The sequence below is a fragment of the Anguilla rostrata genome, chromosome 2 (genome assembly GCF_018555375.3).
Source record: "Anguilla rostrata isolate EN2019 chromosome 2, ASM1855537v3, whole genome shotgun sequence".
Lineage (NCBI taxonomy): Eukaryota > Metazoa > Chordata > Actinopteri > Anguilliformes > Anguillidae > Anguilla > Anguilla rostrata.
In genome coordinates, this window is record NC_057934.1 from 67,183,694 (window position 1) to 67,255,157 (window position 71,464).

Sequence of the window (71,464 nt, forward strand, 5' to 3'; positions counted from 1 at the left end):
TCCACAGATGACTGGAGGACATTTAATTGATTGTGCCGATAATGAATCAGAACGCTCTCGTCATTATGCTTGTGTACAGTGTGAGAAGAGTCGTACGCACCTGATCATATAAAAAAAGACCAGGCTTGGATTGTTTACAGTTTGTGGCAATGTCATGAATTGTTACTTGAAGGCTAGAAAAAACGTAAAAGAGGTTAGCAAATTATTGTCTCAAAGCTGCTACTTCAAAAAAAAAAAAAGTGCTTAAACAGCTCTGTTGATTTGAGAGTCACACATACAGGTGGTGAATTATGTCAAAATAAAGGTTGCCATTCTCAGTCAGCTCATCTGTATTTGCTCACCCGTTTGCCTCGCACTATGAATGAATGTATGGAAAACAACGGTCTTGAAGTGTGTGCCTCCACCTGCCACTGGAACAACTTCGGCCATCTTGCTAAAAAATATTATGAGTGCCCCTAATGTGCTCTTGCGCGTTGGCGGCGTCTTTGCTGTGCGAGGTGGATGTCCAGTCAGGAGCCTCTCAGTCCGCCAAGGCTCAGGGGGCCTTAAGAAAGGGCCCCTGGAGCTCTGTGGCCCTCAGCACGCGCAGCCTCTCTAACTGCGCAGGGTGAGCGCAGGGTGGGCGCAGACGCTGGCCTTTTTTCCGGCCTGTTGGGTTCAGATCCCTTTGACTGTAGCTGTTCGGCTTTTAAAGCAGGGCAGCGGTGAGCTGTGGATGGGCTTGCTGCTGAGCAGGGTAGGAACAGGCTCCCATCTGCTTCCTCTGCTCTTATTGGACAGACTTCCTCATCGGGTTGGGAGTCCTCCCCATGAAAAAAAAAAAGCATGCGTGCAAAATATGCACATGTCACACGTGCACTATCTGTCTGCACTGCATTATATATTCACTGCATTACACCTTCACTGCATTATATATTCACTGCATTACACATTCACTGCAATAGCTATTCACTGCATTACACCTTCACTGCATTGTATATTCACTGCAATAGCTATTCACTGCATTACACCTTCACTGCATTGTATATTCACTGCAATAGCTATTCACTGCATTACACCTTCACTGCATTGTATATTCACTGCATTACACATTCACTGCAATAGCTATTCACTGCATTAGGTATTCACTGCATCACTGCGAAATGAAGGCTAACAAATCTGGCTGGAATGCACTCGTCTGCGAGGCGAGAGAGCGATTGCCGGGGACAGCAGTATCTAGGTGAAATAAATATTCCTTGACATCCTTGTTTTCCCTTTAAATGGTTTGCTGATTGGAGATGCAGAGGACGCCACACGGTGCATGCAGAGTTTGTGACAGAGAGAGAGAGAGAGAGAGAGAGAACCGTGTGTGCAGGCAGTAACCTTGTGTCCCTGTGTGTGTGTGTGTATGTGTGTGTGCACATGCATATTTGTGTGTGCATGTGTGTGTGTGCACATGCATGTGTGTGTGTGTGTGTGCATGTGTGTGTGCACATGCATGTTTGTGTGTGCATGTGTGTGTGCGTGTGTGTGTTTGTGTGTGCATGTGTGTGTGCGTATGTGTGTGTGTGTGTGCACATGCATATTTGTGTGTGCATGTGTGTGTGTATGTGCACGTGCATATTTGTGTGTGCATGTGCGTGTGTGTGTGCGTGTGCGTGCGTGTGCATGTGCATGTGTGTGTGCGTGTGCGTGCGTGTGCATGTGTGTGTGCCTGTGCGTATGTGTACATGTGTGTGTGTGTGTGTGTGTGTATGTGTATTTTGTTTGCATGTATGCTTATGCAAAGTGGCCTCAGCATGTTTGCCGACCACCCTTACTCTCAGATCAGAAGGCTCTGGGCTATGGAACAGGGAAGATCTGATTTGGCACTCAGGACTCAAGGATAGCAAAGTGGAGGCTCTCTCTGTTGCTCTGGAGCTTTTCCAGCTGTACTGTTGCGCTCCATGTGAGTGAGCTGACACAAAGCCAGCGAGGCACTGTGGCATTCCAGGAGGTGTAACAAGGCCCCACCTGAGAACAGATTACCCCTCCCTCGGGGGGGCTGCTCCGTCTCAGAGTATTTGGGTTTCCGAGCAGCCGGGCGGGGCGGGGTCGTCCCAACACCCCTGATGCCACGGCCTTGGCCACGCCGCGGCCACCTCGTCTCAGGGGTGGAGGTACCTCAATTCCATTTCAATTCGGGTTCAGAGTTTTAAAAAACCTTCACAGAAACAATACGGGCATTTTTTAAAATCCATTAACTGAATTTCAGTTAGCCTCCTGAATTGAGGGAATTGAAATGGAATTGCCCTGCCAAGCGCTGGGCTGCTCCGACCCTTTACCTTACCTGTGAGAAAGCCCTCATTATCAGCAGACGTACAGCTAGGGGGGGCGGGGGGGGGGGTTGGGGTGGGACAATGAGAGGAACGATTCCCCGCTGGCTGGCTCCCGCTGCGCCGTCTTCCGTCAGAAACACAGAAACGCGCAGCTCCACAGTCGCTCTGAAGGATCGGTTCCCCACCGCGCATCCGGCCGGGCTGAGAGGGGAAAGCACAGCACCGTAGCTGAACTGGAAGAGAACACGACGTACAGTACACGGGCGTGTTTTCAGGGAAAGCGTGCAAACGCACACGAGCAGAACGATGCACACGCAGGCACGCGTGCGTACTCGCATACGCACGCACAAGCATACCTACAGTTATCTCATTTGCATTTGTGATGTGTAACATGTAATTTGTAGACAAACTAACGTGCAGAGTAAAGAGTGCAGCAGTTTGATGTTCGCATGAGGCCGATTGCACCGTACTGTACCTTCGGTTTCTGCAGCGCAGCATCATATTAACGTAGTTTTCCACAGAGTCCTCATAACATGGGTAAGCATACGTTACTGCACGCTGCATCGATGAGGCTTGTGTGAGCATTTCGCCTGCTTGTCCAAATGAAGGACGACATCCACAGTGCCATGAAGCAGAAAATGGGCACTATACGCTTGTGGAGACAAATTGTGCAAAGTGCATCCTGCAGGGGACTCTTACTTAATTTATATTTTTATTGTGCTTCATTTTTTTTTTATTTCTTTTTTTTTATTTGCTTCCGTAGGTCTGAAAGGCCCTGTGTCTGCCTCTCCTCTCGCTGACGCCTGTGACAGTTTTTTACCGACGCCTGTAAGTGCCCGAACGTTGTCCGCAGATCAGCACGGCGTCCATTAGTCTCGAGGAGGGGGCCGCTACCGCGAGGATAACCGCAGGAACGAGTGGATTTGGAGTTATCACAAGGACGGGCAATACCCCTTGATGGATGACACCCTTCACGGCGGTTAGAAGCCGTTTTTTTCATCGCCGAGTTAAATAAAATAAAAGAGGGAGAGGGAGGGGGCGTGCGATGGGGGGGACTCCGGGCACCGGGGAACGTCCTCGTGTTTGACATTACTGCAATAACATTTTTCTCCTCCTCTAATGGAATTTTATGAGTCCGGTCCCTCTTTCCTCACCAAAAAAAAAAAAAAAAAATCCTCATTTTCATCTGTTCTTTTTATGGCTGAAATGCAGGACGGCGCGGGCAGCTTGACCGGCGCTCCGCGATTCCTACGCGTTCGTTCATTCACAACGGCGCACGCTAGCGGGAAGAATCAAATTCAAATTCAAATTCAAATGCTTTATTGGCATGACGTATTTAAAAATGCGTATTGCCAAAGCGCAGTGACAACAGCAATCAACTACAGTAAGAATATGTAATCAAAAAGGAAAAAGAAGACAAGCAGCAACAACAATAACAGCACAAATGATAGGAACATAATGCTTATTATCTATTAAGTTAACTGAATTAAATTAATTGAAGAAAAAAAAAGAAGTAAGAATCACATCCGCTTAATTTGTGAATGGGCTCCTTTTGAGAGCGTGCTAATGGGTGGAAAAACACTCTGAATGGCGTCAGCAGCGCCTCTGCTGCCTCTCCGAGGCGCTTCAAAGGCCGCTTAGGACCGACGGCGTAGCGCGTCTGATTAAGACGCTCGAGTTTCAAAAGAGGAGCAACGCGACACGACGCCGGGCGAATGTGGAAACAGCCTTCTGCTTCTCGTCTGCTGCGCTCCCTACGTGCTGCCGAGAAAGAGAGAGAGAGAGAGAGAGAGAGAGAGAGAGAGAGAGAAGAGAGAGAGGAGAGAGAGTGAGAGAGAGAGAGAGAGAGAGGAGAGAGAGAGAGAGTAGAGAGAGAGAAGAGAGTGGGGTAGAGAGAGAGAGAGAGAGAGTGGGGGTGGTAGAGAGCTAGAGAGTGGATGTAGAGGAGAGATGTGTGGGTGGCTTAGAGGCTATGGAGCTGTACTGTTCAAATGTCCTGTTGTGACTAATTAGATGTCTTCTACTGGTGCACACTGCTTAATGTGGGAGAAGTGTACTGCCTTATCTACACAGATCAGAAGACCAGCCTCTTAAACACTCTGAGCGGGATTACACGTGGACACATATAGTTAGTTAAAAAAGAGCTCTCTGACCCCCCCCCACCACCACCATTTCTTATACTGTATGTATTTAAGCCTGACTGTACAGTTATCTCATTTGCATTTGTGATGTGTAACATGTAATTTGTAGACAAACTAATGTGCAATGTAAAGAGAGAAAAAAGAAAACAAGCCTCTCCAGTTGTAACTAGTAATTACCCCCTCAACGTAATCGTGCAGTAATTGGACATCAAACGCTTGTACTTAATCAGCCTCTGCTTGCTGTATTTTATTTATTAATATATATATTTTTTTGCTTTCAGGACAAAACCCACTAAATCCGAAGAGTGCGACAAATGTTTACAGCACTTTAAAACTCTTAAAAATGATTTACAGCATATTCTTTTGCTCTTCAACATTAGATTTATAATCGGCAGATTTTCGCTCAGAAGGCTCGGTATGTAAGTATGCATGCATTCACACACACAAAAATTTTAGCGCCTGCCGGCTGACGGAGGTAAATTAATTTATTGTTGCTTGCGCAGATAATAAGATAACAATTCACATGTACAAAGAAATTTATAAGGAGCAACGGCAATTGCAAAAATGAAAAAGGATGACGTTCATCTCTGACAGAATTCTGCCACGTTCGAACGTTCGCGTTTGTCATCCTGCCAGGTCTGTTTGGAGGCGTTCTCAAGACGCTCTCCTGGGGCTCGGGGCAGCCGTCTGTAGAAACTGTCTGTTTTAGCTCTACGCTTTGAGCTCTACGTGATGCTATGATAAGTCTGAAACGCTACATTTTTGACGTGAAAAACAAAATGGAGGGGGGGGGGGCTGGTTGTACATAGTGCATAATGCATACATTTACCAATGTATGAGGAAATAGAATTATTCCCTTATTGTGGGTGTCTTCTTGGGGGGGGGCAGTGGGGGATAGGGGGGGGTGCATTTTATTCTCCCTGTGCTGTCCTTTTTATATACAAATACACCGCCGCTCTCCATTTGCGCTACGTAGTACTCGCACAGCCACGGCGCCCCCATTCTCGTATTGGTGGGGGGGGGGGGGGCAGATGGCGCTACTGTACAAACCCAGTGCATTAATAATAATAACAATAAAAAAGTAATGAAATCTGTAGAAAAAAAAAAAAAACAATATATACTTAATGTTCATCCAGGATTTCTCTGCTAAAAGCCCACCTCATCAAACTGCAAATTAGTGGGGGCCGTAAGTTTATTACGCGGCCCGCTCGAAGACAGGCTCCCATAAATAATTCAGCCGCCTGTCTCCGGGACCGGCTGATTTAATTCTGCGGGACGGAGCGCGGGGGGGAAAGCGGCCCGCGATATGAAATAAGAACCTCCCCGGGTTTTTTTATTGGCAAGCGGCCCGCAGCGGCACGGCGGACGGCCCCTCATTCGCCCAGGCCCCCGCAAACGCATCCCTCGCAGTCAGGTAGCGCCATGGCAACGCGCGCATCGACCGCATCAATCATCCGGTGTGCGCATGCCCTCCCAGCGGCGGAGTTGGCGGAGGGAGGGTGGGGGGGGGGGGCGTGGGGGCAGGCTGATGGGGGGGGGAGTGCAGGGGGGGTGGCGTCTGTGAGGAGCAGGGGAAGGGGGGTGGGTAGGGAGTTCTTCTCCCACAAAGGCGAGGAAAATGCTTCTCTCTGCTCTCTCTCTCTCTCGATACCTGGTACCTGCTCTGTTAGATTTCTGGCTGCCGAACATTCCACACAGACCGCAGCTGACTGAAATAAGCGCAGCCGCGTCCGACTGCGTTTCCTCCGTGCGTCTGCAGCATTAGCCGCACTTTCTGCCACAGTGCAGTTAGAGGGAGAGGGAACAATGGCTGCTATGCGAATGCGTGTTTCTCTATGATATGCGCATAGAGCTCTTAGCTGTTACCTGCTGTACATATCTGTCAGTAATGTGGGGATTAAATACTCCAGTGTGATTGTTTGTGTTAATGTTCTGGTATCTGCTGGTGGTTTAACGGTCGGTGCTTCGCTGCGTGTTTGAGGGAGCAGAGACGACAATAACGGAGAAGGTGGGAGCGGACGAGGGGGGAGTGCGGGGGGGGGGGTGGGGGGTGCGGCGGGTGGCTGGGGGGGGGGGCTGGGGGGATGGAGGGAGGGGGGGAGAGCAGAGAGAATGAAAGAGAGATAGAGGGAAGGAATGAAATGGCTTTCCCCTCCGGTGTCAGCGGGCTCGCTGTGCCTCGGGGTCAGCGGGTGTCGGTGTGAGTGATGTAACGCCGGCGCAATATTAGTGGCAATATTGCGGGGTTTGGAAGTGACTTAGGAGAGCGAGACCTGTGGGAGTAATGTAGCACTGTAGCGGCCAGTTGCAATCAGTCCCTCCCTCCCTCCCTCTTCCTCTTGCTCCCGCCCCCCCCCACCCCCCCCCTTCCCTCCCCCCCAGTGACATTCACTGTCCCCTGCCTCCGCCCCCCCCACGCTGATGCAGCTCTCGGGCCACGGGGCAATATTGCGGGGATAAGTCTGGGATTAGTTATCCGCCATGAAAGGAGGACCTGCAGGAAGGGGAGGCATTACTGGGATCGTGATGATGATGATGTTAGATAGCTCTGGGAAAAAAAATAGAAAATACAGAGGAACTCTGGCTTCCCCCCCGAACCCAGGGCTTGGGTAGGGAAGGGAGGGGAGGGGGGGGGCGTCGGCTCTTGCTGAGCGAGTTCATTTCACTCCCCCCCCCCCCCATTTTAAAACACAGAATAAGGGACAATCAGCTCCTAAGCAAACAGGGCTTCGGATGTTTCTGGAATGTCTCCAGGGCTAGCTTCTGCTTTCCCCCATGCTGCTGGGCACCACATTTAGGCTCGACGAATCATCCCCCAGGGGATGAAAAAAGAAAGCTTTTGTTTTCGTCCCGAGCATAGACACAGTGAGGATGTGAGCCATGTTTGATTTCACCGCAGACGTGCAACCGCATATGATGTAAAATAAACAGTGGGAGCAGTGGAAATGAGTCATGCTTGTCTGTTTTGATGATGTTGACATGGTTCTTCTAGTAGCTAACTACTTAAAGAAGAGTACTCTTAAAAAAATTTTATCTGTGCCCTTTCTTCTGTTGTTGTTTATGGGGCCATTTTTGTCTGTAAGACAAGACAGTTCTCTTCCTGACCACACGTGGTAACAACATGTGACCAACAGCAATTTGTAATAAAGTATACAAACCAAAAAAAGAAGGTTTACTTTCCATGAATATTATCATTCTATGTAGAAAATTACTGGTCAAATAAAACCATGTTCAAGCTGATTATAAAATTTCCAGCAGTAAAATACATTAGACATCATGTTTTATTAAAGGGCATTTTTATGAATTTTGGCTTTTGATTGCCTTTGGAGCCTGCTGTTTGCATTTGCCAATATTAGGGCAACAGTTGTGCCAATGAAAGTCAAGGTAGCCATTATGAGGCTGAGAAAAAAGAAAAAAAACAATCAGAGACATAGGCCAAATCTTAGGGTTACCAAATTTAACTGGAATATAATTAAGAAGGAAGCACTGGTGAGCTCAGTAATCACCTGCAAGCCTTGTAGGCCAAGACCACTGCAGTTGATGACAAAAAAAATTCTCGCCATAATGAAGACAAACCCCCAAACACCTATCCGACAGATCACAAACACTCTTCAGGAGGCAGGTGTGGATGTGTTGATGGAAAGATGAGACTACGAATCACTTCTATCAGAATGAGAGCCAAAGCAGCCTGCCCCAGTGGCCTAATGGATAAGGCACTGGCCTCCTAAGCCAGGGATTGTGGGTTCGAGTCCCATCTGGGGTGGAAAATGACTCTTTTCATGAAAACAATACAACAGTTTTCATTTGTCAGGCATTCTCAGCATAGTGTAGCCTGCAGCCATGCCACCATGTACCCTTCTGCTGAATGGCTGAAAATAAGCAATTGTGGGCTTGGTTAGTGCTTGGATGGGAAACCATTGGGGAAAACTAAGTTGCTGCTGGAAGGACTGTTGGTGGGCCCAGCAGGGGGCAATCTCCCCTCTGGTCAAATAAACCCAAATGCCCCAGTGCAGTGAGGGGCACACAGTGCTGGTGGAGATGCCCTCTTTTGGATGAGACCCTCAACTCAGGTCCTGGCCCACCGTGGTCACTAAAGATCCCATGACACTTGTTCCAAAGAGTAGGCGGTTCCTTGCTCAATTCCCAACCTGGCTCTCTCAAACTTGCCACCTAATCATCCCCTGATTTAATTAACTAAAAATGTTCTCTCCCTTTCCACCTTGGGTGCGTTCTGGTGCAAAATGGCTGCCGTGCATCACCCAGGTGGGTGCTACACATTGGTGGTGGGTGAGGTGAGTCCCCACTCATGACTGCAAAGCACTTTGAGTGTTTGAAAAAGTGCTATATAAATGCAATGATTCATTCTGAAATATGTCTTATATACAGTACTGGCACAAATTATGTAAACACCGCATTTATAAACAGAGTTTGATGATTAATACAATATTTTGCAACAATTTCTCTTTTTGTCATAAATATAACATGTGATAAATGTTATACCAATATAAAACAAACATGAATAATTACAATTTATTATAAACAAATAATCATCATTTCCCATTTCTCTATGTATCAGTTCATACTTATTTACAGTGAGCTCCATAGTGTTTTGGACAAATGCATATATTTTCTTGATTTGTCCCTGTACTTAATGTGCACATTCTCAGCTTTTAATTTAAGGGTATTTTTATACACTTTGGTTTCACCATGTAGCAGTTTTTATACATAGCATGAAATATATACAGCTTGAAAACTGCTGTATTGTTCTCAGCAGTGTGGTCATTCCCTGAAAAGAAGAAACATCCACCCCAGATGGGACTTGAACCCACAATCCCTGGCTTAGGAGGCCAGTGCCTTATCCATTAGGCCACTGGGGCAGGCTGCAGAGGTCCGCACTATGATACAAGTGAAACCTAAGTCTTTCCTCAAGACCTTTTTCCAGAACTCTGCAAGCTCTTTTAGGTAATTTGTAGCAACATGTACAAGTGTACAAGGACGGAGTGTAGCACAGTGGGTAAGGAACTGGGCTTGTAACCGAAAGGTCGTAGGTTCGGTTCCCGGGTAAGGACACTGCCGTTGTACCCTCGAGCAAGATACTTAACTGGAATTGCTTCAGTATGTATCCAGCTGTATAAATGGATACAATGTAAAATGCTATGTAAAAAAGTTGTGTAAGTTGCTCTGGATAAGAGTGTCTGCTAAATACCTGTAATGTAACCTGGCCAGTCTGTATGTGCGGCTAACAAGCGGTTTGCGTCTTGCAGTTGTTGGGAAACAGACAGTTTTGTGTATTCTGCATTTGGGAAGTTTCCGCTGGGCCCCGGGGGGGAAGGGGGCGAGCCCCCCTGTTGTATTTCAATTTCAATTTCAATGTGAATGGAACCTGTTTGAATAGGTAGGATGGGTTTGAATTTGAATGGTCCAATCGGAAGGAAGCACAGCCTCTTATCACCAATCAGAGGCAGCGCTCCAGTTCTGACATTATGCAAAATTATACACTCTAAACTGTATAAGTCTAATCACCCACCAGTACTATTTTGAACTTTCTCGCTGAGTTGTTCCCGTAGCCGGCTGCGTAATAAATCTTCCTGTTTTTACTACGAACTTTTGATCTGCTTCTTCCTGGGATAACGGCCATTTTACCTGTTTTTGGTAATATCTTGATTAACCTACACATGTAGCCTCTGTAGTTCTGTTGGTAAAGTCTTCTGTAGACAGGAGCCACTGACACATCCACGCCTGCCTCCTGAACAGCGATCAGTGGATAGGTGTTCAGCGGTTTATCTTCATTATGGCAAGCATTCTTTTGTCGTCAACTGTTGAGGTCTTGGGCTACAAGGCCTACCATGGGCTGATTACTGAGCTCACCTGTGTTCCCTTCTTAATTATGCTCCAGTTAATTTTGGTTAGCCCGAGGTTTGGCCTATGTAATAAAAGGGCCACACAGAGAGTATTGCTGCTGAAATGTTCCTCCATGTGTCTCTCTGTATTGCTGCAGTTCCCTTAATGGATACCCCAGGTGTGTTCTGAATTGCATTACAGAATCGGCATGCTGGGTAATCAGCAGACCTCACACGGCCACATCAGAGCGGGCAGGGCATTCCAATCAGAGACACTCCGTGCGCTTCTCCACACAGGTCATGTGACTGGGAATCCCACAGTGACTTCATTACGAAGCCCCATTTCTGTAATCACTGATTAAAAGGCAGAGCACCCCTGCACACACACACACACACACACATACACACACGCAAGCACACACTCACGCACACACACGCACACACACACACACACACACACACACACACACACACACACACACACTCACACACACACACACACACACACACACGTACACACACACACACATACACGCACACACACACACGCACACACACACACTCACACTCACACACACACACCTGAGCTCCTCATGCTTGCTTGTTCTGTTTTGTTTCAGCTGAATTTGCATCAGTGAAATGATATCCCTTGCTGAGGTGAATTTAAAGAAGGAGACATTCTGCTGGCTGGGCAGGGGGTGGGGGGTGTAGCTCAGACTTGCTCTCTGACTTAATAATCAAAATAAATGATGACTTCAAAGGGGAAGTGGTGCAAACTGAATGCCTGAATTGATATCTATCTCTCTCTCTCTCTCTCTCTCTCTCTCTCTCTCTCTCTCTCTCCCTCTCTCTCGCTCCTATTAACTTAGGGGGAAGGTGATACGGTCTCAGACTGAAGTGTTGGCTGGTGGCACGGGAGAGAGAGAGAGAGGGACGCAGCCGATCGCCTCTCCCTCTCACTGGCCCTCTGGACTTCAGCTCACGGGGTGGGGGGGTGCAGCCCTGGCTGCTGGGTGTGCTATAACAGTGCATCGAGGTGGGGGGGGGGAATCTGCCACAATGATGTTGAACAGTCACATGAACCTTTCACTGCCTCAAGTTTAACTGGACCTCATTTATTTGTATAATGCGCAGAAGCCCCCCCCCCCCCCCCCCCGGGTGGATCAGTAATTTTAACAGCTCCGAGGAGCAAGTGCCATTATTTATCCGTCCCGCTCCCGCCCGCAGTCCGGCGACTCCCAGCCCGCTGCCCTTTTGAAAGTCGCGGCTCTGGCAAGCGGATGACTGACACGCCGCGTAGGCCCTCCCCCTCCCCCCGTTCCTCCAAGCGCAGGCCGTTCGCCCTGTCCCAGTTCAGAAGGGTTTCACTCTCTTTTTGGAGAACCCCTCTCGTTCTCAGCCGGCCCCTGAGCGTTCCGGTAAGGCAGATAACTTCCACTTCATTTCCTCTCTTCCAGCCACGTGAGCGGCCTCCTGGGAGGTGGGGGAGAGGGTGGAGGCGCGCGTGCGTCGGGTACGTTGCTAAGCGCCGCCCGTCCTCGTCAGAGCCCTTAAAACGCAGCAGCGTGGCGTTGCGGGGTACCCCCCCCCCCCCCGAACGCCCCGTCAGGGACTCAAGCCCCACGCTTCTCATCAGCCCGGACGCAGGCCGGCTGCTCAGCCTGCGGAACAGGTGACCTTTCGCCGCGCCCGCTTCAGTATTCTGCACCAGTGAGCGGGCATCTTTCAGACGTCACGTCGAGTCGCCGCCTCCTCCCGTGAGCTCCCGTGAGCTCGGCCGAAATGATGGAACATTCTGGCTCCTTCGGGTGGGCGATGGGCTTGACCCATCGAGGCCCGCTTCCTCTGTGATATCCTGTCTCACAGGATCTCACAGAGGCATTTAAATGTGTTGTGTGTCAGTGCATACTGTATGTGCGCATGCATGTTTGCGTGCGACTGCTTGTACGCATGTGTGTCTGTGTGTGTGTGTGTGTCCCTGGTCTTAGTTGTTCCATGTTTGTGTGTGTGTGTGTGTGTGTGTGTGCGGTGTACATTTGGTTGTGTATGCACTTATATCTGTGTGTGTGTGGTGTGTGTGTTTGCACTGGAGCGTGTGTGTGTGCATGTGGCTTCTGTATGCAGCTTGTTTGTGCTGGTTCTGGCACATTTCCGTAGCTGCAGTTGAGGTGCATTGTCTGAGTGTGTGTGCTGCCTGTTGCAAGGTTGCTTGCAAATTGCTGATGCAGAGTGCTGCTGCTTTAGTGTTTCCTCGTGTGTGTGTCTTCTTCTCTGCTCTCTCTTCTGCTGTTTTCGCTTTTTCCTCTCTCTCTCTTCTCTGTGCTGCTCTCTCCCTCTCAATTCACAGACTCACATCTTCTCCTTCTCGCCTGCTTCCTCCTTCTCTTGCCCTCTCTCTTTCTCCCTCTCTCTCTCTCTCTCTCTCTTCTCCTCTCCTCTCTCTCTCATTCTTTCTCTCTCTCCCTCTTTCTCTCTCTCTCTCTCCTCCCATTCTCCCCCTCTCATCTTCCCTCTCTCTCTCTCTTCTCTCTCTCCCCTCTCTCTTCCTCTCTCTCTCCTCACATGTTGTGCTGCTCTAATTAAAGAACGTGGTCTTTCCCCACCCTGCTGATAGCCCCCCCCCCCCCCCCCCGGCTCTGTAATTACTGAATCACCCAAATGAGCAGCCATTGGCAGTTGGTCCGGGGCGCGGTGGCCCTCGCCGATTCCTAGCGGCTCTTCATTTCGGTAATGCGATGATTACAGGGGGCACAGGCGGAGACCTGCGCCTTGTGAATCTCCTCTCTCGCAGCGCCCGTCCGAAATCTTTAATTAGAGCCAGGCCGAGAGAGAGAGAGAGAGAGAGAGCGAGAGTAAGAGAGAGCAAGAGAGAGAGAGCAAGAGCGAGCGAGAGAGAGAGAGAGAGCGAGCGAGAGAGAGAGAGCAAGAGCGAGCGAGGAGGAGAGGAGAGAGAGAGAGAGCAAGAGAGGAGAGAGAGAACAGAGAGACAATGAGAGAGGAGAGAGAGAGAGAGGAAGCGGCGAGAGAGAGGAGAGAGGGCGAGCGAGAGAGAGAGAGGAGAGAGGGCGAGCGAGAGAGAGAAAGAGAGAGAGGGTGAACAGAGCAGGGCTGCATTACGGCAGGGGGTGCTAATTAAGAAAGGGGGGGCTTGGAGGGGGCGGGGGGGCGGGGGGAGGGGGGGTTAATGGTACTAGTGTGGAAGGTGCACAGACAAACCTGTTATTTTCTGTAATTACCACATAATTGTCTCTTTGACTATCACAGATTACTTTGTTTACAGACGGGATAAAAGAGAAAATTAACTTCTCTTTCTCTTCGGTGCCACCCCTGTTTTCCAGCCCTGTGCTCTGCAAAGAGTATGGAGGTTTTTTTTTTTTGGTTTTGTTTTTGGTATAAAGGGACGTGAGAATTAATTCTCCACTGAGGTTATGGAATAAGGAACGTATTCATTTGTTTTGTCATCAGTTTATGACTAATTACAGTACAATGAAAATAATAAAGGGAACCCCGAAAGGTACAGCGGAATTTATTTGGAAAGTGATCGTTCTTTAAAATAAAGATGAACAGGGGCACTGACCCCAGGGCTGTGACTCTGTCGTTGCTGACCTTTTCAGAAGGGCATTGCCAGTCAATTAAAATCCTGCCTCACCCTTACCAAGGGTGGTTCCCAGTGGTCACAGTTAAACATCCCAAGCGTGCCAACAGCTGGATTTTTTTACTAGTGGAACCGGGGTGAAGCAGCGTGACTTCCAGGCTGCACTGCCCCGAACTGCAACGCCACACGCTGCCTGTCCGTGGAGACCAGCGAGGTGGCTCCACCGCCTCTTTAATTAATACTTGTGTTCTCGAGGAACACTCGATAGTTTGGCTAATTAGGGACGGATCTGAAATGCTAAGTCTTTAATTAAGCACTACAGTGCAGGCGGAGGCTCGAGGGTTGGTACTCCAGGAGTGGAGAGCTCGGGACACTGACGGGCCGTTCCGTTCTCTGGCTACGCTCAGATTCGACGCGGGTGATCTCCTGGCAGCCCAGCTCAGCCTCGGTATTATTTACACTGAAATACCCGTCACCGGGAAAAGAGGATGGAGCATGGGGTTTTCATTAAAACGCAGACGCGCGCACACACACACACACACACACACACACACACACACACACACACGCACACATGCACACGTACATGCACACACACACACACACACACACACACGCACACACACACATGCACACACACACACACACACATACACGCACACACACACAAGCACACACATACATACACACACACATACACACATACACGCACACATGCACACATACATGCACACACACACACATACACGCACACACACACAAGCACACATACACACAAGCAAATATACACACACACAAACACATACACACACGCACACAAAAGCACATGCGCACACACACAAGCACACGTACATGCACACACACACATACACACATGCATGCACACACACACACGCACACAAGCACACGCAAACACACATACACACATACATGCACACATGCACACACACGCACACACACGCACACACACACTATGCTCAGCACAGTAAATTTGACCTTCAGATGTGTTTCAATGCCAGTCTTTTTCCTTTTTTTTTTCTTCTAAAAATAACTCCCCAGTCATCAGCAGAGTGGCACGGCTGCCCCCTCTGGGTTAGGGCTTGGCGAGGGGGTGCCAGCGATGCGCTTAATTAACTCATTGAGGATCAGGGAGAGGTGCAGGATGGGCCGGGGGAAGGGGGGGGGCTAATTAGATTGACTAAAGCAGAGCCAGGGTGCCGGGGAGTGGGAATGAGGGAATGGAGATAGATGGCGAAGCACAGCTGCAGCTACGCGATATGAAAGGGAAATATGTAATCTTCAAGTGAGGGGAACAGTGGCAATCTACCCAACTCAATTAGCCGCCGTCCATAAAACAAACTACTCTTAATCTCATCTGTCACACAAACTGGCAGCCGCCCCGCTTCCTAAGGGAGGGAAATAGAGAGCTCCACCGCCTTCTCATTTTATTTCCCATCGATTACTTATTGCCGTGGTTACGTGCGTGCATGCCCGTCTGTGTGCTGTGTGTGTGTGCGCACATGCGTGTGTGTGTTTTACGTCACAGCTGTGGTGGACACACACACTTTTCTTCACCCCCCCCACATCCCCCCTTTCTCTCCTGCTCTCTGGGCGGTGGACGCTGGCTGTGTTGCGGACACGCACTTCATCATTACGAGCGGCTGTGGGAGAGTGTTTTTACTAGACTAGGTCTCCTGGGGGAAAGCTGGCACCATGCCCTCCGGTCCGTCTGCTCTCTGTCCGCACCACACCGCACCGCACCGCACCTTCGCGCGGGAGCACAGTCCCGATCGCGCTGCCCGCACACGCGCCTGCTAACGAGACAGCGGACCCGCGCCGGGGTCTAATCACGCCACGGGCAACCCCGGGCCGGCCGGCTAATTAGCACGCTAACGAGCAGAAATGCCACCGGATGCGGCAGCGCGCGCGCGCGGAGCGGCGACGGCTTCATCTGTCACCGCGGACAGTCCCGCAGTGGGATGGCAGCGAGACAGCCTTGTTTCCCACATTAACCCCTTGGGGGGGGGGGGGGCGGGGGGCGGGCACGACGTCAAACACACCAAAATCGCGGCTGCACGTTCTTTTCCTAAAACTCAACAGGTGACCTGGTTTAAGCTGTGCCACCCCCTCATTCCGGCTCTTGCCAGCGTCTGGTTGCCGAGTCCTCTGTCATGTTCTGGCAGCGGTGAAAAAGACTCTGGGGTTTAGAGCGAATGGAAGGATCTGCCGCCTGCGCCATTCATGTTCACGCTGGGCCTCTTCATGCGGAAAGCAAACAGAGCGCTCATTGAAACTGGGTCAGAGAAATACACTCCACGACGGGCAATTGCTCCCGACCAGTAGGTGTTTGAGACTACTGACGAGACTACTGTTGTTTTCACACTATATATTATTGGCCATAAGCACCGCTGTTTCCTAGATGTATCTTTTTTTCTTTTCTTTTTTTTGCCCAGCACGTGTGTGTATAAGGGTTTCCACTGTTTGGTCACAACTGTGGCATTGTAATACGCTGCAAGCTACAGGAAGGGAGGGGGCCTCCTGCATTCTAAAACAGAGCCTGGTCTCCTCCCTGAAACGCAGACAGAACACCGCGCTTACGCGGTTCTCACCAGGGAGGGTGTTCTCGCGCTGCTCTCCTGCACATGCCCGGCTCCCCCCCCCCTTCGGGGACAGATCTGCCATGGAAACAGCCACGCCCACCGTGCCTGTGTCTGAACCAGAGACTGTAGGTCTGAACACACAAACCGGCCGACTATGCTGTCCTTCAACTCTTCGAATTGCACTCCCCCCCTCCCTCCCTCCCTCCCTCCCCCCAAAACACTGTTATCCGTACGCGCTGCTGTTGTGAGGATTTCGTTTTTTTACCCCCCTCCTCCCGGGAGGTATCCGACTGCTTTGAGACTGGACGCGGGAATGAATGTCCCGGGGCGGAGAAACAGCTGGCCGCCGTGTGACTACCAGAGTCCCGCGGTGAGCGTGTGCTCAGCCGGTGACACGGTAATGGAGGCGGCCGTCCTTGGCAGAGGCTTAAATCAAACCCAGTGCTGCAGTGAGGACGCAGTATAAAAGCCAATAACCGCTGCCGGGGATCCGCGCGCAAAGGACACCTCTGACTCTCGCCAACGTATTACGCGTAAATGAAATATGATGTCATCTTTATATTTGAACAGCCTCTGTTCCGCTGTATGATCAATTTCGCCGACTGTATTAAGTCCCCGCGAGGAGACCCGCCGTTAATGCGGGTGTCCGTGGGTCAGAGTTCCCCCCGCCTGTGTCATTATCATCAGGTTAGCTCCATTGAGCAGGGGCCGGCTGTGCCTGTAAGAGCAGAGCTGGGCACCCTGCAATTAGCAGGGGTGGAAATGGGCTGGAACGGATAGGACCGGCAATCTCAGAGACAAGATAATACGGAGGGATCGCAGTTCTCATAGATCTCCCAAGTGCAGTTTTGTTCATTTTATATATATCATTTACACAGCTGTTGACAGTTTTCCACAAAACCACAAAACACCACGAAGGTCCAGGGAACCAATCGCACACGAGCTGACCCAAAGGATAGGAATTACTGGTGCCGTTAAATACCGGTCAGTTATTGGCCACTGGCATGCCGTTTATAATTTATGTCCCGCCTCTCTCGTTATCAATTTTCCTCATGTCCAAATGAACGTTATGGGAGAAGAACGGAGTAAGTGACGCTAGGAAATCTAAGGACTTTCCACTCAATTAATTTACTGTTTGCCATAAATTAAAGTAATTTGATTAAATATGCACAACAAATTACATCGTCGGTGTGTGCATTCGCAGTAAATGGTATAACATAACCTGTGCGCAGTGCATCAAACCATTTTAATTTGAAGTAGGCTACACGCTCAAAACAGATGTGTTTAAAAGCAACACATAATGTATAATTTTTAAATACACCTCTGTGTCTACATAAGGACAACACGTTTTGTGTTACTTTCAGCACAGTTTGTGTTAAAAGGCCGCCCTTTGAAACACATACATTGCATATTTGTAACCCAACAGTAGTAACTTTGACACAAAATGAGGTGAAAATAACACAAATGTAGTAACACGAAAAGCGTGGTGTATATTAATATATCCTTTTTGAGCGTGTAGGTGAACTTGATTTATATTTTTGAGCTTATTTGATAGCTAGGCTATCTAATGTTAACTGCTGGCACTGAGTCAGTTAGCTGTTGAAACTCTAAATGTTTTCCTTTCATGCATCAAATGTTTTCCTGAAATTATCTATTTCCGTTTGCTAGCTTGCTACATTGATTTCCTTTGCCTTTTTGCTAGCCTTTTCGTTTTGGCTAGCTAACGTTACCCAAGCAATTGAGGGTACAGTGATTTGACAAACTGAGATAATTATTTGGCAAAACTGCTTGCGTATCATGTGTGGGTCGGCAGGCTAGCAGTTGATTAGGCTATATTTACCAGCAGGGCCATATGTAGCATAAAACACAGTAACATTTAGCTATCCCAAGCTGGCTTAGTACAGCTGTGTGTTGCAAGCTAACTATCCATAGCTCTGTCGCTGGTAATGAGTACAGCGCGATCATGCGCGTTCACAATATTATCCTTAAAAGCTAGCTCAGGCAGACAGACTGAGCTTTGAGCGAAACTCAATGGGACTCTCATTAGTCAGCGGGGGTTGAAGGTTTGCGGAATATTTAAGCACAGCTACATCATTAACCCCATAACCTCTGCGTGTCAAACGTGTGGTCCTCTCTGCGTCCTCACACCTTCTCTTAGTTATGATTGGCCTTCAGCCCAGGACAGCCGTGAACTTGTACCTCTGTCGGTACACTCAAGGGATGTATGTGTGTGTGTGGAGACAGACAGATGGTTTTAGATGTAAGCATGTGTTTGTGATGTGTGTTCTGTACGAGCGTGTGTGCCTGTGTGTGTGCGTGTGTATGTGCTTGTGTGTGCCTGTGTATGTGTGTGCGCGTGTGTGCGGAGACAGACAGATGGTTTTCGATGTAAGCATGTGTGAGTGTGTGCCTGTGTGTGTGTGGAGACAGACAGATGATTTTATATGTAAGTGTGTGTGTGTGTGTCTGTGTGCTTGTGTGTGTGTGTGGAGGCAGACAGATAATTTTATATATAAGCATGTATGTGATGTGTGTTCTGTGTGAGCGGCATACACTCGTACATCTCCATTCTGTTTCACATTCCCCTCACAGGGACTATTCCAACCTGCTACCGCTGCCCCTTTGTTGTCAAGACGACTGACAGGTTTGAAGCTCTGCAGAGTCTGGAACACTGTGTGTGTGTATGTGTGTGCGCCTGTGTGTGCGTGCATGTGTATGTGTGTGTGTCCGTGTGCCTGGGTTTTGTGTGTGTGCGTGTGTGTGTGTGAATGTGTGCTGATGTGTGCGTGCGTGCATGTGTGTGTGTGTGTGTGTGTGTGTATTCCTGTGTGTGTGTGTGCCTGTGTGCATGCATATGTATGTGTGTGTGTGTGCGTGCATGTGCCTTTGTTTGCGTGTGTGCGTGCATGTGTCTGTGTGTGTGTGTGTGTGTCCTCACACATGCATGTTTCCCAGGGCTGTGGAAAAAGTAATTTTGAACGTCAGACACTACTACACAACTAATTGGCAGAAACATTTCATTATAAGATAAATTGCCAAACTGAAAGATGCAATTACAGTGATATATTCCATGGTTTTTACATGTCACGCCCTTGCTGATGAAACCCACTCCCAAGCCCTCTGCCGTTGACCAACCAGTCTCTCTGCTGCCTCTGTCTGGTTTCAGGCCTCAACGCTCCACAGAAACTGTGCTCCTCTCTGTCAGTTAGACTCTTCCCTCTGTTTCGGCAGCCTGCCGTACCTGATTCTCTTTGACCTGTCTGCTGCATGCGACACTGCTGCCCTGTCTTTTCTGTCTGCAATCAGGATCTGTGGCACAGCCCTTGCCTGGACTGCGTATTTCCTCGCTGGACATTCCCCTAGCGTTGCACTGTATCAACACTCAGTCGCCTCTTTGCAGGTGTTCCCCAAGGCTCTGTCCTTGGTCCCCTCCTCTCTACCCTTCTTCCCAAAATCTCTGGATGTCTGCCGTTCTTGCACTTGCTTTCTCTCCTGGGACTATACTTTCACCCAAATGGATTCACGGCATTTTGATCCCTGGTCTTTGCACTTGTGTTTAAATTGCTCTGGATAAGAGAGTCTGTTAAAGGTAAAATAAAGTAAAATAATCACAATTACATTGATCTGAGCATACAACATGAAAGGTGTTTAGTGCTGAAATAATTATCATTGTAATTGCTTCTCTGTTTTGATATCACACCTGATGTATAGTATCCAGTGGAAAATGTATTGCTCAGTGCTGGATATCTTGTCTCAATTAAGTAAGTCACTATTTTAAAATGATTTGTTAGTCAGCAGGCAATGTGCAGTACCATGCAAAGTTTGGTTCTGTTTGGTGAGAGATTCAGTCTCTGCTGATTTGGAATCTGAAGGCCAGTACAATCTTGTTGATTTTAATCAATAATAGTTTTGCTATTTTACCTCACTAAAAAGCAGCAAAAACCACATTGTTTTCTTATTTCATACTGCGTTGTTACTGAATTTTAAATCAGCCTTTTTTTCTTCTTTTAAAATACCCGTGGTGTGTCAGTGATATACACGTGAATGGAAAATGTTCTCGAGTGAAATTTCCTTGATTTTCACGTGAACGCAGTTCACCTCAAAGTCTGATGGCGTGGCGTTCGCACGTGACATCGAGCAAGAAGTTACCCGCTCATCTGTGATTGTGTTTGCATTCTCAGTTAATTGGTGTCATCCTGGCGTATTATTCCCAAGGCAACCCCCTCCCCCCCCGACCCCCCCCAGCTTTATTTTTTGACCCTTAATTGAAGCCGTTATCCGTGCAGCATCGCGACCCTTTTGAGCGTTCGATTGTAAACAAGGCTTAATTACGCTCGAGAGCATCGCTCACGCAGAACGAGATGCTAACGCCCAGATACGGACGCGCTAAAGCTGCAGCGGTGTATAATTAAGTGACGTGACGACGCCTGGAGCGGAGGCGCGTCTGCGTCGTTCGCCAGCGTCTGCGAGAGCGCGGGCAGCCCTTCCACCGCGCCGCAGCTGACCGTTAAATGGGAAGCCGCTAGGCTAGCAGCAGCAGCGGGGGAGAGACGCCTCAGAGACGCGATCGGCACTGCCCACTCACGGTACCTTCCACGCTGGAGAGAGAGAACCTAACTGGGCATCCAACGAAGAGACTGACAAGCCATTTGGCTAGTCATCTGCATTCATGTACAGAGAAGCTGTCGAAAAACATGGGCACTTTTGTATTTACAGGGTACTTACGCACTGACACATACTTGTACCGCACATGCGTACACACACACATGTATGCACACGTTCACATATGCGCATACGCATGCGTGTGCAAGTACGCAGGTACACACACAAATCGCACGCAAGGTCTTCGAGATCACAGTCACTGGTTTTGAACAAAGAAGTCTACTGCTCTGCTGCAGGTGTTGTTGTGGGGGTGGGTGGGGGGGGGGGTGCTGTTTGGGGGGAAAGAAAAAAAAAAGAAGCAATTATTGTTGCGCGCGATACATTAGCTGCTGTTTGACTCCCGGGTGAACGAGTGGACGTTGGCGTGCGTTCGCGTTGGAGTCGAGGATCTCGCAGGGTCTCGCAGAGAGGAGCACGACACTCCATCTCCCGACCCTTTTTAAAAAAACAAAATGGCCTCCGTACCCCCGTGCAGATTACGGGCCTCGCAGTCTTCGCCGCTCGTGCCTCACCACAGGGGGTAACAACGTTGAACCCGCAGCACGGTGCCGCCCTCCCTCGCGTTTGGGGCCCTGATAAGAGATCGCCCCGTCGCCGTGACGAGAGGAGCCACGGCAATTTGACTGGAGAGGTGGGGGGGGGGAGCGATTGTGTACTTGTCACCCATTACCAGACTTCCGATATAAATCTTAATATCCTATTTAAGGCTCTTATTCATCATTGCGCTGATTTATTAGAGGGCTTCCCCCTCAATTTATCAAAATGAATAAGAGCTCAAGGCCTGCGCCACAGAGCAAATTAAACCAAACATTAGAGGAGCCGGCCGGGGCTGCTGGCCCGACGATTGACGGCACGGGACGGGGGGCGTCCCGCTTTATCACCCCCTCCCTCGTCTGCCCAGCAGGTGCAGAGGTTTGGGCTGAGATACAGACCCTGGGTGGGTCTTTGAATTGAGAATGGGGGGTGGGGGGAGCATGTCCAGTCTATTGTGACTGCGAGAGAAGAAGTGCAAGACACAGACCGTGCATGTTTTTAATTTCGACGACACGAGGAGATCCTCCTCTTCCTGCTCTTGAGCGGGTGCACCCACTCAATTAGAGGTAGGCGGGGGGGGGAGCTCTGCTGCATGAGTGTGTGTTAATGGTCGTGGAGTACTGGTGCCAAAAGAGGTAGAGGGAAGTGGCTCGTATGTGAATGAAGCCTGGGCAACGCTGTATAGACACAGCCGTATACTTTTCAACCAGTAGCAGGGTACACCATATACCATTTAAAGCAAATTGCACAATGACGTTTTCCGAGCTTTCTGGCAATAGTCTGGTTTATTCCTCCCCTGTTTCTGTCTGTCTATCTGTCAGTCAGTCCAGGCGGGCTTGTCTGTCTGTCTGTCTGTCTGTCTGTCTGTCAGTCCAGGCGGGCTTGTCTGTCTGTCTGTCAGTCTGTCTGTCTGTCAGTCCTGGTGGGCTTGTCTGTCTGTCTGTCTGTCTGTCTGTCTGTCAGTCAGTCCAGGCGGGCTTGTCTGTCTCTCTGTCAGTCAGTCCAGGCAGGCTTGTCTGTCTGTCTGTCTGTCTGTCTGTCAGTCCAGACGGGGCTTGTCTGTCTGCTGTCTGTCTGTCTGTCAGTCCAGGCGGGCTTGTCTGTCAGTCCAGGCAGGCTTGTCTGTCTGTCTGTCTGTCAGTCCAGGAGGGCTTGTCTGTCTGTCTGTCTGTCAGTCCAGGCGGGCTTGTCTGTCTGTCTGTCTGTCTGTCTGTCTGTCTGTCAGTCCAGGCGGGGCTTGCCTGTCTGTCTGTCTGCCAGTCCAGGCGGGCTTGTCTGTCTGTCTGTCTGTCTGTCTGTCTGTCTGTCAGTCCAGGCGGGGCTTGCCTGTCTGTCTGTCTGTCAGTCCAGGCGGGCTTGTCTGTCTGTCTGTCTGTCTGTCTGTCAGTCCAGGCGGGCTTGTCTGTCTGTCTGTCAGTCCAGACGGGGCTTGTCTGTCTGCAGATTGCAGTCAGAGCGCAGCGCCGGGGGTGAGCGGCGGGGAGAGAGGGGCAGTCTTATCAGCAGCCGACTCTGAGCCGCGCAGCGAAATGAGCTTCGGGGCCCGGCTCAGCGAAGAGCGAACGCGGCCGTAATCTCATTAGAACAGAAATAACCTTGTGTGTGAAGCCTCTCAGTCAGACGGCAGAAAAGTAATAGAGTTTGCCCTTTTCTCCTCCCCTGCTCCATTCTGTGGTTGTGGGAATGCTATTTTGATAAATAACAACAACAACAACAACTACAGAAAAATTCAGCAAGACATATTCGGCTTCCAAAATAGTTTCTAGCTTTTCCTACCCACTAGGGATTACAGGCTAGGGCTAGGCGCTGTATCACACATGAAGACAAACAGCAACTGTGGTACGTATGAGTCTGAGTGTCACAGATGGTCATTCTGTGTTTTTCAATGGCAGGATCTATGGAACTCTTAAATAATCATTTGGCCAAATGTTTATTTGTTGGTGGTAGCTGCCATTGTATTGGTCATACGTGTACGCTAATCCAAAAGGCTAAACCCAGCTTGGGTGGGAGAATCGTAGACTCTGACCTCTGACCCCCGACCCCTGCCTGTTCCTCTGGGAGTCTGGCCGACGAAGGTCAGGCTTGAATCAATGATAGGGCTGCTTCTGGTCTGTAAGGTCCCACAGGCCGCACAGCGACATGAGCAGGAAAGCACTCCCGTCAGTACCACTCACTCACTCAGCCATCAAATCCACAACCAACCCTCCGTGCTTTCAGCTTAGAGGACCTCGCACGGTGCTCAGCACTGCCCCCTACAGGTTGGATTTAAAACGTGCTGCGTTTGCCTCCCAGGTTCACTGACATGTTTGGACAGTGCAGTCATACAGTATATGCATCACACAATACTGAGTGATATTTTCTTTGACAGAGAGGGGCAGGGGTCAGACTAGTGGTTCGATGGGAAATTACTGACCGTGGCAGGAAAAGGCCAGAGAGTTGTAGGGACAACGTTTGTTAAGCAATTGCAGGGAAAGTAAGAAATTCTGTTTTCACGCATGTATATAAATGACTCATGTAAAGGTACCAAAACAATAAATAACCATTTGTATCAGATATGAGACATCAAGAGCTGGATCGTCTTGCAGGAAATGTGCAGAATCTAAGAAATGCAAGCCACCCAATCTCTGTCTTGTCCTTGCAAGGGGAAAAATAAGAAGCCCTCTCAGCGTGCAGATTTCTGCAGGGTTAAAATCCGCAGCAGCGGGGGGGGGGGAGGGGGGAGTTTTTGTGCTCCCTCTCCTGTTCGCCTGCCTCCCGCTCACATCAAGCCCTAATCCAGCCGGCATCTGTCCCGCGTTATCTCCCCCCGTGAGGTGCCCGGCAGCCGCGGGGCGGGGCGGTCTGAGTGCTAATGAGCGCGGACCCGGGGGTCAGGTTATTATGTACATAACGGGAGGTGAAGGACCTCGCTAATAGGGGAGCGGGCGGGGCCCCTGCGTACTCGCGTACCCGCGCCGCGGTTCCCCCCCGCTTAGCGGACGGACGGCGGCCTTCTCATCCTCCCCCCGTGGAGAGCGAGGCGTTTGAAGACGCCGCCGTCCGCCGCCCGCCATCGCTGTGCCGCTGCCACGCCGCCGCCGGTCCGCCGACACCGCCTCGGGCCAGCCCTCACATCACCGCGGCCATCACCTCCTCTCAGGCCCGTTTGCTTTCATCACACACACCTCTCTCTCTCTCTCTCTTCTCCCTCTCTATCCTTCTCTCTCTCTCTCTCTCTCTTTCTCTCTTCTCCCCCTCTCCTCTCCCTCTCTCTCTCTCTCTCTCCTCTCTCTCTCTTCTCTCTCTCCCTCTCTCCCTCTCCCTCTCTCTCTCTCTATCTCTCTTTCTCTCCCTCTCTCTCTCTCTCTCTCTCTCTCTCTCTCTTTCTCCCTCCCTCTCCCTCTCCCTCTCTCTCTCTCTATCTCTCTTTCTCTCTCTCTCCAGCGCCTTTGAAACAAATTTCGGCTCCCATCCCAGGGTTTAAGCAGCAGAGCTATTACCTTTTTATAAAAAAATTTAAAAAAGGAAAAAGAGAGAGAGAGAGATCTGTGGAAGAGGCGTTATGAACTCGGTCCTCTCTGCGGAAGAAGCTCTGCCGCCGCAGCCTCGAGAGCTCCGAAGGGCAGATCAGTTCATTTTTCTTCTTCTTTTCAAAAAAAAAAAAAAAGATTGTTTATCTTAAATTATCATCTTGATTAATCCCGTTAGGCCGTGTTAAATGTTAAATATGAGAGGCGTAGCTCCGCCGTGCTCGGTGTCCAGCGCGGGTCATGGTCTCGTCGTCAGCACACGGGTTGCAACGTACGAGCAGCGTTGAACACAGAGCAGGTGCCGCGTCCTGCGTTAAGACTGCTCTGGGGTGCTCAGCTTAGCTGGTGCCGTTCCCAGTGAACGCTGAGTCTCCTGGATCTCACGAGTGGAAGCTCTCGCCGTCAAGATGAGATCTGCACAATGTCTGCTTTTTAAAACAAGACCAGGTCAAAACCTAGTATATGGCTGGACCTAGCACACTTCATAACTCGGCCCGACCAATGGTGTGACTTCCTAACTCGGCCCGACCAATGGTGTAACTTCCTAACTCGGCCCGACCAATGGTGTAACTTCGTCACTCACTCAGTCACTCACTCAGTCACAGACATTCGCGTTTATAGGGCAGGCCCCGCTGTTGCGGTCCAGCCAAAAACCAGAGTTGACCTCTCTGAATCACGGAGAACATCAGGACTCCACAGACAAATGTTCGTTTTGCGCAAACAATACAATGACGTAGGACTGAGCAAAGGTTTTTGAGTACAGACATTCTTTTGCTCCTTTTTTTCGGTCCGCTGGGAAGCAGTAAGCCGGGGTTTCCGAACAGGGTGAAAAGTGTTGGCTGCAATCCTGGGTGAGCCCGTGGATTACTTGTTAATGTTATCCTTTAAACCCCTGCTAATGGTTGTGGAAACAAACCCTGAACTGATCTGAGCTCAGATTAGCATAGCGTCCCGAGCCTCGGCTGCGCAGGACCGCGCACACACACACACACACACACAGTTGGCACATGCAGCTGTTCCTCCGGTGGATTACTGGGGCACACGCAGGGCAAGGATCACGACGGCATTGGCTCGTCTCAGCCCCTGGCCCGTCGCCAGGATACTCCGGCCAGAAACTGAGCCAGCGGGCTCTTCCAGTCCGTCACGGGGTCTCGTTCATTTTGAGGTCATTCTTAAATGGCGGCTGCGATACATGTGCACGCTCACATGATAGTCCTCCCTTTTCCATCTGACGTGACTGCGTAACTCAAAAACGTGCAGCGTAGAGACCGTGAACTTCTGCAAATAGCAGTTTGTGTTTGACATTTTTTTTTTAAATACCGCTTCTCAATGCACACACCCTGCTCTTCTTAAATAAATGAATTCTGCTGCAGCAACAGAAGCACTTTGGTGCTTGATTTGTCGAGAGGGACACATTCACGCTTCACCTGTAGGCTAATGTGTGCCTTTGAATCGTGCAGTTTGTCAACAGCATTTAATCCCCCCCCCCCCCCCCGAATTCTGTATTCAAAAAGGAGCGCGTCTGGTTGATTGGCAGATCGTAGGGCGCATGAAGCCAGCAGCCAGTCACAGAGTTGACAGCATGCGTGTGGGGGTATGTTTGGCTTTCCTTTTGACGTTTGAGGCAGTTGTGAAAGAAACCGTTATTTAAAAAAAAAAAAAGACACAAATGCGGAGCAATGCAAAGGCATCACGCAGGGTGAGTGAGAGAGAGAGAGAAAGAGAGAGAGAAACAGAGACAGGAAGAGAGAGAGAGAGAGAGAGCTGGAGGCTGCTGCCGTGTATCTCAGCACAACCTCTTTAAAGACCTCCTGTGAGTCGCGCTGGTGATAGATAGCCTCTTAAGCCGTCACTGACATCCGGTTCAAAATCTTTGATTATAAAAGCTCCTTTGCACATTTCCTCCTGAAACCCATCTGTGAAGGCGGGTGAGAGACAAAAAAAAAAAAAAAACTAATTTTGTTTCCTAGACCTGGGGGAGATTGAGATGAAGCACGCATATGTGTGTGTGTGTGCATATGTTTGTGTGTACGTTGCGCACGCATGTGTGTCTATATGTAAACATGTGTCTGCTTGTGTGTGCGTGCGTGTGTATGTGCATGAATTAGTGTGTGCGTGCAGGTGCATGAGAGCATGCGTGCGCGTGTGCACATGGTGTAACTGTGTGCATTTATGAGGGGGTATATGTGTGTGCACATGCATATTTGTGTGCGATTGTGAGTGCCATATATTTTCAGAAGTGCGTGTACGTGACAATGTGTGTGCACAGCCCTTTGTGTTTGTGTGTGTGTGTGTGTGTGTGTGAGAGAGAGACCACTGATTTGAGGTTTTTTTTTTTGTTTTGTTTTTTTGCAGTAAACCTTCTCTGCGTGTAGTGCGATTGTTTACCCAGGATGCTCCTCTTCAGGAGAGCCAGAATTAGCCTGACTGGGGAATCTCATTAGCCTGATTAACAGCTAAATAGATTCCTGATCTGCCACCGGCTGGAAAGAGCGATTGGGTGGGCCCTTAGAGGAGCCACGGGCACTGTTCGTGTAACCGGGGGCGACGGTAAAGGCAGGGTCGGCCTGCGGACAGGCGGCCCGTGCGAAAGAGGCTCGGACCCATCTGCACCGCAAATAGGATTACGTTTTTAAAATACATTTTCATAAAATTCGAATTGGACTGGCTTCAACAGCGGAGGGCTGAATATAATTAGCGTTACGCAACAGAGCCCCTGCAATCAGATTTAAAATATGCAACATTATTAATTGTGTCATCAGCATGTGTCAGATCTGTTACCGTTAGTAACAGAGCTTTTGGTCTTAAGTAGTCTGTCGGCACCCTGACCCCAGCCTAAGGTCAGACGGTTAAGGTCCTTTTTTTTTTTAAGTTTGTACACAATCACAGATCTCACGCGTCCTGCCTACAATGTCCTGTGGAAGTTTGCGTACGTATAACAGCGTATGGAAATCGTGTGGTTCCCTGGCTCAGGAGGCTCGGAGCCTGCGATGGCGAGTGGGGTTGTCTGTTAGAGATCCGTCCTGTGCACTGACGGGCCGATCTCAGGGAAACCGGCTACAATGACCTGGGAGAATCTACAGAAAACTGCTCAGAGGAAGAAAAAAAAAGTAATGGGAAGAGGGGATTAGGCAAGTGAATTCACGGGAAGATTAAAGAAAAAGATGGTGGAAAACCGAAGAGGCATGTACACACGAGTACACTCACGCGTGCGCACACACACACACACACACACACACTGTGCCTCTCCGTATAAATATATACATGTTCACATTTGTGAAGTCACAAGTATAGTTCACAATTTCCCTGTGCGATAAGGACAACGGAAGGTAGGCGCTGGAAGGTTGGATCAGACTGCGATTAAAAGCCTTTAAAAGCATCGCATTTGCATCGCGTCTTAAGTGCTTAAACAGAGCAGTGGGGAAGCACTGAGCGCCAGACAAAATTAAAGCCTTCTCCAGTATTCAATTATGCCACAGAGAGACTGTAAATACTACTTTGAAGCACTAAACGCTCATTAATGCATTTCTTATGTACAAATGTATACAGAATTTGTGTGTGTGTGTGTGTGCGTCTGCGTGTGAATACCTGCGTGTGTGTGTGTGTGTGTCTGTTTGTGCAATTGACTTTGTAATTAAAGGAGCAGAGCAAAGCTAGCGCAGGTGGTTGAACACCTCTGGTGAGAGCAGCTGTAGCCTCAGGATTGACAGGAAAGTGGGGTGTTTAAGTTGCAGTCCTGGCAACCCCTGTTCTCACTCCCACCCCGAGGGGCCCCCTCCTGACCCGATGAGTCTCGACACACCTCCCCTACACGGGGTGCACCAAGTTGCCCTCTTACGCTAATTGACTTAAATCCCACCCCCCCCCCCCAAAATGGCGCTGGGAATAAGTGGGTGGCTACATGTCATTCCCGAGGGGACTGGGGGGGTGTTAACAGCGGCCATGTCTCACCCTCGTTTCGGGTCCCACTCCCTCCTCTCCGGCACAGGATGTGATGTAACAGGTAGGGTCGTCACAGGGACATTAGCCAGCCATACTGGGGCGACATAGCTCAGGAGGTAAGACCGATTGTCTGGCAGTCGGAGGGTTGCCGGTTCAAACCCCGCCCTGGGCCTGTCGAAGTGTCCTTGAGCAAGACACCTAACCCCTAACTGCTCTGGCGAATGAGAGGCATCAATTGTAAAGCGCTTTGGATAAAAGCGCTATATAAATGCAGTCCTTTTACCATACCGCACAGCACCCGGCCAGTTCTCTGTGCGTCCTCGGCCATCATACCAAAGACAAACAGCCGTGGATGACTGAGGGTCGTCCTCAGGCAGAGTAACACACTGAGGGACTCCACCAGTGCTGTCCTGCTGTATGTCTGTGCGTTCTGTTGTATGTGTCTTGTGATGGAGCATGTAAATGAGAACATTGGGGAAAAATTTGAAATTTTAAGTATATAAAATAACAGTATATCTAAATAAAAAAACCGAATTTTCACAAAATAAGCAGTTTCCTCTGGTGTTTTTCCCCCTTTTTTTACTTTATTCCACACTACCTTACCTTACAGTTTCATACTTACAGGTGTCAACAATTCCCCTCCCAGTGAAGTGTAAGTGGACCGTGGTTGGAGTTGCGTGTTATGTTAACATACATAAAAATGTTAACGTACATAAAAGATATTATACTGGGCACTGAGAGAATAGTGCTTGTTCTCTATTTTTTTTTTTTTTTTTACCAACTATTAAAAGTATGATATACATGGTCATTTTACATTTAAATGGTAATTTTAGGCTGGGGGTATATAGGCCTGGGGCGATATGCTTTGCCCCCTGATCCCTTTACAGGGTTGTTTACCTCCTCTCCTCTAATGTTCAACCGAAAGTTGGAAAAAAAAAAAAAAAAGGCTTTTGGTGTCTGCCATCTTGGCTTTCTATCTGGTAATGGGGAAGGTCTCCGGAAGATTATTCTCTTGTAAAGATGGTCCACTTTGGCGGATATTCTTGTCCCGCTCAAGAGGTCTGTAATGAACCTCATTCGTGCAAAGGCTCACGGCGAAACCGAACATTACGTGCAATGGGTGATTACGCGAGAGTGCTCCTCTCTGGGACCGTCGAGAGAGACGCGTCTGCAGCGGTCCCGTGCCAACAAAGGGACGGGCACAATGGGGATGATTACGTAAGTGCGTCTGCCCGGTTCTGACACATCGAGGCACGAGGACCCTCGAGCGGCAGAAATAGGCACTTCTGTTCCGCCGTTCTTCTCCTTCTCCCGTGTCTCAAGAGCCCTCGCTACCCTCGCCCCTCCCCCCGCCACCCCCAACCGCCACCCTCCAACCCCCAACCCCCACCTCTTTCTTTCAGCAAGTACCTATGGGAAAGTAAATGGCACCTAGCAACCACAGTGATCTTAATGCTTTTCTGTTTTTGTGTGTGTCTGTGTGTGTGTGTGTGTGTGTGTGCCCCTTTTCACAGTCAGTGAAGGACACTACAGAGACTGTGGCCCACATGACCAGGCAGAGTAAATGTGGATGGAAAGAATCTCAGTCAAGGTCGATGCTTCAGATTTTTTTTTTCTCTGCCTGAGGAGAATGAATCTCTGGAATGAGGCTTTTCTCAGCACCAGCTCCATTCACTCGCGCGCCGACCTTACAGTGCAAGGCTCGGTTCTCCTCGTACCTGCTGTCATATAGAGGATTTCCCTGGCGTCTCCCCTGCTTCTCCAACCTGTGCTGCGGAAAGGGCGGCAGTGTAGCTCAGCGGTTAAGGAACTGGGCTTGTAACCGGAAGGTCACGGGTTCGATTCCTGGGTAGGACACGTAAACGGATACAACGTAAAATGCTATGTAAAAAAAAAAGTTGTGTAAGTCGCTCTGGATACTTTTGGTCATGCCGTGTATTTACGTAGAAAGATACGCAAGACGGAGTTATAGATACGACTAATCATGCAAACATTTTGTTGTTTGTGTTAAACTGGTAGGGACCCTTTCACCTCGAGCTTCCCGCAGGGCCACTGGCAGAACTAGGTGTCGGGGCGATGTTGCTGCCAGCGCTTTTTGTTTTGTCACGCGCGGCATTGTACTGCAGGCTTACTGTGAGGGTTTCGCGTTCCGGGTGAGAAAAGCAACATTCACAGCTCTCAGATGGTGACAGTAGCCTAATTAGCATACGTGATGGAACTGCGTTATTGAGTGCAGTGAACAGTTTAACTTACAAACACCGTACGTACAAACAGACGCCATACAAACGCCATCAAAACATGCATTTTATTTTTGGCCAGTGGGTCTTTTGGGGTAGAAGGAAATCTAATGGCGAACTAAATCATATATTTTTTTTAAATAATATGTCACAGTAATCAATAGGATTGGCCTCATCCACTATCCCGATGAGGCCAAATCTGTGAAGTACTGGGATTGTGATCTCTAGAGAGTTTCTCCCATTTCAGCCAATGAGCTCTGCAGCTCTGTCAGTCCTGACCGAGCTGGCCTCTGGGCCACTTCTCCAACAACTGCCCTTCTGTTCCTGTTTCTCAGTTTGGTAGGATGGTCTGCTCTTGATAGTGTCTGTGCTGTGCCTTTTTTTTGTTTGTTTTTTTTTTTTTTGTTACATTGGACTAAACATTGTCTCCTAGGAAGGTTCAAAGATGTGCCAATCTTTTAATAGCCAAGATTTTCTACAATGTTTTTGCCTGCTAATACCTTGATCTTGAAGTTCCATGGGTAGTTCCTTGGTTTTCATTACAGCGTGACAAATATGATTGGCTCCTTCCATTGTGAGACCACAAAGCTGGTGATATTTATTCTAGGGTCATGCCATCGAACACAGGTGGACTGAAATCATCACACCTGGACCTGGTGTTTATGTATTTAGTGTGATCTCTCAAGAAAATGGAATTATACAAAGGGTATTAAAAAAAGGGTCGTAATACTTATAAATCAAAGTCATTGTCAGGCTTATTTTTTGTAATGCATTCTGAATGCACCTCAATACTTTAATTCATTTCGACATTATAGAGAATTATAGAGAAAAGCATCCCATGTAAAGATATTTTAATTTGACTTGCAGCATTGAAAAATGAGGAATAGTCGATGGGGGGTGAAAACTTTCGGAAGGCACTGTACATATTTAACTGCCTTTTCCAACACACCCCCCCCCCCTTCCAATCATCCAAAGAAAACAACACTAATGGCACCAAAAATGCAGCAGACATTGGGGCCAGGGTCTTAATGTGTTTGTCCCCAGCAGGGGAGGCGGGCCGCACATTTCCGCACGCGCGTTCCGTTTGTTCCCCGCACTCCTGGAGACCCACCGATACATCCTGCTAATTGGATTACCCCGACAGTAATGCACCGCCAGGCTCCATGCAAAACCGGCTAATAAATTGCAGGCAGGAATTAGGCGTATCAATTGTGAGGGGAGATTAAAAGAGATTATATTAGAATTAAGTAAGTGCGGGCCCCTTGATGTTAATAAAGGATTTCCCCACCCTTTTTTTTTTCCTTTTTGGGGTCTTCTATGTATTGAACGTTCCTGTTTTGCAAGTCCTGTTGTGCTTTAGCTGTCACACAGACCGCGGCTAATGCGGTGTATGCGGGGAGAAGCGGCTCCGGTGAAAATATTAGTATTGTTAATATTGACAGCGATAATGATGCTCGTAACGATGATGATAATAACCATAATGACATAAATTATGTGGGTAGTCAGCATCATAATCGCATTGTTTATTTGCTATCTGTTTTGCAGAGGCTATTTATTTTCTTTTGGTGGTGTCCCTGCCATACAAGTGTAAATCTTACAAAGAAGCCTTTTTCATTGTTATTAACGTGTCACATATTCATTTTGACAGGCATTTATTATTATTATTTTATTTATTTTTTTTTTGCTTTTCTTTCTTCTCTACCGTGCTGCTGGTTATGTGCTGCTATCGGTCTCAATGATGCCGAGGATGAGGAAGGTGCAGGAATCTCCTGTTGTCCTGACCTGTTGGTGAATGGGCTTATTTTAATGAGAAATCAGCCAGGCTCTGATTAAGCCTTTTTTTACAAGCTCCTGCTCTTTCTCTTTATCTCTCTCTCCCTCTCTCCCTCTCTCTCTCTCTCTCTCACTCTCTCTCTTCTCCCTCTACCTCTCTCTCCTCTCCATCTCTCTCTCTCTCTCTCCCTCTCTCTCTCTCTCTCTCTCTCTCTCTCTCTCTCTCTCTCACACACACGCACACACAGAGAACTACAGCACGTTATCCCAGGGATATCAGGCATGTCACTCAGGAAAGCTGTGCTGTCGTGTACATTTTATTTAGCCATAAGCACATCTTTAGGCATCGTTTGTTTCAGAAAATATTCAACAAAAACCTTTTCTAAACTGTTGTTTGTTTCTCTATACACGATTGCGTGGACACTGAGATTTGTAGAATATGCATCTAACCCAATCGAAAATGTGTGTTGTGTGTGTGTGTGTGTGTGTGTGTTGTTTGTGTCGTGTGTATGGTCTGTGCTGTGTCTGTGTCTTGGTGTGTGTGTGTGTGTGTGTACCTGTGTGTGTGTGTGTGTGTATGTGTCTGTGTCTGTGTGTGTGTGTGTGTGTGTGTATGTGTCTGTGTCTGTGTGTGTGTGTGTGTGTGTGTACGTGCATTCATGCGTGTATCAGCTCTGTGTCTTGCCTGCACCGGAATCATCCATGGAATTCAGTTTATCCACAATTTATATAAATTTTCGCGGTCCCCCGTAACACCTCGGTAACTCTCCGGGCCCAGCTCTTGTCCCAGGCCCCCCGGCCGCAAGACGAAATTCCTCAGGAGGAGGCCCGTGTCCTCAGCTGTCCTCCTGGATGTTCTGCGCACAGCAGAAATATCTCCTCCTGCGATCTCCACAGCTCAGCGTGCCAGGCGGGCGCGCGTGTGCAGCATCCGCCCCCTTGAGCTAGCCTCCATTAGCTCTTGAGCGCACATTTCGCAAAGGGCTCGTGTACATTTCGGCGGCAGTGTAGCGTAGTGGGCAAGGGAACTGGGCTTGTAACCGAAAGGTCGTGGGTTCGATTCCTGGGTAGGTCGCTGCCATTGTACCCTTGAGCAAGGCACTTAACCTGCATTGCTTCAGTATATATCCAGCTGTATAAATGGGTGCAATGTAAATAGTATGTGATGATGTTGTGTAAGTCGCTCTGGATAAGAGGGTCTGCTAAATGCCTGTAATTGAAGTGAGCAGCTCAAGCACATCAGTGGTCTTCGACAGATCGTCCATGCACGCCCCCCCCCACACACACACACACCACCGCTACCACATGCACACAGACACCCTCACCTCCATTTTCTCGCCTTCCTGCTCCACCGATAACATCATTCTTTACATTCAGACTTAACCTTTTTTTTTTTTCTCCCCGCTTTTTTTGCTTGACCTTTTCTGGTGCATTTCTGCTTTTGCTCCCCTTGACCTTTTCCCAGTTCCTCCAGCTGATTTGGCCTTTTGGTTTTACCCTGAGGTTACGTCTAACGTACCGACCCGCTGATTTATTCAGGACACCTCACGGCACCCCCCCCCCCCCAAATTTCCTCACACCACATACCTTCTCTTTCCACCCCACTTTCTCTACTCCAGCTGGGGGGCAGGGGGGGGCAATCCTTTAACCTCCCCTGACTGCTCAGGGATGTAGTTTCCCTGTAGTTCAGTTCATTCGCTCTCTTCAGCCAGTCAGCAGCATCACTCTCTGGAGCTGACGGTAGATGACATGTGCAGCGGTAGAGAGATTGGGAAATCACAGGGGCCAGTGGGATTTGAAAAGGGTCTGGGCAGGTGGTCTTGCGTTGATTGACGGACCTGTGTGTCACAGGTACCTGGCTGAAGGTCGCAATGGCAGATGGGAAAAGGTACAGCGTAGTCGTATCAGTTAGACCCAGCAAGATCCTGAAATCCTCTGTCTAATTACTGTTTCTGGCAGCTAACCTTTTTTTTTTTTTTTCTACTGCTGGTTATGGCTTATTTGTACAAACGTTGTCTTTCCATTGGTTGAGGGCTGAGTCTCTTCTCTGATTTTGGGACAACGGACTTGGCTCAAAAAAAATGAAGCTCAGATGTTTTTATAGAATACAGTGATTCACAAAGAATGTCGTGTCTCTAATTACTTTCAGTCTGCAGACTTTGCAAATTAACTGTAGATGGCAGCATCTCTCATGCCACCAGTGACTAGTGTAGTGATGAAAATGAACACACTGATGTGCTAGTGCTGATCCTCCCCAGTGTCATTCTTACAGCTGTTGGTGTGATTATGATTTCAGCATTATGCTTTGCATAATGGTGCACATGCAGCCCATCCTTCATCTGAATATCGTAATATTTCCTATACACTAGTACTCTCATTCAATGCAATGATGTAGAGAGGGGTGTAGCCCTGGTCTTGCAGGTTTGAATACACAGCCGAACGTTCCGAGCAGAACACTGCAGAGCCTAGGTAGCTGTCAGTATTACGGGCTTTTGAAGATTTTAACTGATTCTTTTATTCAGTAATAGAAGAATTATGGATGGTAAACGGTGGTTCAAGCCCATTCTCACCTTTTTTATTTGGTCATTGACTCCTTGGAGACGACAGGCCCCACGTAATAGGACCATAATAAAAGTGTTCATGTGAAAGCTTTGTCAGCTAAGGTTTCACGTGCAATGAAAACAAATGATATCTGCAGGGCTCGAAGCAACAGCAGTGGCTAGGCCACGTTTCTCACGCTCAGGTTGTGTTTGTCTAAATAGAGGCAGCTGGCGTCATTTCAGTCTCTGAGACAAGTTGTGTCTAAGGGCTTGAGACCAGGGCCTGTTGTATTAGGGTTGGGCTGGTAGAAGTAATAGGTGGGCAACATGGGCACAGTGGCGTCACTATGGTTGGTCTCACCCAGTGGTCGACCGGACGGGAGGGGGGGGGGGTGCTGGCAGGTGCTGTCGACGGGGGGGGGGTGGGGGCTAAGTAAATCAACCGGCATCGGAGACACTAGCTGTTTCAAAACCTGTCAGAGGCAGGCTGTTGGCTGCCCACCCAATCAGAAGTTAGAAACGGTACTGGTATTCCCTGTGCTATTTTTCCATTGACTGAACATAAAAATGTTTTTTTTTTTTTAAAAAGCCACAGCCGGCCATGCTCGAGACTCACTCTTGAACGCCGAGAGAAACATTGCAAGCTCTGCGCTGCCTGTGCTGCGTCTGCAGCTCTTCACACTGAACTGCGCAGCCGGAGATAACTGAACGTGACGATCCGACACCTGCCGATGTCAGGTACCGAGCGTTGGGTATCAGGGGAAACGCACGCGTTAATTTCACAGCCTGGAAAAAAAAAAAAACATGCGGAAATGGAAGGTTGTGTGTCTGTGAGCAGGCGCGCTACAGACAGAGTGAGGGAGAGGAAAAGAGAAAGCGAAGTAGAGAAGGAGAAAAAAGGCGGGGAGATACAGAGCGAGGAAGAAAGAAGGGGAAAGAGAGATACTAGTGAGTTAAAAAAAAATGAAAACATTTTATTTTTTATTTTTTTTACAGATGCACATAACTAAATTATGGTTATTGTCCCATCTCCTGTTTCCTGTGAATCCTGAGTTAGACAAGCATCTCCCCCTGTCATTGCCCATAGCCCATACCCCCCCCCCCCACCCCACCTCATTTGCATTAATGATCCATGGAGCCAGAGGGGCATCGGGTAACTGTGTCACAGCCCACCTGGCTGACCCCGATACTCTTTAATTGCACGTGGTGTGGTCTGATTGGGCAATGTTTCGCGAAGGCCCTCTGTCAGCTGGCGCCGCGGCTGTCGCTCGGTAGGCGAGGTGAGAGGGAGGGGCATCAGCGCCCCTGTATTTTGGGGGGTTCCCGACCTGACCTCCAGAGCAGCTCTCCCGACTGTTTGCGTGGCACAGAGGTGAGCTGTCTGCAGCCCTGGAGATTGGGGAGTGGCAGTGGCGGTGTGTGACGGCAGCCGTCTGGAAGGAGATGTGTTAACATGTACACGTGAGCCCTCCCGCTTCACAAGGGCTGCGTATATTAGCCTGCTATGTTACCAACTCCCTTCAACCCTTCAAAAAAAAAAAAAAAAAATGCCCACCCCCCACCCATCCAATTTCTCCTGCCACTGATGAGGTAGCCATCTGTCAGAAGCATGTTTGCATCGCAAATGAGGACAAGGAACCAGATTCAAAGGCGTGACAGTAATGAATGATGACGATTCTGAAGATCGGGCCGCTGCCACCTCAGACTGATGCGGATGACAGGCGGGAACATTTAAAAACATACATTATTATTATATTATTATATTTTATATTATTATATTATATTATTTTCTTATATTTTTTTCCTTTCCATCGTTGCAGCAGGAGAGGGCCATGTCTCTTGCATGGACTTCTTTGAACTGACATTGTCTTGGACCATGTGATGTCTGCTGATGGTATTTTCCATAAGCATACTTAAACCTTAACTCCTTATCTTAACTGTGCGGGAAGGGATGGGAAATGTTTGCCAAGAATACATGAAATGTCGGTTTAAATACATCAGTCTGTGTTAAAATCGTCTGTGTCTGCACAAAATAAATGTACCCTATATCACGTTTAAGTATTGTTTTTATTTTCTCCCGACTTTTCTTTTCGATGTTCTTGCGCGGTTTTATTTTTTTTATTTATTTTTTTTTTCATTTTGTCGTTCATGCAGGTCTGTGCTTTTTGCTGTAAAATTGTCATCAGTATTTATTTGCCTGGCGCTTTATCTTATCAGCGCCGTGCTGACGTGCAAGTCTTGTGTTCGTATGCGGTGTTTCAAGCGCAGTAAACTGCATTATGTTTTTCTGCGTTTTACTGCTGCATGCGGTCCAGGGCGGGTAAGGTGCAGCACCTCGCTCTCCTGGGGATGCCTACCCAGAACCCCTCAGGAACTGCCACTCCGCACACCGCCGCTCATGTCCGCCTGCTTTATTTTAATGGTGTGTGAGGAATACTCTCTATAAAATGCGCGAGCGTGTTTGTGTGTGTATGTAGGCTACGTACATATCTATATATACAGTATATATAGCTGTGTGTATGTGCGTGTAATATTCCACATCAAATATATTTTTGCTGCCTGAATTCAATCATGACGCATTACACATGATCAATTTTCGATTTTTATTTCCTCGAGATGAAAAGCAGAATATTGCTGCTGTTGCACTTTCGCCTGTCACAGCTTAAAAATGTCAAGGTGCGCAGAGGCACTCCGCGCGGTTAATGCTGAGAACATACCGTTCTTGCAGAGCTAGCGGCAAAAAAATATCTTCTGTCCTCCGTGCCAGTGCGAATGCTTGTCTCGACCACATCGGGAAGAAAGGTTAAGCACAGACAAATTAATTCAATCTCTTGACGCAAACCCGAGAAAACCCAGAAAAAAGTGAAAGGACTTTTGTCCGGACTTTTGACTGTAGTGAATGAATACCATTCTTTCTCAGGTGGCTGTTACCAGGAAAGGTTTAGAACGAGCCCCCTGGGCGTGCTTGTTGCATTTACACTGGAAGATTAAACAGGCAAATTTGCCTTTTTACACTGCGCTCATAATGCAGATATTGAAAGTAAGGTATCTGCGAAAGCTTAATAATGTTGAGTTCTGCGGCGAGCGTCCGAATGCGATAATAGCGGGGAGCTCAGCCGAACTTATTCCCATGACAGTGCGAGCGTTCGCAACGTTCCCTTGGAGGGTTTCACGTCGCTGACTGTACCCTGATCCAGGACGTTAGCTTCAGTCGGCCTCTCCCTGCACCATCGGCAATGTTTCCTCCCGAGATTTTGTACGGCGACTTAACATTTTGTCACCTTGGTGCTATGGGGGGCCGGGGAGCCCCAGGGGCATGCTGTCTGCTTGCTTCATCCCGTTACACCTCCCCCACACCCCTTATCCCAGACCGCCCCCCCACACCCCTTATCCCAGACCCCACCCCCCCCCCCCCCACCCCTCAATCCCCACCCCCAAACGCCCGTCTGACAACATGTCACTGCGCCGTCTACTCCCCAGAGTTGCTTTGAGATGGGCCTGGATTTAGTTTATTGTTTGCATTGATCGGTAGTCTGCACATGGAAAGAGATCAATATTTGGATTAGAACAGAGTAACTCTCTCTCTCTCTCTCTCTTTCCCACCAACCGTATCTCCCAACCTCGATCAAATTGCCCGCAAAGGTGCAGCAGGAAGATGCAGCTTGGAGTCGGGGGGGGGGGGGTGGCGGCTCTGGGGGAAAGGTGGGGGGCAGGGGTGGTGGGGGTTATAGAGCTCAAATCACTAAGCTCCTATAAACACTTTTTCAAGGGAAAAGCAGTATAATCAAGGCTGGCAGCAGTCAGTGGGGAGGACTGAATTCAGCTTCTCATGTTGTCTGCAGTGGTGAACACTAACCATACCCCCCCCCGTCCTCCCCCTTCCCCCCCACCCCACCACCCCCATCCCAACCTTGGCTGCCTGCCCATTTCTGTGCTTCTCTACACCATATCTACATATCTACTGTAATTGACATTTTCCATTTGGCAGGCTCTATTTCTCCTGCCTACTGTCGCCTAGGAAACGATCACGGGGCCTCTCCTGGTGAGTTATCGCCAGTTGCCTGCCAATCTTCCTGTTACCTTCTTCTACCCTGACAGGAACGGCAGCAAGCTCTTTATAAAAGAACACCTGAGTATCACTAAAATAAATATTGCTTCATTCATTTTACGACAATTAATTCTAACCGAAAAGCGAAAGGGAGAAGGGTTTCATTCATGTTCAAACGTAGTTGCGTGTACACAAATAACCCTGTGGTAACCATATACCTCCTGATATTGTTTGACATAAAAATTGATTGAGGATTCCACCCATCTGTTTTGCCTTCGTCTTTGTCCAAACGATAGCTCGTCCTATTTCCAATTTACTGTCTGGGAAAAATCAATGGAATCTCCGGGCTGTGTTTAATTACGCTAATGCCAACCAAAGGCAATTAAGTCCCGTGGACTCAAGTCTGCTTCTGAGGCAAGTATACCGGCTCCCCTATCTATATTCAGCGTGGATAGCAATGAAGATTAATGTCTGCGGCTGAAAGTTTAACCACGGCAATCGCTTCCGTCGCAAAGATTAAAGTAATGAGAGGAATCAGAGAAGTCCATCAAGATTCCATGTATTCTTCGCAGCTTTAAAAAAAAAAAAACGAATTCCTCAATTACACCAGCGTTAACTCGCACCTCCGAAGGCAGGTTTCCTACAGGTAAAAAAAGAAGAAAGAACCAGCACTAACCACATGATTTTTCTTAGCGGTGTTAAATCAAAAGTGTGATGTACTGTGTGAAGCTTAAAGATGTGAGGTTATGGCTGCTGTGCGTGTGTGTGTGAGAGCATGTGGTTTATATCGTAAGTGGTAAGCTATACGATTTACACAGAACTGGAACATGGATCATTGTCAGTTAAGAATCCTGCATGCCTTTCTCTGCAATCTCTGTCCTGTGTAAGACTAATACCTTTGAACAGTTATTGTGAAACATCAGTAAGCTTTTGGAATAGATCCTCTCCCTCTTTCCAAGACTATCAGAATCACACAGCCATCTGCGAGCACAAAATGAGACACCCACAGAAACAGTCCCGGTCACAGATTTTTGCATTTCTGTTGTTACAAACACACAGCGTGTGGTAAAAGGAAGTTAAAAAGGTAATTAAATGTTGTGGCTGTATCTAGTGAAATTCATTTGTACTGAAATGTGTAATAAAAAATATAATGTGTAATAAGTCATTAATAGGGTATTAATAAGTTCTGCTATTATTAGAATATGGTTTCTAAAATAACTTAAAACCATTAATTGGTTAGAATATCAATTATCAGGCGGATTTGTGACCAGCAGGGGTCGCTGGTATGCAATTAGACGCTGTTATTCTAGCCGACTCAAATCCTGCCATCCCTGAGCGATACTAGAGCCAGCTGTGCATGAACCTGCAAACCAGACCCAGACCACTCACAAGTACAGTGCCTTAACTGGATAAACCACCCCACAGCCCCTGTTCTGTTTTTTTTTTTTTTTTTTTGTTAAATGTTCTCGTTTTGTGATGTGCATGGTCATTACCATTTAATTGTACCTGTTTCTATTTTAGTGTTAAGTCTGGCTCACTGCTTAAGTGCGCCATTTTGTGTGATGAATAATTTCCCCATTTTTAATAAGTTTTCGTATACCAGCATAATTATTTGTGGGGTGGAGATTGGGTATAAGGGCGGCTTGGGGCCCTTCTGTGTGGAGTCTGCATGTTCTCCCCGTGTCCGCGTGGGTTTCCTCCGGGTACTCCGGTTTCCTCCCACAGTCCCAAGACATGCTCTAAATTGCCCATAGGTATGAGTGTGTGAGTGAATGGTGTGTGTGCCCTGCGATAGATTGGTGGCCTGTCCAGGGTGTATTCCTGCCCAATGCATATTGTGATAGGCTCCAGCACCCCATGTGACCCTGCTCAGGTTAAACTGCTATAGATACTGGATGGATGGAGATCGGGTGTATATTTGTATGGATAAAGGTCTATGGTGGATCAGCGGTCCTTACCCCACTGCGGTGGGATTTCTATTCTCGTTTGAGTGACAGCGCACACGGCTGCACACCGCCCCTCATGCACACCGCGGTGGACAGAAGGCTGAGCAACGGCCCCTCAGTCTCAGTGTCCTGCACTGACCCCGCCCCCCGCCCCACGCCGCCCTGCCCTCTGACCCCTTGTGCTGTTTCTCTGATGTCCCTGCATAATTTTGGGGGCTCTGGAGTCTGGACCCGCAGCACCTGTTGTGTGCTTTTTGGGGTCTCTTGGGGGGGGGGGGGGGTCTGTCTGAATGTTCCCCCGCCTCGGCTCTGTGGCTCCGCCCTTCAGCCCGTGTCAGACTGCGCCGGCGACCGGGGGGCTGGCGGGGAGCGCGCCGTCTGCACACGTCAGCAGCCATGTGTTCCCCCATCTGCTCGGCGCAGGTGTGCTCCGAGCTGGGCTGCAGCGTGCGTGTGTGTGTGTGTGTGGTGTGGTGTGTGTGTGCTGCTGTGTGCGTGTGTAATGTGTGTGTGTGTGTGTGTGTGCATGTGCTTGTGTGGTGTGTGTGTGTGTAATGTGTGTGTGTAATGTGTGTGTGTGTGTGGGTGTGTGTGTGTGTGTGAGTGTGTGTGTGTGTGTGTGCGCGTGTGTGTGTGTGCGTGTGTGTGTGTGCATGTGTGTGTGTGTATGTACGTGTGTGTGTGTTTGTATAAGTGTGTGTATGGGGATGGGACAGGGGGGCTGTTCTCTCTCTCTCTCTCTCTCTCTCTCTCTCTCTCTCTCTCTGCCAGGGGAGTCATCTCAGGGCTGCCGCCGGTTGTGCCCACAGCCAGAGGCAGGAAACCCTGCAAAACAAGTCCTTCGGTTACCATTTGCGTCAAATGAATGACATCAAACACAATGCAGGGGCGACGGGCACGTGGGGGCCTGGAGAAGGCAAGCTGTCTGTTAATCTCGGGCTAGTCTTTCACAGCAGCCAGGCACACGATACGCTCAGGTAGGCCTACTGTGCTCACATTATGAGGGCAATGATGCCGGTCACTGAGCCTGCTGTGCAGGGCTGGACCGTAGCATCTGTGGGTCTGGGAGGCTTCTGAACCGGGGCGGCGATGGAACAGAAGCTTCAGATTTCCGTGGCCTTCGATTGGCCGGTACAGCTTAACCCCGCGACCGACGAAAGCTTGGCAGCAAACGATTGGCTGGAGCGCGTCCAGGCGAGGCGTTGAAAGAGCGCGTGACGACCGTGTCCTTGCCAACGGCTCGAGCGGTGAGACAGAGATCCAGCGAGATGCAGGATGTGCGTTACTGCTGAGTTCCCCGTCGCTCTGTGCCCTTCAGTAATCGCTTAACGTGCACTGTAATTGGTGAGGAAAAGAGGCTTGCCCAATAATTGGTGATTCGGTTGGCGTGGGGTGGGGGGTGGGGGGGGGTGAGGGGATGGGGGTTGCCAGCTTTTGCTCTCAGGGCTGCACATGGAATTGTTCCTACAGTAAACTGGGCGAGTAAAAATACATAATTATGAGCGCAGAGGTGACCCCAGGTTTTGTGTTTTTGGGGGTTCAGCCGCCTTCAAAGCTTCTGTTCGGCCTCCCGATCCGTGCCCACAGTGCCCGTGGCGGACAAACAGAAGACGGAAGGACAGTCCGACCGCTCCCCCCCCCCGCCCCCCCCACCCCCCTGAACGTTTCGCTGCGACCCAGGAAGCCCGTGCTTGTTCCAGAACGCCACATGCGAACGTCATTTTTGTCTGTTGCGCGCAGGTGCAGTACGGGGTTCCCACCTTTTATTGCGTGTGTTTGTCTCCTTTGTCGTATGCGCAGGAAAAAAAATGTGCACAGGGAACCTACACCTCTTCGTGACTCCTCCTCCTCCGCGCGGGCGCAGCACACACCTCACCACCCCCCCTTCCCCTCACTCCACCTCCTCCCTCACCCCACCCTCATCCACCTTTAATTAGCTGTGGATTGATATGAAGGCCGTATGTTCATATTAATTGATTTATCTTGAGAGTCTTTTAATTACAATGTGTTTTTTTTTTCTTTTTTTTCTTTTTTTTCAAACTGAGCATTCTCCCCCCGTTGTCGCTAGAAGTGGCGTGTGCAGATACTCCATTAGCAACGCGGACGCCATTGTTCCAGCCACTCAGAGGTAAGCCCGCAGACGCGGCTCTGAGGGCGTCGGGAATGAAAGGCAATGCAAATAGGAGCAGTCGCATTGTAATCACACACAATTACGCCTCTATTAAGGCCATAATTACTTTGATGGGGGGGCATTTTAATTTGTTGTGCGTTGTTAGCCCGTCGCTGTTCGTTTACGACGCGAGACGTGGGATTACCTTCGTTCGTTTCTGTTTACTTTATCGTCTTTGTCTTGTCTTGTCTGTGCGTTCGCCGGCGCGATGTGACACGTTGCTCAAAGTCCCCCCCCCCCCCCCCCCCGCTCTCCCCCTGTGGGAAAGAATCAATTACCAGGGCCTGGCGAGGGGCGCAGGTGGGTGGAGGAAGCCGGGAGAACGCAGGCCAGACCAACGCAGGCCGTGGCCCCAGCCTGTCCTGTGACATCCCTGGAGCCCCGGCCCAGCTCCAGCCCGTCTGCGCAGTTAGCATGGAAGACAGACCAGCTTCAGCCCGTCTGCGCAGTTAGCATGGAAGACAGACCAGCTCCAGCCCGTCTGCGCAGTTAGCATGGAAGACAGACCAGCTCCAGCCCGTCTGCGCAGTTAGCATGGAAGACAGACCAGCTCCAGCCCGTCTGCGCAGTTAGCATGGAAGACAGACCAGCTCCAGCCCGTCTGCGCAGTTAGCATGGAAGACAGACCAACTCCAGCCCGTCTGCGCAGTTAGCATGGAAGACAGACCAACTCCAGCCCGTCTGCGCAGTTAGCATGGAAGACAGACCAGCTCCAGCCCGTCTGCACAGTTAGCATGGAAGTCAGACCAACTCCAGCCCGTCTGCGCAGTTAGCATGGAAGACAGACCACCTCCAGCCCGTCTGCGCAGTTAGCATGGAAGACAGACCAGCACCAGCCCGTCTGCGCAGTTAGCATGGAAGACAGACCAGCTCCAGCCCGTCTGCACAGTTAGCATGGAAGACAGACCAGCTCCAGCCCGTCTGCGCAGTTAGCATGGAAGACAGACCAGCTCCAGCCCGTCTGCGCAGTTAGCATGGACGACAGACCAGCTCCAGCCCGTCTGCGCAGTTAGCATGGAAGACAGACCAACTCCAGCCCGTCTGCGCAGTTAGCATGGAAGACAGACCAACTCCAGCCCGTCTGCGCAGTTAGCATGGAAGTCAGACCAACTCCAGCCCGTCTGCGCAGTTAGCATGGAAGACAGACCAACTCCAGCCCGTCTGCGCAGTTAGCATGGAAGACAGACCAACTCCAGCCCGTCTGCGCAGTTAGCATGGAAGACAGACCAACTCCAGCCCGTCTGCGCAGTTAGCATGGAAGACAGACCAGCTCCACCCGTCTGCGCAGTTAGCATGGAAGACAGACCAGCTCCAGCCCGTCTGCGCAGTTAGCATGGAAGACAGACCAGCTCCAGCCCGTCTGCGCAGTTAGCATGGAAGACAGACCAGCTCCAGCCCGTCTGCGCAGTTAGCATGGAAGACAGACCAGCTCCAGCCCGTCTGCGCAGTTAGCATGGAAGACAGACCAACTCCAGCCCGTCTGCGCAGTTAGCATGGAAGACAGACCAACTCCAGCCCGTCTGCGCAGTTAGCATGGAAGACAGACCAACTCCTGCATGTGAGTTAATCGTCTCCAAATGTGGAAGAGCCTAAATAAGTCATCCGCCCCTCTCCCAGGCGCACAGACACACACACACACACACGCATACACACACACACACGCGCACGCACACACACACACACGCACACACGCACACGCACATATGCAGACAATTACAGGCAGATTCCAAATATTGAAATCCACATATACACGATGAGCTCATGCAGACAAATACATACACAAAATACTGTATGTCATACATACAACCCACATACCTACTATATGCTGTGTTGGGGAGTAGTTTAACTACAAGTAGTTAAGCTACTAGTTTGTGAATTGGTTGTAATAGCTAATTATTTTTGTCATTTTGAGGTGTTGTTAGCTACAGGAACTACGTTTTGGCCCGAAACTGCACGCTGCATTTCTCTTTAGAGTAGATTTGCTGTAGTTCAACTACTTTCAGTGTGAGGTAACTGGCAGTTTGTGTAGCTACACTTTCTGAGTTTCCCCAAAACTGACTATATGTAAAAATGTACACAACAACAAATCACAGAACATTACGCACACACACTATATGCGTATTATGTGTGCCTTCTAAAAAGACTCACAAATTTGAATAACTGTGTCTTTTCTAACAGCATACAAAGAATTACGCTATGCTATCCAGTCTCTGACACACGGACATGCACACTTATGTACATTGATGCATTCATTCAAAGACTTACATTGTGCATTTATATATATATATATATATATATATATATATATATATATATATATGTATGTATATATGCATTGAAAGCACAAACGCACACACCTGCACACACTACACGGCATTACGTATTCATCCACACACCACGTCACGCTGTGCGCTTGTATCCACAGGCTCCCGTGCGTTTGCGCATGCTGCGCATGCTCGTATGCGCCCCACGCAGGTGAGGGAGCTGCGCAGACGCGCATGTCTGACTGTTGAGCGCTGCGAGCGGCTTGGCGGCTGCTGTTCCAAAAGGCAAGGAGTTAGAGCACCGTCCTGAAATAACCCCCCCCAAAAAATCAAAGTGGGAGAAGGCAGGGAGGAGGAGGTGGTCTGTGTGGGAGAGAGGCAGGGAGGAGGAGGTGATCTGTGTGGGAGAGAGGCAGGGAGGAGGAGGTGAGCTGAGGTGGAATTAACGAACAGCAGGCCTGCTTCTCCTTCCTCGCGGTGTGGAGACGATGTTGTTGTTGTTGTTGTTGTTGTCGTCGTCGGATTTCCTGGATCGGCCAACTGAGCTGTGCGAGTGAATCATCTTGCAGCTCCGCCTCTTTACCATGGGGGGGGGAGTCGGGGGAATGGAATCAGGAACCCTTGCGAATTTTCAAAAACCGGCCGTCAGTCAAAGCCTTACTGTGCCCTCCTATTTTTTTTTTTTACCAGCGTACATCCTCTTCCTGTGTGCACCAGTTGGTTATTGATGCTGAAATCCTGTCTGTGTGCCCAAGGGAAGGCCGTACTCTCTGTAGAGGTGCACCCCACAGTTTTCATCTGTCTGCGTGGAAGTGTGGTACAGTCATGCAGATTCTGCGCCCCACAAGTTAATACTCAGGGAGATATTCGCCCGATGGTTGCACCCCCCCCCCCACCTCCCATAACGGAGGAGGTGCAGGGGCATCCAGCCGTGTGCGGAGTTGGTCACTGGACTGCTACCCAGCAGGCCGCAGGTTAGAATCCCTGCCGGTGATGCTGCTGTTGCGCTGTGGGGAGTCGTATTTCAGAATGCTGCATAGATTAGTTACGTCAAATGCGATCGTTTTGATTCGCTCTGTAAAAATGCATAAATACGTTTGCAAGCAGGGCAGACAGACAAAAACAACAGTGATTCTGAACAGCAGGAAAATAGCCTGCAGGATAAGACAAACCACGTTATCAGCCATCACTCTGGACATTTGTGTTTGGCTGGACTACAACAGCGGGGCCAGCCCTACAAACACAAATGTCTGTGACTGAGTGACTGAGTGAGTGATAGAGTTACACCATTGGTCGGTCGAGTTATGAAGTTACACCGTTGGTCGGCCGGAGAGGTCCAGCCATATACTAGGTTTTGACCTGGTCTTGTTTTCTTGGTTTTCTCTAGTCTTTCAGCTCTAACTTGTCTCATTTTACCTGGTAGACTTGTTGCTAAGTGCATTGTGCACCGAACCACAATTATCTGCCCGGTAGAACTGTGTTCTGTTCTGGCCTGAAAGTTTAACAGGTTCCAAGACCTTCTTAGAACAGCCAAGAGCCGTTTCCATCGCCTGCAACCATGTGCAAAAAAAATCCCATCACACTTTAGATTGCACCATTGCAAATTTCATTGCCAGGGAGAGATTAAGACAGTTTTAACAGTGCGTCATTATCCTGCTGGTAAGTGACCTATGATTAATCGCTCATTATTAACCAGGCTGTGATTGTTCTCAGGATATGAATGTGCCGATAATGTATCTTTCAGCATTAATAGAGCACTTCTGGTGCATTTCTAATGTGTCATTTGCAACCGCAACGATACGCGTAACGATTTTCTCTTCATGAAAATTCTGCCAAATTTTTTGGAAGTTAAGCAGAGCTGGATTTAATGTCACAGCTAGGCGGTGAAGCTGAAGAACTAGGAAATATTCACCCCGTTTGCCCTCCTCTTCTGAAGACCTTCTGTTTCCGTCATCCTAAACCAAGAGAGGGGGGATTTAGACATGACAGCAAACTGCTGGCGACATGGATGTGTTGATGGCAAGCACTGTACTGCTGAAATTACAGAGCAATGACGACTCTGAGTGAGAATGAAAATGAAAGAAGCGAGTCTCCTCCATAGACTGTAAACAAAAACAAAATGTGGACAGTGACTGTGATGTCACCCATTGACTTTCCGTGGGTTTATGGAAATCATTGGGAAGCCACGGCAGTGCAGTTTTTCTGCTGCCATGTTGTATGAATTGAAGGCAGACGCTGTGCAGTAGGGAAGAAAAGGGGGGACCCTTATATGGTCGTTGAGCCTGGGCCGAGTCTGGGCTGTCCATTGAGTGTGCGAGAGACTGGCACTCCTCCACACACCTGTCTCTGGACCTCCGTGCTTCCCCCTGCCCAAAGATAGCCGTGTCATATAAAAGCATCCAGGGGCCCGTGTCTAACACCCAGCACACAGTCGGATACACGGACTGCGGAGTTTGAAACTTGGCTGGCCTGTCACCACCCGCCGATGTACTGGACTGAATTATGTCATGTATGCAGCTCTGTTACACACCCCCCTACCCGCCCCCCCCCGCCCCCCCCCCCCCCGCCCCCCATCGCCATGCCGTTCTCCCGTGGGACTCTCTCTACCGAGGCAGACGACGGTCTGCAAGCCGAGCAGCCGGGCGCTTGTCTCCCGCGCCGCTGCAGGGCTGAGCAAACAAAAGCCGGCAAGCGCAACCAACTGAGCGCGTGCGCCAAGGCGAGCCCCCTGTAAACAGCGTGACATCACAAAGGGATCAGCCCAGGCACTTGAAAGTCACATGACGCCGGCAATTACAGCTGATTGTAGTCATACAGGGAAAAAAAATGATGCGTGTATGTCTTGAAGTGGGTGGGGGTGAGTAGGGGCGGGGGGGCGGGGGGGGGGAAGTGGAGGGTGAGGTGAAGGGGGTGGAAAGGGGCGGATGGGATCGCACGCGTGATTCCAACGCTAATTACTGCTCGGGTAGTTATTGCCAAACCAACCGTTCAATTAATGTAATGCCGCCACGACGACAGGTGGAAGTATATCAACACGTTCATTTCATTTGTGCGATAAATTTAGTCCCTAACGATCTCTTATCACGTGCGCCGCGATGAGAGAGAGCATTCTAAAGAAGCGTGTTTGGCTCCCAAAAATGCCCTCAGAGCTGCAGTCAGAGCTGAAACAAAAAAGGCATTTCTCGTTTTCCCTTTTATCTGTCCCCTCAATTATCGGTGTGATGTTTGGCGCTGTGGATGTGAGACACCGGAGAGGAGTCTTTCCGCGCACCTCCGGCTGCCGGCTGAGATGCGACGGCTTGTTATGCGTGCGGGGCTGCTATCCCACGACGGATTCCCATGCCAGCGTGTCACATTCAGAACAGGCGGCTGGGGGGGGTGGGTGGGGGGGGGAGTGTGAGTGTGAGGTGGAGCAGCAGCCTGAAGAAACAGGAGCAGAAGCGTGAAATTGGCACTGCACCCCCCACTCCCCGTCCCCCCAGCACCCCCCCCCGACCCCCCCCTCCACACGCAGCCCCCCCCCCCCCCCACGGTCTTCGCTGAGCGGGTTTCGGCTTGTTTGCCGTGCTGGGGGGGGGGGGAGATGCGGGGCCGTCTCCGCGGCCGCGCCGGCTGTAACTCACCCTAATTGCGTCGCGTGGAAGACGCTCATAAACACCGCGCATGACTGAGACGTGCCAGGCCGAGAGCGCGGGCTCCGGGACTGACAGGCACCGTAAAGAAAGGCAGGGCGGAGGCTCCGCCCCCTCCTTCCTCCTGCCCAATTTCACCCGCACATGCATGTGTGTGTGTTTATATACGTATATGTATATATATATATATGCGCACACACATGCACATACATACATATATACATACATGCATATGTATGCACATTTACATGTATATAGGTGCACATTGACATGAATACACACACCTTCTCTCAGCTGTGTGTGTGGGACTTCTTCTCAATGAGTCTCAGTCATTTTAAAAACCTCCAAAACCTTTGCTGGGTAATTACATCCGTCGCCCCCCCCCCCCTCCCCCAAATGCTCCCCCCCCCTCTCCCTCCCCCCCCCCCCCCCCCCCCCCCGGACAACCTCCTTAATCAGTGTCGCAGTAAATCAGAAGGCGAGGCATAATAAGCTAGTCTGGTTGTGAGGAGCGTGTGAGAGATTCTCCATGCCTTGCTGCCCGCATTCGCATCCTTAATTAAGGATCCCTGCCGTCCAGCTCTCCTCTGACGTCCCGGCCCCCCGAACCCTCTCTGGGCACCGTCCTGGGAAGGGGGCGACGGAAAGGGAGAGAGAGGGGACAGGCGTGACTACAGTGAGGATTTATCCTTTTTCCCGGTACCTTCTTCCCTCTCATAGTGCTCTGATGGATACAAAGTGTTCCCTGAAATCTTTGTGTTTTTTGACTAGGGGACTCTGTTCATGAACACCGGAGCACAGTGCAGTACCTTCATCTGAATAATGCTGCTGTGTAAAGCTGTTTTCTTTTTTTCAATCCCAGAATCCCCGTATGATTAGCTGCAACTGTTCACTGACCAGGGATGGACACACACACACTCACACACACACACACACACGCACACACACTCACACACACACACACACACAACACTCCACACACACACACACACACACACACACACACACACACACTCACACACACACACTCACACACACACACACACACACACACACACACACACACACACACCCGTGCTATTGTCGCGATCGCCATCATTAAGGTCGTTTTTCCCATCAACTCATCTTTTCTCCCGTTTTAAACAAGTCGCTGGACTTTTTTTTTTCGGAATGTCTTCCGCGTGCTTTGTTTCAACGTGCTCACCCACCAGAGGAAAGAAAGGGAGCAGCTTTGTCTATTATCTCTCTCTCTCTCTCTCTCCGTCTCTCTCTCGCTCTCTCGCTCTCTCTCTCTCTCTCCCTCTCTCGCTCTCCCTCTCCCTCTCCCTCTCTCTCTCTCTCCCTCTCTCTCTCTCTCTCTCACTCCCTCTCCCTCTCTCGCTCCCTCTCTCTCTCCCTCTCTCTCTCTCTCTCCCCTCCTGCTGCAAGGTGCTGACTCTCCGGCGGACAGGTGCATGGATCTCGTGCGGTCTCCTGGGAGCACGCCTCAGGGATTACACAGAGCGGCGGAATGAAAGATTCATGAGGCTCAGGAGAGTGTGTGTGCGCTGATTGGGACAGACAGAGCAGGAGAGAGAGGAAAGAGAGAAAAGGGCTGCTTCTGCTTTCTGTGCACAGAGAGGGAGAGAGAGAGAGTCAGAGAGAGGGAGAGGGAGAGAGAGAGAGAGAGCAAGTGGGGAGAAAGGAGGGAGAGAGAGTGGAGAGGGAGAGAGAGAGGGGAGAGAGAGAGAAGAAGGGGAGAGGAGGGAGAGAGAGGAGAGGAGAGAAGAGGGAGAAAGAGAGAAGGAGAGAGAGAGGGAAGAGAAGAGAGAAAAAAAGGGAGAGATAGGAGAGGGAGAGAGGAAATAAGGAGAGAAGGAGAGAGGACAGGAGAGAGAAACAAGGGAGATGAGAGGAGGGGAAAAGGAGGGGAAGGGCGATTTGGGGGATGGAAATTGGGCAGGCTCTGGTTGGAGTGAAAGGCAGGCTGGTAGTGCCAGTCGTTTGCAGATCATCTCTCCCCTTAAAGCCCCCACCCTTACCTCCCCGACCCCTTCCAGCCGCACGGCATTCTGGGTCCTGCACAGGAAACCCACACGAGGAAACAGTCATTCATCACCTTCGGTTCGGTTTGCAAACTGACATATGTACACTTAGGTATGCATTCACGCTAATGTGCATATGCATGCACACGCACGCGCGCGCGCACACACACACAGTCACCTACTGCATGTTATTCTCCTGCCAACTAAATTAATATATTAAATATATATTTTTATATACTTGTTAACACTCTGGCAAGCAGAAATATTATTTGGAAAAGGGATTTATATACTTAACTGTCTTGGTTTGTCATTCATGTCCGCACCCAAAAAATGGTAATGGCTACTTATGCTACGTGATGCATCGATAATTTAATAAATAAGACGCTAGATTTCCGATGACAAACTTCCGCTTGCACCTGGAACCGTGGCGTCCAGTATGATGTTGGCTCCCAATCGTTTATCAGCGTACATCTGGCCCTGCAGGATCCAGCATGGTGTTGGCTCCAGACCATGTGCAATTTGCCCTGTAAGCTCTCCTGACCTCCTATCACATATCTCCTGAGCACTGCAATTCCTCTCTTCCCTCCTATCAGCAGAGTAATCCACAAGCAGGGTACAACTGAGGCAGGGAATATTGGGTGGCTGTTCTCACGCATTTTTCTCATATATATATATGTGTATATATAGATATTTATACATATGTTTTTGCATTGCTGTGAATGTATACCATGATCATAAATCCAAGTGAACAAGACTTTGACCATGGACTTGGAGCATCCTTATTTTGAGACCGTTCTTTGGTTGCCGTCAGCCAATGGGGTGGGGTCCTTTCAGGAAGACGCTTCCCCGCAGGGTCCCCGCGGGGTCGCCAGGAAACAGGGAACCCACTGAATCTGTGTTAATCTCAGACCTTCGTACACACGAATATGTGCTGTAGCGAGGCGGTGTGGTTAAGCTCCTCAGCCACCGTGAGCAGCGGTGTTCTGCAGAAGGGCAGGCCGAGGCGGCAGAGAAAACATACGCGCTGGTTATTGCATTTCTGCTGTCAGTTATGCTGCAGCGGTCTGTGACGGCTCAGTAATTCTCCCCACCGCAAAGCTCTCTCTCCCCCTCTCTCTCTCTCTCTCTCTCTCTCTCTCCTCAGCCTCTTCCACAAGTCAAGCCTGGGTGACCTTTGCTTGCTTCCTTCATATACCAAATCTGCGGCTGTCTCTGCCGCTACGGCTGGCGTGCGGTGGGGGGGGGGGGGGGGGTGAGCGATCGCTCCGGGGGGGGGGTGTGAGCGATCGCTCCAGAGACTCGCAAACGCGGACGCCTCCCTGGCTCGGCGGAGCAGCCGAATAAATCGGGTGCCGGCGAGCAGAGCTGTTGGTGAGAATGAGAATGATGTGGGGGAGGCGGGGTGGGGTGGGGTGCGGTGGGGGGTGGGGGGGGGGTGGTGACTGAAATTCAGAGGGTGCTTTTTTCTGGAATCTCAGCCAGCAGCAGTGAGTGAAACACAGGGGGGGAGGGGAAGGGGGCACCTCACGAGCCAGACACAATGACTGAGACCCAAACCTGTGAAAAAAAAGAAAAAGGGCAATCTAGTGGCTCGTGTCTGATCACCAAGATCATGGTGCCATGTCGGTCTAAAACCACCTATAATTTTTCATCTTGGTCATTGATTTGTTGGGCAGTACAGTTCAAGGTTCCTTTTTCACTTCTTCACAGTATGATTGCTGTACAGTCAGTCCTTTCTGTTTACATAATTTTCAGAGCAACTGTTACAGCAATAATTACTTGCAGAGCATTAGTGATAAGGAATTGGCTTGGTGTGGACTCATTGATAAAATGTCATAAGTTATTTTTAAACTATAAAGAGACAACAGTGCCAAGTATTAATAATAGCCCTGCTTCGCTAACCAGAAGGACACAGTGTCAAGTCCCTGCTGAATTCAAAGCCCTACACTTGATCCATAAATATCCAGCTGTACATATTTATAGCAAAACACGCTTGTAGACATCCCAGAGAAAAAGCTTATGACATGGCATAGATCAGGGTTAGGAGCTTTGTGATGTCATGTATGGTTCTTTGGTTGGTCACTGTCTATGTCATTTGCTTTGGAATGCTTTTGTGAGTGATTTTTTTTAAATTTTTTTAAAACAACATTTTGTTGCATTTTTGTCTTTGCTCTCCAATTGAAAATGCCCAGGAGTAATTGCAGCCTTGTCTCTGTGGCACCAGTTCAGTGGGGATACATACTAGCAAGCATGGCCTTTAAAAACCCTGCTTCCCAGGCAACTCTATGACCAATTATGCATCACCCCATGGGACTCTCTGAGATTGATTTAAAATTAAGTATATCCTTCTACGTGATTGGTTCTCGTGCTTTTATTCCCACTTTTTAGCTTGACGCTTCATTGTACGCATTGTATTCTGCTCTGTGCCACATGGCCTTGTTCCTGTGGCTCTCCTGATCGGCGCTTACCGCGGTGTCCCTCTAAGTCGCTCTGAATAATTGAGTGAATAATGATTCCGTAGCGACTCCATTAATGAAGAGGCGAATGGTGTTGCTGTGTGAGGTATGAAGCGCTAGCGCAGCCCGGCGAGTCGCTAGTTATGTCCCTCTGCATTACAGAGAAGGGAAGGCAACTGCAAAAGCTGTATGTGGGGTCTTCTCAACCATGTGACTGCAAACCAGTGTTTTGTGTGTGCGTGTGTGTATGTGTGTGCGTGTGCATGTCTGTATGTGTGTGTGTGTGCATGCGTGTCTGTGTGTGTGTGTGTGTGTGTGTGTGTGCGTGTGCATGTGCGCGCATGTCTGTGTGTGTATGTGTGTGTCTGTGTGTGTGTGTGTGCGTGTGCATGTGCGCGCGTGTCTGTGTGTGCACGTTGTGTGTGTGTGTGTGTGGTGTGTGTGTGTGTGGTGTGCAGTGTGTGTGTGGTGCGTGTGTGCGTGTGTGTGTGGTGTGGTGTGTGTGTGTGTTGGGTGTGTCGTGTGGTGTGTGTGTGTGTGTGTGTGTGTGTGTGTGTGTGTGTGATGTGTGCGTGTGTGTGTGTATGTTGGTGTGTGTGCGTGCTGTGTGTGTGTGTGTGTGTGTTGTGTGTGGTGTGTGTGTGTGTGTATGTGGTGCGTGTGTTGGTGAATGTGTGTATGTGTGCGTGTCTGTGTGTGAATGTGTGTGTGCGTGTCTGTGTGTGTGTGCGTGTATGTGTATGTGTGTGTGTGCATGTGTGCGCGCGTGTGCGTGTGTATGTGTGTATGTGTGTGTGCGCGTGCATGTGTGTGTATGTGTGTGTGTGTGCGTGTCTGTGTGTGTGTGTGTGTGTGTGTATGTGTGTGTGTGCATGTGTGCGCGTGCTTGTGCGTGTGTTTCCTCAGTACTCTCTGTGATCTCCTGAAGCACATTGCATTACAGCCCGTTTGATTACATTTCAGATTGGAGCTGCGGCGGAGAGGCTCCTTCGGGGAGTGAATTATGCGGCCGTTACCCCCTCCAGTGTCAGCCGGAGTCGGGGAGGCTTCGCTGCCGCTGTTCCGCTGACCTTGGGGGTCATTGAAAGGAAAGCGGCATTAATCAAAGTGACGCGCGGGCGCGGGGAGAGAAGGGGACGACGGAGCTCACAACAACCCGGCTGCGGCAGCCCGTTCTCTCCGAGCCCCGGCCCTCCCGCCGCCCTGCACACTGAATTCATCTGCCCCCCCTCCCCCCCCCCCTCCTTTAATACCCTTCCAAAATATCGCTCCTGGCCCCCTTTTTTTGCCTGTGCTTGTTTCAATTACGGGGAGACTACGTGCCAAGCGGAGAAAAAGATTGAAATCGCTGGCCTCGGCTGATCTTAGCCTCCGACTGGTCGGTCCGTGTCTGTTTGTTCGTACGCCATAGCCCGCCCCCCACCCCCCGCCCTCGAGGCCCTTATTGTGTCTGAAGGCGTCAGCGTCGGTCGCTGCGTTAATGACGCGCCGCTGGATTCTGATGGATCTGCTGACGGGACCGGACCGTAGCGGTCTTCGTTGAGAGCGCTCGGCGGCTGTTCGAGGGGGCCTCACGACCCAACGTTGCCCGCTCAGCCGGAGGAGCAGAGCCCCACCGAGGGGAGGCCCCCTCTCTCCGAGCGCTGCGGCGGCGCGGCGCGCGATAATAAATCAGCGCTCCTGTCCGTACGGTCTGAGTCTGTCGATGCGGCGGCGCCGGATCGATCTGGCCGGCGGGGAGACTCCGGCTGAGGCCTGAATTCGGCGGGTTAAGCTGTGAAAGCGGCTCGGCCGCAGATGAGATTATTGATTGAGGGAAGATCAAGCGAAGGTCAGAATATGTTATCTCAGCTCACGCAGGGCATACAGGGCTGCTTATTTTTTTATCAAAAAACCTGAGGGGGGGAAAAAAGCGTGATCTTCAGCGTGATCTTTCAAGGTCGTGCTTTAAAACGGCATCTCAATCTCAACTTCAGCGCTGCTGCGCCACCCACACTGGTCATCAGTGATTCTGTCAGCCCGGGTATGCGTAGTGTTTGGAAGATGCTTTTTTTTTTGGGTGAAAAAGATGTAACGTTACCTTTTCAAATTCACCTTGAGACATACATATATATAATTGACGAGAATTTCTCAATTTTTATGTCAGCAGGTTTGACAATAAAGGAACGGTGCATGATAAGATTTTCCCAACACAAGGCAGCGGGCTTCACCTCCAGCTGAGAGGCTGTGCAAGCAGTGCGTTACTCTGGATGAAAGCAGTCGCATGCTCAGCCACGGATCACAGTTATCTCCATTTCACTGGCTTGCTCGCAGTTGATGAGATAAAAAAAAACAATTGCTTGTTAGTAGTTAATTATTCAATTGAATCCCTACAGGCATTCAATTAAGAATAAGTGTGTAATAAATTTGATTAACCAGTCTGTTCCCAAAACATTATAAAATGCGTGCTGGTCTAATGTTGCTGTAATTAATGCATCTGGGGGGTGGAAGGCCTGCTGCGTGTTGCATACAAAGTTCAATTTTCCTCAGTTATTGTTCTGCAGTGATCATTCATTGAAGTGATCGTGGATCACGCGACTTAGAACAATTGTCACTCCGTGTGTGTTTAATAGCAAATGTTACGCAGCGGATTATAAGAAGCCACTCAACATTTTAACACGTTCAACATATTTTAAATAGTTATTTTAAAGCAAATATTTGTTAATGGCTCATGGTGTTCCGTAACTCAGAAGATAATTGTCCCCGCTGGTTCGATCGCTGAAAGTGCGTTCGCCGCGTTTCTGGCGCGCGGAAGCGTCTGTCCTCGCCGCCCGCGCGGCGCGCTCCGGGTTTCTTCCGCCGGCGCAGTCGGCGGCTCTGGACATTGTTATTCGCGGCCAGGCCCGCCCGCTCCTGCCCGTTCCCCTCTCCTGTCCTGGCCTCTACCTGCTCAGTGCTCTCCGGGGAAATTAAAGCAGCTACCGGGGCGCTGCCCCATTGCGCTGCGCCGCTTACCGTTCGCTTGCTCAGTAGCGCTCCCTCCACTCACTGCTTCAGTTTCCCAGCCCCAGACTTGCCCGTTATTGTCTTGTTTTCCTCCCCCCCCCCCCCCCGTGGCCGCACTGGGGGTCGTTTCGTGGACGAGGTCCGCGGCGCATCAGTAAACCGCGCTCGCCCGCCCGCCTGGTTTCACCGGACTCTTCCGAAACCCGTAATCCTGCTCTTTACGGCACCTAATGAAAATGATCCCTCCGCTTAATCGCGGTGGGTGCTCTGGGCCATTTTGACCTCAACAGTTATAACCCCCCCCCCCCCTCCCCCCTACCCCCCCACTGGTGCTTTTTTGACACGGACGTGCGGATGCAGCCGTGCTGTTTGTATTCTTCCCGTTTTGACCCCCGTCTTTTGGACAGATGTCGCAGGGATTGCTAATATATAACTGGAATCACCCACGGCCTGTGCGGTCATACATTGACCCGTGCTGACCCTGATCGATATGGGTGTCTGACCTTGAGGTGACGCTGAAGGTCGCACCCTTTGTTTTGCGGGGCTGGCTGTGGCCATCTTTAACCCCTGTGAATCCCTTGTGTTTTCTCATTTCTTGCTTTCTGGATCTAACGAGTAATGAATGGGGATTGCCATGACAGGCGATTATCAATTACTGTAAGTCATGACTGGTGTCCTCCCTTCACACTGGGCTGTGTGTCATTTTATTGTTGTCTTTGCTTCATCAGTCGGCAAAATATTGCCCGAACCAACTGATACCTTTAGAAATGTGTCTAACGTGTGTACAAAAGCTAATTTATTCCTGCCTTACATAATCATCTTCAGGCTTTGTCTTTAGACTGGCGGAGGATTTATATATTTAGAATTAATGCAAAAATTATCATATTCATCTGCATAGCTGTATGTAACTTGATAGAATCAGAGGTCATAAATTATTAGCTAAGAAATGTGTCTTTAGTTAGATCAAGTTACGGCTCATTGCTTTGTGAAATAGTTGACCTCTGTGCTGATCATATTTATTCAGGTGATTCCAAGAGATAATGGCATAATCTGCAAATAGGGATAGGGGATTAACATTATAACAGTACTGAAATATTGACTGCTGTAGACAGCTTGTCTATTCCTCCACAAATATCCAGAGACTAGGACTTTCACATTCACTAAAACTTTCTCAAGCAAGCCTCTTTTTGAAGATTCACCTAAGACTCTTGTCATGCCCAGTTAATTAGTCAATTGCAATAGAAGTGCTTCATAACAGTAAATTGTCTTTAATGAAGCTTTCTCTTTGTTCTTTTGAGCAGCAGCGTAATAACATTTACAGTTTACTGTGCATGTGTATATATGCTTGTGTGTGTAGAGTGAGAGAGAGTTTGTGTGTGTGTGTGAGAGAGAGAGAGAGAGAGAAAGTGAGAGGGAGAGGGACAGAGAGGGAGAGAGAAAGAGAGAGAGAGAAAGAGGGGGAGAGAGACAGAGAGAGAGGGAGAGAGACAGAGAGGGAGAGAGAAAGAGAGAGAGAGAGAGAGAGAGAGAGAAAGAGGGAGAGAGAGGGAGAGAGACAGAGAGGGAGAGAGAGAGAGAGAGAGAGCAGCAAGACAGGGGCAAGATCTAGGGGATGCGAATGAAAAGGGAGCGGCATGATAATAAGAAGTAAAAAGACAGAGCAGAGAAAGGAGAGGAAAGAAGACTTCAGCAGCAATGGTGTGGTTTGGCACGATCTAAGTGGGATTCTTTAGAATGTCACAACCTTTATGCTGGCCACCAGGGGCAAATGAAGATTAAAAAGCAAATTTAAAAACAAAGACCCAAGAGGGGAGATGAAAGGGCGCAGGGAAAGAACACATGGCTCCTTTTCCGCTCAGCAGGATGGATGTGGCACGATTGCAACATCGCTGTAAGCCTGTGTCTGAATTTCCTCTTATCAGAATGTCAGCTAGACCTTTTCACTGCCTCCCCGCCATCACCAGGGGCTTAAATGTGAAAGCAATTAACAAAATTGGCTAAGAGTCTAAGAAATTTCTGAGACACTTCAAAAAGATAGAGGGGAGATGAGTTAGAGTGGGCGTGCATGGGGAATGACATCTACATGGCTTCCTTTTTTCCCCCCTTTGTTCTCTCATTCGCTGCGTGCGATGTGGCACCGCTTGGGTTGAAGAGCAGTGGAGGATTCCTGTTTCTTTCTCGCTAAAAACGTGGCACACGAAAGTGCCTTCTTAAAATGCTGAAGGACAGAGCACAATAGCAGGCTCCTCCACCCCCCCTGACCCCGAAACAGGAACCCTGGACAGTGCACCACTCCATCCTGCTTGAGGTAAACCATGGTATTTGCTTGTTTCTGGAAACCAGAGATCTGGCGTGCGCACTGGACTGTGGTCTGTTTTGGGGGTTGTTATAAAGTTACAAGCATGTTACTACTACCATTTGGCAATTTTTGAAAACAGTTTTGATACACGCTAAATGCAAGAACAACAGCTGCATCTCAGAAATCAGAAAGAATCACAACAATTGCACCCCTCCCCCTACCTCACACACCCCCTGCCCTTTCATTTCACTTACCATTCCTGTGTGATATTTAAAGATAATTGTTTTGACTTTACGTAGTTATAATGCAAAAAAAAAGATAATGCGTTTCCTTCACTTACAGTGGGTAATTTACCAAAATAACTCTACACTAATGTATTTAAGGGCAAGAAGCATTTTTTTTATTTTTATTCACTCAACCATTTAATATGGTGTAGCCGTCAACACACAGGCGTTTCAGGCTTTTTTCACTTGGTGGTCAGCTGCAAAAACAAAGAGAGATTTCAAACCGCAATAAAGCCTTCTCTGGTCCTGGTTCTGCTTTTTGGCCTTGTGTAGGTGCTGGTGGTCAGTTGAATCCTTTGTGAACCCAAGTCCTGACCTACTTCCAAAGACTGCAGACATTTCCATGAGAATAGCGAGCTGTGAATGAGTGGGGGCCAAAGCCTAGCGCAGCACAAGATACGTCAGGAGTAGGGTGACAGTTATGGCACAGAGGTCTGTTGGGAAAACACATATTTAATTTGGTTTCTGCACTGTTCCATGTAATTTGTCTCTGCGAGCTACTGTACTTGTAGTTTCTCTCATCTATTGCCAGCAAAGTCCTCCACAAATGTAAACTGCCAACATGCAGTCCTTATCTTATGGGAATTTTTTTTTTTTTTTTAATATGGGAATGATTATAGAAATCCTTCGTGTTCTGTTGTAAATTTTATAGATCTCCGGTATTATTATGGATAAAAACCGACCATGCTGAAAAAAATGAAAAATAAATAAATAAATATATATATATATATGTGTGTGTGTGTGTGTGCGTGCGTCCTGCTGGTAAATCTTTACCGAAACCTTTAACTTTTATAATGACAATGGTAACAATAAGCATACATATTGGGTTTGCCTAGTACCTCACGCTAAGGGGATAAAAGCTTTCAATTTTAACATTGAAATTGTTTGTATTATACACAATTGTTTAGGATTCGATTGTACAGTTGACTGGACTATGATGTGCATTAATTCCCGTGAACTGGCATTGCACGGAATTGTTCATCCGCAGGCGCAAGGCTCGCAGTCCCGGTTGAGAGCTGGACGGGATGATAGGTTGCCAGACCGCCGTTGTCAGGGAAACGAAAAGGCGGAGCTAACGTGTGTATCTTTTTTTAGAGAGGAGAGAGTTTGTTTGTTAGTTGATATCACGTGACCAGCAGCTGGGGCACGGGGGCCACTTCCTGTTTTATTTCGGCTTAGAAGCAAGCAGCCGTTGTCAGTTTCAACAAAATGGCTGCGTGAGCGCCGTCAATGAGAAATCACTGAAAGCTCTGTATGGTGATTACTACAGCTTGCTAATAGCGAATTATTTTTATTTTCACGGAGATCTGGGTCAGTCTTTCCTCTCCAAGAATTGGATATCTCAAGAAATTCCTTTCTTGGATTTAAATTGCATTTTTGCAAACTGGATAGCTCGCTAGGCGCAGGTTTTAGCTAGCTTGCTAGCTAAAGCATTTATTTTGCACTTTAACATAACAACCATCGTCTTCGATGTGAAGTCGCCAGAAAAAAAACTTGTAACTGCCTGTTTCGTTTTTTTTCCAAATTGTAGTTAGTGAATAGTTCGCTAGCTATAAGTACTGACATAGCTGACTAGCTAGCTAGCTAGTTAGGTAGCTAAGTTAGCTAGCTAGTAGAGCTAGCTAGCAAAGTATGTGCTCCTGCTTTTGCTAGCTGGCTAGCTAGCTTGCTAGCAAGCTAACAGACAAACAATTATTGACATCATTTTCCTCTAGCAGCGCTTAATTTAGAAGTTCTGTTATGTTCTTGGATTGCTAATTTGAAAACAATTCCTGCTCGTGGAGCAAGTGTATGCTTAATTTTTATTCCAGATAGCAAACTCGCTACTAAACAAAGGCTGCTTAAGTAATATTTTTGCGATTGTTCGCTAAGCTGGTTAGGCACTTACTGCGACTGCTCGCCTGATTTGTCATTAGTTACGGGTACATTTCAGAAAAGATAAGGGAGAAGATGTTCTGCTTTTGTTTCTTCGTGCAACAATCTTTATTTTGAAACCTGCCAAAGCCCAACTTGTGATTATTAAGGTAAGAAAATGTGTTCATTACCATTCGCTAGTTATGTTGAATGCTGAAATTACCATTTTGGTCGTTTTAGACTAGAGCATGCAGGGTTATAACCTGGACTGCCAGGACCGGTCATTTGTTGATAACTAACGTTAGTATGGTAGCCAGCTCTGCTGTTGGGTACCGTTGCGGGTTATGGGCGACATCAGCTCGGTAAGTTAACGTTTGCTTGCGATGTTGCGATTTGTTGCTGGCTCCCTTTTAGTGATGGCAGTTATTTAATGTTAGCTCGCTAACCAGTTATTTGGGTTGCTTCATAATGTTACCATATGAATCGTCGGCGAATTTAAATTCTTTTTTTTTTTTAACCAGCTAATCGTACCGGCTACTGTGGATTGCATTTAAAAAACGGTAGCGCAACTCTATTTCCTCCGTCGGTTTTTTAAGCATTGCAAGTTACTAGGTTGGCAGCTAACGCTCCTTATCTTCGCTTGCTGACGTTGAAAATTTCGAACATTTATTTACTAGTAATCTGTGCGGTTTTATTATTATTACTCCGGCATTGGATGTTTTATTATTTTTATTATTTGATATAGGTCATGCATGTTCAACAATTTAGAGAATAAACCGTCTAACGAGATAACTGCAGTTACTGCACCGATAAAATCGAATATTATGCGATATACGCCATTGAGGGCTGAAACGGTATTTGCAAAAACAAATAATTCAGTTTTTAACGTATCACATCTGATTCACATTTGACCTTATTCTCAGAATAGAATAATACAAACATTGATTTGTATTTGTTTAAGCATTTTAGATATTTTAGCGGTACATCGAACGAGAAACGCATTAGAATTTTTTTGTGTCCTTCTATGCAGTGTAACTTTGATAACCTTTGAGAGAGCAATATGAAATGACTTGTAGAAAATGCAATGGATATTATCAATTATGGTGTATTCAGATTTTCTTATGGGATCGTTTAAGTGTAACTGGATTTAACCTTCTGAACAAAATAAACAATTTATGGATTTAAAAAATTGTACACGTAGTCGGTTAGCGTTGAATAAAGAACGTAACGTTTGCTGTTCAACGCAAGCAAGAATGCCCGCAAGAAGTGCTTTCCAGCCAAGAAGCTGTCCTACCAGTATTTAAAAATGTACATTTCTTATTAAAATACTCGAAAACAAGCAATGATTTTATCTATGCGTGCGTCATGCCGAGCTAAGTAAATATGAGCAAACGCAACAGAAATGTGACGGATACCGCATACTATATGGAAATTTTAATTTAAGTCTTGTTGGCTTCTTGGTATTATGCTATCGGTGCGAGCTCTGAAGGTTTGACCCCTTTCTTTTACATGGCTCAAATCAATGAGTTGGATTACCGGAAAAATAAAAAAGACCACGCTTTTTTTAACAAGGTAGTAATAATTTTATTACTGATTCCACAGCCAGCGATGAAACGATTCGACCTTCCACCACTACGTTCCAGAATATCTAAAGCATACGCGCATTTACTGTTGGCTGCAAGTGCACAGATAGGGCACTCTGGTACACCGTCTTGGTATATCCTAGCAGTACTCGGAAGCAGATGATGTGTGGACGAGTATAGTAGTGTGTGTGTGGCGCGCGCGCGTGCGTGTGTGTGTGTCAGTCAAGGAATCCGCCAATAAACAATTGACTTGAGTTTTCTGACTGGTATGTTTCCCAATAAAAATGTAATGTGTTTTGTGATGCATCCGTCTTCTGATTAAGAACCACATATTAAGAGTATATCATACATCATACACTGTAGTCAGTTTCCTGTGTTTGTACCTTGCATGCTTTTGTATTATGGCAATATATGTATCTGCATTTCGTTCTTAATTTCCTGTTGTTATCATCTTTGCATATGCCTTATCTCCGGGAGAAATTGCAGCTGTTGTGTAAAGGAGCGATAAGGACATGCCTTGGTTTCCGATGCTGTGAAAGTCGCACGAGGGTTTTGATTCCGCCGCTGACTTGCATTGCATTCGCGATGCGTCCTGTCCCCAGGCACGGGGCTGCAGCTTTCATATCTTTCCTGCGTGTCTTAATTGAAGAGCATCATTTTCTCCTTCAATTTCTTTCCCTTTCTTTGACATCTCTGTCACCACGGCATTATCTCTGTCGTCAGTCACCAGTGGGCCAGTGAAATGTGTGGAGCTATGGCTGAGAATGCTGACATGCTTACTGGGGAGTGTGACATTAATGTTGGGCTGGGGGGGGGGCATGCTTGGTTAATGTGCTGCAGTGGTTAATCAGGCAGGGTGTCCCCCCCCCACCTCCCCTCCACAGCGGAGTGGCCCAGCTGCCAGGCCCTTAGCTTTCTCTGCAGGGTCAAGGGGCCTCTGTCAGCACCCAAGCCTGTTAAGGGGGGGGGGGTCTCTGCATTCACTGAAATTGAATGGGGGGGAGGGGGGGGAAGCCACTTGGCCTCCTGATTATCATACTGTTCTGTTCGTCATGTGTCTGCAGTTACCGGTGAAGGCCACCCCAACTCAGACACTCACATCAGAAGTTATCTTTGAGGTTTGGTGGCCATTCTTGTCCTGATTGGATGCTGGCCACAGGGGTCACAGCTTGTCGTGGTGTACTTAACCCGTACGCCATGTAGTCATGGTGGAATGGTGGCTGGTGGCTTGCACTGTTCAGAATTATTTGTTTGTACGAAGTTGTAATTAGTGTTTAAAAAAAAAATAAAATGTTGCAGTCACTCATGCAATATAATTTCGGTCGGTTTTTTTTGGTTCTCACCGTTACATTTTTTAAAAGTACCAGTACTGAAGTATGTGCTGTTTGAGAGTATGCTTTCAGAGCACAGATGATTCTGTGAATCCGATCCTGGCACAGACAAAACATGAAGGACAGCAGCGTGCAGATTTCAATGACTTCTGCTGGATTTGCCCTGTAGCAATGCCTGTTATTGTGGCATTCTCAGGGATAATACACTTAGTGTGATAAATGATATAAGGGTATTTCAAGAGTGAAATGAAAATGGTGTCAAGAGTGTACTTTGCCCAAGACCGCATGCTGTTCTTTATTGATGCCTCTTTTAATAGGGTTGTATTATCGTTACACATCTGAGCTTTGTAAAAAAAAATCTTACCTTTGAAATATGTTCTTTTAGTGAGTGCTTCTCCTATGACAGGCAGCTGTAGCCTGCTGTTGGTGCCGTGAGACTGAAACAAATTGCATAAATAAACAAATTGCTGCGGTTTGTAGAGGGAGTAGTGACACAAATGCATGGATTAAAAACAAATGATTACTTTCTTTGATATAACACGTATGTATAATTGATCTTTTTTTTTGGGCTGGGGGGGGGGGGGGGGGTGCACAACGCGAGTGCACGTTGTGCAGGCTTGCTCCCTGATGTAAGAGCCTGAAATCAGGAAGTCGGAGGCTGTCTGGCCCATGTGAGCAGCAGGGCAGGATTTTGGGGGGGGGGGGGGGGTGTGTGGGGGAGCGAGCGCGGAGGCTCTGTGTACCTTGGCGTGGGTCCAGGGGAATGTCCGGCAGCAGGGTGGGGGCCGCCCTCCCCCCCCTGCCAGTTAATTGAGGAGAGCTGAGGAGAGCGGCCCTGCCGCGGGAAGAGAAAGCCGCCCCGCTCGCTGCTTTCTGCACGAACGGAAACAAACCAGACGGGACTCGGATCGTGAACCACAGACTGAAAAATCTGGCCTCGTTTTGATTTGCGGTTCTGTCGCGTTTCCTCTCACAAAAAGCGTCTCCTGCCCCACAGCCAAGGTTCCAGCGAATCAGACTAGATTGAGCGCTGCTACCTGTTCAAAAGGGCACCATCGTACATTCTGACTAATAATTCCTGTTTAAAGTTGCCAGTGTTATAGACTGTTTACCTTTTGGTCTGTTATGAAATTAACCTAGTCAAATACGTTCTGGTTTGCTGGACTAGTGAAGAGGATTTCCTCTTGAAAGTTTACTGCCCTAGGTGTTAATTGAACACTGCCACCTGTGTAGCCCACACTGCTCGAGTTTTTAACGCTCCGCTTGCGCAAGTTGTTTCATTCTGACGGCATTCCTACACAAATGGAGCAGCGTGGTTTTGTGGTCAGGCTGAAGTGGCAGGCTTCCCTGTTCTTCCACACTGGTTCAGAAACGCTAGTGGAAGAGTAGCTACTACTGCGAGCCAGGGTAGTTCTGCCTGGAAAAACAGATGGAACGGCTGCCATTACAGCCGCGTCTTTGCACTTAACACTCTTAAGATGGCGCAATCCAAGTGCGGCCCGTGACTTCAATAAATTCGCGTTCAGAATTTTTTGTGCCAGAACCGAACAAGCCGCCATTTCTTTGGCTGCTCGCGTGCTCTCTGCTCGAGCTTATTGCTGCAGGTGGCCACGGAGGCGTGGCTGTGGTTGGGCTGGAGATGTGTTTGCCTTGCGTCTCCTGGGGGAGGGCTTTTGGTTTTTTTCCCCCCAGGAGATTTCAGGTGGTGTAATTAAAGAGTGGCTTTGACTGTCGTAGTGGCCACGAACACCCTCTGGAGATTGAGGTCTACATAGCAGAACCTGGCGCTCCCAGTGACTTCTTTCTTGTTCTCCGGGGAAAAGCATCATCAGGTGTTTGGGTGCACAGGATACTGTAGACCACTAACCAGCCCAGGCAATTATTGATTTCTAGGTGAATTATGATTGGATGAATTCAATTTCCATTTGGAATTCAGGTCGACCAGGGGGGAAGAAGGATGGGACCAGTCATCAAGAAAATGACCCAAGATGCTGTCCGTCCTCTTCGATTTCTGTCTCTTGTCGGAGTGCAGACCTGCTGCATTCAGGACTTTTCAGTGCTATTTGGAACAGTTAGGCTGGGTGTATGTTTGCAGTAATTACACGCTTTGCTGTTAACACATCCCTTTATGATGCTGGCTCTGTCGCTCTCAGGACCATGTGCATGTAATTTAGACCTTCTCATTGAAGTGGTTGTATGTCTTTGTAGCCCGAGGTGTGTCTTCTTCGAAGACCACACAGGTTGCCTTGATTACAGTGCAGTTTGTGTTGCGTTGATTGGCTGTTTCTACTCTTAGGGGTATCCTTATGGACCTTTGCTTAAAATTGTTGCTCTCCTCTTCAGACACACGGTGTGAGAATTCTGCATGTCATTCAAGGTTCACCTACAACAATTAGCTCATTTGTGATGGCCACAGTGGTCTCGGTCAGTTTATACTCTGTAACCACCTCGTTCATGCCTAGCTTAATATAAGTGAATGCTATTATTATTATTATTATTATAATTGTGCCTGTTAGTGCAGAAGACATGCTAGGCAAACTTGGAGGACTCGTTAGATGCAGAGTATGATCCCATATGTTCATAAGGTCTGAAGCGGAGAGAGGAAGAATGGTTCATTTTGAGAATAAATATCACCTGTACAAATGTGTGCACGGTGCATATTGAATAGCAAACAGGGCTCTGTTATCAGTAAAAGTGAACTGCAGATGTTGAGGTGAATCAATTCTTGAAGAATTTAAGTCAAAATGCACAACACACAGTTTTTTGAAGAGCGCCGTGTGAGATTTTTTATTTTTTAAATTTTATTTTTAAGTTAAAATAGTTTTAGAGATGTGTAAAACGGGTTGTTGTGTCATTGTTCCCCACTTACGTATAAGAATAAATATTTTAAAGGACAACTAATGGGTTGTTCTCAGAGAACAAATCATTTTGTTTAACATAGCCTATATACATTGGAGCTTGAAAATGTTTTGGTGACCCCTATCTTTTTTTGGTTGGATGTGTATGGAGTAGCTAAGGCTATGGACACAGTTAGGTGGTTTACCGCTTCTGTATCCTTGGAAACGTCTTGATTGTCCAGTTCAGCTCTGACAAGGTGGCTGTGCTGTTTCCTGTGTGGTGATGACATCGTGGACCTGCCCTGCGTGTGCGTTGTTTTTGTACATGTTCCACACGCATGGCGGTCCCATTGCGCTGATCTCTCTTTGGTGGAGCTCGGTGGAAATGCAGTAATCTTTTTAAGCTCAGCGCAAGGGGCCTTTCACTCTCCCGTACAGAGTCAATAGTGTTGACTACGCACTAGACCGCCACATTTTCTATTGTGTTCTTGCCTTCTTATTCTGCCCCTCCTTTTGTGAAGCGCAAGAATGAAATGGATGAGAACGACGGCCCCTCAGCTCAACGCCGCTGTGGTCCGTAAAGCCCCTTTTGAGGAGCCGTGCGCCTCCTGTAAGAGTGAAGCTGCTCTCCTCCCTGCTTGTGAGCTGTTCTCTGGGCCTCTCTCAGTGGCTGGGTCATTTCACACGTCCTACTCCTGCCCTATCGGCGCTGCCAGCGGAAGACCGGCCGGTGATGTCATTTTGTAGTCCCGAAACTGCATCCGTTCTTGGCATTCAAGATGCGCACTTAAACGTGCCGAAATGTGCCAAGCGCTAGGAGAAATCCACGAGGAGAAGTCGGTTTGCGTCGTTGGTGATTGATGAAGCGTGAATGTAGCCCCTGTGCACATGGATGTACAAGCGCACGTATGTAACGTTAATGAGGTCTTGTGTGCAGAATGGTGATTTCCGTTAAAGTCGTCGGCGAGAAATCGGGGTTTGCGTTTCCGGTTTTTCCGTTCCTTTACGTTTTTTTTTTACTGACGAGGGCTGCGTTGGCTGCTGCTGGTGTGCCCGTCAGCCAATAAGAACGGCCCGGCCTGGAGACCCAACCCCTCGGCGGCCAGGTGTACTTCCTGTGCCCTCACATGTAGCCACAAGGCACGTATGGGGTGGGTGGGCAGTTCTCTGAACTGGCGATGGCCGGGCTTGGAAAGGCAATAATTAAGGAATGAGGAGTTGGTGTTAGAGCTGTACCCACAGCTGGACAGGCTCAACAGGGCCAGCAGTGATTGAGTTGAGTCTCCATTAAGGAAGTGAAAAACCTGCTGGATCATTCCTAATCCGGTCCAGGGTGCTTTCACCGCTGGCTGTGTTGCTTTGGGTTGATCAAGCATGTGCACGTAGGCCCTGTGTACAGCGCCAGGCGGTGAGCGGCAAACAGAGGATGCGAGCGTGGCTCCGGCAGGGACGTGATTGGCTGTACGGGAGCACTTGTGTCACACAGGTGGCTGACGGCTAGGATGATGTCATTGGCGGCGGCAGCAGTGGGAGTGCAGATGGCCCTCTGCTTGTTTTGTGTGTGTGTTGATGTTGTTTGTTTATAAGGCTCAGTAATGATGCGTTAGACTCTGGGTCACAGTAACCCGTCATGGTTAAGGTTCCATTCCGAGCCCCGGCGGCGTGATTCTTGGAAGGGGGCGATAAGTGACTGAAGTGTGTCGTTTTACACGGGGCTGGCTTTGCTTTGCGCGGTGCAGATAAAGCTCATGGCCCCCTTTTGCTGTGGCACAGACGGTAAGCAAACCCTGCGGTCTCAGGTTTTCTTTCTGCGGTGGAGTAAGCCGTCGTTGGAGCGGAGTTTAGCAGGGAGGGGGGCCGTCCTCTCCCCCCCCCCCAGCGTCCTTGGCATCATCGGGCCCGGTTTAGCGTCCGCGGGTGTGACAGTCTGTCGGAGAGGGGCCCTGCGGCCCGGCGAAGCGCGAGGCCCTGAGAGCGTGACGCACGCGCAGGCGCTGCGGCCCGTTCGTTCGGACCGCTTGTTCCGTTTCGCGGGTGTGTCCCGGGCGAGGCCGCAGGTCGGTTAGCTGGCGTGTAAAAGTGCCGGGGCAGCGGCGGGTTTCTGAAGCGGCAGGACGGCTGGCGGGGGGCTGGGTGGGGGGGGGGGGTAGCGTTAGAGCCCCCCCCCGCGCCCTCGGGGCCGCTGCGCTCAGTTTGTCTTACAGCGCTGGCATTTCTGGCCCCGTGCCCAGAACGTCTGGTTCTGCACACAGGGCCCTCGCTGTGCCCCGCCCCTGCTTCCTCTCGCCCCCCCCCCCCCCCCCAGCTCACCCCGCCTCGCCTCGCCCCGCCCCCCCCCCCAGCTCCCCAGCCCCCCCGCCCGCTCCACGAAGGTGCCCCTAAACACTCCCACGCAGCAGGATGGATGGATGGATGGATGGAGGGATGAAATAAACAGCCTTGCTTCTCCTCTCTCGCGCTCTGCCTGTTGCGGGTTTATTTCCTTGCCTGGATGCTGCCCTTTCTTCCCCGCCGCAGACGATGGCGCGTCTTTGTTCTTGCCGTTTGTCGGCAGCAGCAGACTCCGCCGGCTGCAGCGGCTGCCGTTTTTTAATTGGTGCTGCTGTGACTGTCACCGCTGTGCTTTTTGTTTTAGTGTTTTTTTTGCTTTTGTTTTGGGGAGCTCTGGGGCTCGACTGCTGCCGTCCCTCTCTCCTCTGACCCCTCTCGCCCCTCTCCCCTCTCCTGCCCCTGCCCTTCCCCTGTCCCCTGTCCCCTGTCCCCTGTCCCCTGTCCCTGTCCCCTGTCCCCTGTCCCCTGTCTCCCTCGTCTCTCTCTCCCCTCTCCTCTCTCCTCTCTCCTCTCTCCTCTCTCCTCTCTCCTCTCTCCTCTCTCCTCTCTCCTTCTCCTCTCCTCACTCCTCACTCCTCACTCCTCTCTCCTCTCTCCTCTCTCCTCTCTCCTCTCTCCTCTCTCCTCTCTCCTCTCCCAGAGGCCCGCAGCTGCTTTTTATGCCAGGCCTTCGTGCATGTTTGAAAGTTCAGTCCTCCGCACAGTATAGAGTGTGTTCAGGTCAAAGTGTGCGTGTGCGTGCACGCACATACGCGTGTGAGAGGTCTATGTGTGTATGTGCATCGGGGCATATTTGCAAGTGAGAGCGTGCTTATGTGTATGTACACTATATGACCAAAAGTATCTGGGGCTGTTTTTTATGGTTTTGGCTTGGCCCCTCATTTCCAGTGATGCTACAGCATACGATCACATTCTGGATGGTTCTGTACTTCATCAGCAGTTTGGGGAAGGCCCTTTCCTGTTTCAGCATGACAGTGCCCCTGGGCACACAGCGAGGTCCATACAGAGATGGTTTTGTCAAGAACGGTGTGGAAGGACTCGACCGGCCTGCACAGGGCCCTGACCTCCACGCCATCCAATACCTTTGGTGTCAGTTGGAAAGCCATCTGGGAGCCAGGCCTAATCGCCCAATCAGTACCCAGCTCGCTAATGCTCTTCTGCTGTGATAATCTGACATGCAACAACCCCTGCATAGTTCCGAAAGTGGGTTGTATACATGCCCTAAGTAGAGCCTGTTGCCAGATAGTATGTGTGTGGTTGTGTGTTATGGCGTAGTAATGTGAGAGGTGTGGTATGTGTGTGTATGTGTGGCTGTACATGTGAGAGGCGTGCAGTTGTGTGATGTGTTGCTGCAGTGGATGGTGTGTTGTGTGTGCTGAGTATGGTGTAGTGTGGTAGCTGTGTGTGTGTGTGTGTGATGTGTAGCTGTATGTCGTGCGTAGTGGTGAGCTGCGTGTGTGTGAGTGGTGTAGTGTGTAGCGTATGTAGGGTGCTGTGATGAGGTGGTGTGCTGTGTGTGGTGTAGTGGCGTATGTGTGTAGCTGTACATGTGAGAGCGTGCGTGTGTGTGATGTGTGTGTATGTGTGCGTATGTGTGTGTAGCTGTACATGTGAGTGTGTGATGTGTGGTAGCTGCACGTGTTGTGTTGTAGCTGACGTGAGAGCGGGTGTGGTGAGAGAAAAGCTGTGGGCGCAGCTGTGAGACCTTGTAACGCTGCTGTCCCGTCTGCACGGTGCAGAGCGTGACCCC

The 71,464-nt window shown here is 49.1% G+C and overlaps 1 protein-coding gene, 1 long non-coding RNA gene and 2 other non-coding genes across 8 annotated transcripts in view; 3 read left to right on the forward strand and 1 right to left on the reverse strand.

Moving 5' to 3' along the window:
- The first annotated feature begins 8,128 nt into the window (after nt 1-8,128).
- On the forward strand, nt 8,129-8,201 carry trnar-ccu (transfer RNA arginine (anticodon CCU)). Its single transcript has one exon. It is a non-coding gene; the product is annotated as a tRNA-Arg (tRNA).
- Nucleotides 8,202-9,242: 1,041 nt separating this feature from the next.
- trnar-ccu (transfer RNA arginine (anticodon CCU)) lies at nt 9,243-9,315 on the reverse strand. Its single transcript has one exon. It is a non-coding gene; the product is annotated as a tRNA-Arg (tRNA).
- Nucleotides 9,316-16,758: 7,443 nt separating this feature from the next.
- LOC135249003 (uncharacterized) lies at nt 16,759-29,769 on the forward strand. Its single transcript, XR_010328539.1, has 3 exons — nt 16,759-17,558; nt 19,066-19,117; nt 27,534-29,769. It is a non-coding gene; the product is annotated as an uncharacterized LOC135249003 (long non-coding RNA).
- A 31,131-nt stretch (nt 29,770-60,900) lies between these two features.
- The window catches only part of tnrc6c2 (trinucleotide repeat containing adaptor 6C2), an 80,087-nt gene continuing 69,523 nt past the window's right edge, over nt 60,901-71,464 (forward strand). For 2 of the 5 annotated variants that reach the window (XM_064324188.1, XM_064324193.1), the window contains exon 1: nt 60,902-61,802. The gene's annotated coding sequence lies outside the window, so the exon portion shown is untranslated. Of the gene's footprint in view, nt 61,803-71,464 lie in introns of all 5 variants that reach the window. The other 3 variants (XM_064324190.1, XM_064324192.1, XM_064324191.1) reach the window with 3 other exon arrangements.